General features: G+C 43.8%; 1 long non-coding RNA gene across 1 annotated transcript; it reads left to right on the top strand.

The window, feature by feature from the left end:
• Positions 1–30,178: 30,178 nt before the first annotated feature.
• Positions 30,179–53,716, top strand: LOC134732769 (uncharacterized). The gene is made up of 4 exons (XR_010116258.1): positions 30,179–30,265; positions 33,858–34,020; positions 34,144–34,259; positions 52,027–53,716. It is a non-coding gene; the product is annotated as an uncharacterized lncRNA (long non-coding RNA).
• The last annotated feature ends 18,373 nt before the right edge of the window (positions 53,717–72,089 follow it).

Genomic DNA, 72,089 nt, shown 5'->3' with positions numbered 1-72,089 from the left:
ATTCCTGGTGTTACTAACGTAAGCAAGAGAGCCAGAGTGACTGGGGTGTAGTGAACATGGGAGAGATGAGGTCACAGAGGTAGCAGACCTGGAGAGTGTGTGCATGTGTGTGTGAATATGTGCATGTATGTGCATGTATGAGAATGTGTGCATATGTGTGCATTTATGTAAATGCATGTGAATGTGTGTGCGTGCAGTTGTGCAGGTGTGTGAGTGGGGGCATGTGTATGCGTATGTGCACCTGTGTGAGTGTATGCATGTGTGTGCATATGTGAACATGGCTATGTGCACATGGATGTGAACACAAGCATTTATGCATTATAAATATAGTTTATAATGCATAGCTTATACTGCAACATGGAAAGCATAGTTGTATTACAAACAATGCAACTATGAGAACAAGTGCACGTGTGTGCAGAGTGTGCGCAGGGGCATATTTCTGCATGCATATGTATATGTTTGTGTTGTCGACAGAACTTAAGAATCCTTGTAGACCATTAGAGGAACACTAACTTTTACTGTGACGAAAACAGAAGCCACTGGAAGTTTTTCAGCAGAGGAGTGGCAGAATTATCTCCATATTTTAAAAGGATCTCTGCAGCTGCTGTGGTGAGAGACTTGGCTGTCATGGGTTAGGGCTGGGAGCAGGGGCTCCTGGAAGGAGGTGGGGGACAATAGTGGGTTGGCCCATGGTAGAAGCAGTGGAGATGCTGAGAAGCAGGCAGGCTCTGGATGTATTTTAAAGATAACAACTGGATTTGCTAAGGATATGAATGGAGATAGTGATTGGTCTGAAAGTTTCTAACTGAGGGATTGTTTGAGCTGGTTATTTTTTAAAGGGGCAGGGAAGTGGATCTTCCAGCAACTGCAGGATAAGATAAGAAAGAGGTAGTGAAATCACTTTTAGGAATCGCTCAGCTCATCTGGTATCTTCTGGAAGAGGGCAAGGCACCACCAGGGCCACTAACTGGTGAGGGAGGGCTCCTGCGGGCGATTTTGCTCATCCTGGCTGCTCCCTCTTGAACTTGGCCATGTGACCTAAGGATTCCAGATGAACATTGACATTTGATTTCGTGTGCACCATCTTAAAGTAGAATTTCTTACCGGCAGGCTAAACTGATCCCTGCACAGGAGAGATTATGTGTCTCCCTATCAACTTGAAAAATAAACTCAGGAAATTTAAGAACTCTGAATTGTCAGAAAATAGCTCTGCCCTTCCACCAGACCCACTAGGAATGTGCTGAAGACCACAGGAGTGATGTCGACAGAAGCATTTGTCCTTTTCCTGACTCTTTCAAATCATTTGGTGAGAGGTGTTTCGTTTCTGCTCAGATGCAAGCTTCTTCCCGGAATGGAGGCTTAGAGGCAGGCTCTGTGGCACGCACTCCCCAGCTCTACATGGTGCATTTTGACTGAAGTGAATACCCTGAGAAGGTTTTGCAGAAAAATCAAGGAAATAAATGAAAGGTTTCCCTCAGTGGTGGATGTGCAGAGGCACCCTAAAATGCATGTATGTGAGCCATATACCTCTTTGCCCTATGTAAATACCCAGCCATCTTCTTTCCTGTTCTGTTGTGAGCCCTCTGAATCAATACGTGAGCATTCAGAACTATGAAGTCACTTGAAGGCCAGAGTTTCAGAAGTTGTCCAGCATAGGAGGAAATGCAATTCACCTTCAGGATGCTGTGTGAGGGCAGGAAGGATCCTCAAGCCCTTCACCCTTTGGTCAGGGCTGTTAAACACTCTCAGAATTAGGACTTGCTCTTAACCAAATGTAAATGTAAATTACTTTCCAGACCAAATACAAACCACCCTTTATCATCTTCAGTTGTCAATTCTTTGTGCCTCTCTACACAAGCATTAGCAGAGATAATTGAAAATTTGCAGCATTTAAATCTATGTTTTAAAAAATGATTCAGGAAGCTTGTCAACATCTTTAGACTATTACAGTGTCATTTATTCCTGCCAAGAGGTCTACCAAGCAGTTTTGACCCAAATGTTATATCTCTAAGTATCTGCTTCCTCTGGCCTCCCAGTAGACACAAGTGACTTCACTCTTGTCGCAGATGTGTCTGGCAGTGGCTTGGGTCCCTTCGATGATAATAAGAAGCGTCCCTTGTGTGAGGGCCCCTGAGACTTTTCTGGAGAAGCAGCAGCATTAGCTCAGCCCCACAAATTATGGCTGTCACCAGTGGCTGTGCCCAGAGGATGAAATACATTCATGCAATGGAGGAGCCCCTCCTGAATGTGCTGAATCTCTCTGCCTTTAGCACAGTTCACCTTGAGAGAGAGTCAGGCTGGCTTTGGGAATGGATTTAGAGAGGAGTACTTTGACTCTCCTGCCTAATGAAGATTTGCTATGTGTTAAGACTCTAAATCGTTGAAGCCAAGAACTACTAATAATCAGAGCTGATAAAAGCATTAAGGAAACCTTCAATCCTCTGGTCCTGGGAGCTGGAGGTTTGTGCAGCCTGTCATTCATGCACTGAAACGACTAGTCTTAATGGGGTTAGCATGTCTGAGATTGGTAATTATTACAGGCACTGCTTGCTGAGCCTCCATGAGCCATGCTTCAGCCCTGCAAGATCTCTTCTGGGGTGTTGTTTTATGACTTTCCCTGGCTGCTTTTGGCTGGCTGAAAATGAACACAGACACTGCTGCAAAATTGCTCTTCAGGAAGACTTTTCTGAAAATTTGCCCCCAAGTGTTTATTTCTTTTAGGCATAAGGAATCAGAATTAGTGGTAAATATCAGAATATAATTCTTAGATACTTTCACTGTTAAATCTATTCTTTATTTGTAGATTTTTATTTTCCTCCCTTTTGAATAATTGCATTGATTATATTACTCCATAGTATCACCTTTGAAAAATATTTTTCATTATCAAAAATTTGTCTGACCTGGATTGTGAAGTCATTTTTTTTCATAAAGAAGGTTTGATGAACATGTTCATTAATCTACACTATGTTTATTGGGCAAATTTATAGTTAAACCTGTATCTTCAACCCTCAAATAATGTCTTAGTCCTTTTGTGTTGCAATAAAGTGATACATGAGGCTGGGATATATATATATATATATATATATATATATATATATATATATATATATATGGAGATATATATGGATATATATATGGAGATAGATATATATGGATATATATATGGAGATATATATAGAGATATATATGGAGATATATATATATATATGGTTTATTTGGCTCATGATTCTGCTGACTGGAAAACTGAGTCTCTGGTGAGGCCTTAGGCTGCTACCATTCATGGTTAAAGGCAAAGGGGAGATGGCGTGTACAGAGATCATATGGCAAGAATGGGAGCAAGAAGGAGAGAGTGGAGGTGCCAGGCTCTTTTTAACAACCACTCTTTTGGGAACTAATAGAGCAAGAAGGAGAGAGTGGAGGTGCCAGGCTCTTTTTAACAACCACTCTTTTGGGAACTAATAGAGCAAGAAGTCACTCATTACTGCGAGAACAGCACCAACACATTCAGGAGGAATCTGCCCCCTGACCCAGATACCTCTCATTAGGCTCTGCCTCCAACACAGGGAATCAAATTTCAACATGAGGGTTAGAGGGGGCAACATTCAAACCACAGCTACTAAGCACTTGTTTGGCCTGCATTTGGTGTGTATTCTTAAATACAGGAAAAATGAAAGGACTGGTCACTGGCAGAGGAATTCAGAACATGTTAATGTCTACAGGACTTGGGCAAAGGCAGTGAGTAGAAGTGGCAATACACTTTAATAAATGTGCCTTCGAGAACCGCTTGAACCCAGGAGGAGATCGCGCCACTGCACTCCAGCCTGGGCAACAGAGTGAGACTCCATCTCAAAAAAATAAAAAAATAGTGCCTGGAAGGATGTTCTTCATTAACATTGGCTGTGACTTTAGCATGGGGATCACTGACATGGTGACATTTTTGTAAAGTTCCAAGGATGCCACCTTCAAGCATGATTGGACTAAGATTATGAGACCCCCCTGAATGGGGTCTCTGACCTCCACCCCTTTCCATTATTCTAGCATCTCACAACCGAGGGCTTCAGTCAGAGAAACTCTTCCCCACTCTCTTTCCATGTTATTTACAGGCTTGTTCACCAAGACTGCCCTATAAATATTGGTCCTGCTGGTCATTGGTGTTTTTACATGGCAATTCAAGTGTTATAATTCTAATGGAATTATTGTAAATGATGGTTCTTATGTTTTATTTAGGCACTTCACCAAATGACCTCAGCAGAGTGGGAAAGTCTCACGTAGGTGACTTGCTGTGCCCAGTAGCCTGCGTGTCTCTCCACAGATACTGACTTCCCTGTAACTTTACTATTTTGGGGTTACTTATGTTTAACAACCAAAACATCCTGTCAAGTTTTAGTAAATCGGGTGAGATATCTAAATTATGTTAATAATTTTTAACACTTTTCATTTTGAAACAGTTTGTCTTAAAAGAAGTTGCAAAAATGGTACAGAAAGTTCCTACATGTCATTTCCCCATCTTTTCCCTATAATCTTCCCTAGTACACTGTCAAAACCAGGCCGTTGATATTGGCACAACCCTATTAGCTCAACTGAAGACCTAAATCAGATTTCACCAAAAGTCTCTATTTTTAAATGGTATTATTGGCTGAGTTTGTCTCTTACTTGCAGCCTAAAGCATTCATAACTGAAATATCATGCAACTGTAAGTATATAAGCACACAGACACATCATTGTTGATTTTCTGATTGGATTTTCAGTAGACAGACACTTGAGAATGTTAACTTTAAAAGTATTTAATAGACATTTCTGTCCTACCACTAGAGCTCACAAATGGACTTGTTTTGAGAAAGTATATGTTATTATCACAGAACAGGATGATTTCTTTCAGAAATCTCTCCCATGGGTTAGGGGTTCAACCTCACTCCCATCTTCTTTTTTCAATGTAAGTGATTGTCTCTGAATAATCGTGTTTGAGTTTCTGTCCTAGGCAAGCCTGAGGTTCGCTAGATTCTGCATCCCTTCAGGGTATGAATCTTGCTAAATTCATCTTTCTATTCTCTGTATGTAGTAGGGTCTGTTATACTCTAGGTGCTCAATAAGCTCAATAAATGTGTGTTAAGTGAGCAAGTGAAAAAATGACCAGATACAGATAGAATGTGCCATGTTGTTCAGCCTGTGATGTGTATAGATGGGTGGGTAAAAAAATGGGAATTTTGTTGATGCCACTCTACTAAAACTCACTTTTAGATTTCAGAATGTCTGCTCTGGTAATGCATTCACTATTTTAGTGAATACAGCTGCACTGGGACAGAGTTGGCCAATAGTACCTCTGGCTGGTGTTGGACATGGGCCATCTATTCAGTTGTCCCTGGGGTGATTCTTAGAGGCAATGGGGGAGGTTTCTCACCTTGACCCGTTTCTTCCACCTAACTGTGCCTCAAGACACACCAGAGAGGGTCATGCCATAAGTCGGACACCTATGAGAGGATGAGACACCTATGGGAGTATGAGAGACGTATAAGAGTGTGTTTCCAGACTGACTCACTTTTAGGTCCTTTCAAGCAGCAGCAGCAGGAGACTGAAAGCTGCTCTTCTCAAGACCTGGCCTTCACATGTACCTTGTGGGGATGTGGCGGTCTCTGTGTACAGGAAGGTCTAGAGCTATTGTGAACCTGGACCGGGCTAGCAGGGCTAGCTGTGGGCAGCTCAAGGGCTGCAAGGGGGCTTGAGAACAGTCGGTGCGGAGAGAGGACGGAGGGGATGATGGTCTGTCTGGCCAGGCTGGCTGGAATGGCACTGAGCAACTTGCTCCATATGTTGGTCCTTTCCTTGCAGCATTCCACTTTTGGCATCAAGCACTGTACCAGTTAGGGATTAGCTTCAGCTGCTAAAAACAGCAAACTCAAAATGACAGTGCTTGAACAACATTTCTATTTCATGTGTAAGTCCTGGCCAGCTCTGGCTCTTTATCACAGCAGGGATCTTGTCGAGCTGCCAAGCATGGCCCTCATCTTCCCAGCCCTGGTGTACCCTCGGCCATCCTGTCCATGCTCCTAGCGGACGGATAGAGCAAGAGGTTGAGGAAGGCACAAATGTGCATGCCAACTTTCCTACAGAATGTCCTGAGAAGCTGTCTCTGCACACTTCTCTGACATCCCATGGACTGGAACTTAGTCACATAGAGCACACCTATCTACAAGGGGAGCTGGAAAATGCAGTTTCTATTCTGGAGAATAGAAACTTCTATCAAAATGCCCAGTTCCATTCTGATAGGAAAAAGAAGGAAACAGATATTAAGGAGATATTCGTAGTCTCTGCCTAAAGGTTAACCCTGAAGTATCATTTACATACCTGAGAGCACATTGTCCAAAATTGTCAGTCATCGTTATCTAAATTCAGTGGCAAGAACTGTCCATGGTCCAAGATTTTGTCCTTCTTGTAAGCTAAAATGTTAGCTTGTCACAGTTTCATGGATGCTAGTGGAAGACATGAAACTCCTGGGTCAGAAGGAAAGGACAGTTCATTGCTCATGGTAATGGCAATGGTCAGAGTATCAGCATCTGATTCCCACATGATGATGCTAAGGAGGGCACAGTGACACTTTCACACGCAGCAGGTTTTGTTACAGGAGACCAACCCTGAACACAGGGAAGCCAAATCTTCTAACAATGCCTGTCTTTGCTGAGGAGGGAGATCTGACCTCAGTTCTCCAAGGCTGATCCACTGTCCTTTTTTTTTTTTTTTTTTTTTTGAGACGGAGTCTTGCTCTGTCGCCCAGGCTGGAGTGCAGTGGCGCAACCTCAGCTCACTGCAAGCTCCGCCTCCCGGGTTCATGCCATTCTCCTGCCTCAGCCTCTCCGAGTAGCTGGGACTACAGGCGCCCGCCACCACGCCCGGCTAATTTTTTTGCATTTTTAGTAGAGACGGGGTTTCACCATGGTCTCGATCTCCTGACCTCGTGATCCGCCCACCTCGGCCTCCCAAAGTGCTGGGATTACAAGCATGAGCCACCGCACCCGGCCGATCCACTGTCCTTGACAAAGACCCAGAGGAATGGCAGACACTGCCTTGCGGACACACAGAGGCCCATGGAGAGCTGTTCCACATTCTGTAATTACATTCCTCCAATCACATTGTTCCTTAGTGTCTGTTTTCATTATAGATCTGTCAGATCACATATCATGTGATATCCAGGTAGCTAAAATATTGTAAGTGAGGGACTTAGCAAGGGAGTCAGGCTGAAAAAGATTTTCCTTTCCCCCTAGTCTCTTAATTCCTTTTGGTTCTTGCTTTTTTCCCCTCTTGTTACAAGGCAGATGCTGAATGGCCAGGACTCAAACTTCTTCCTCATAGGAGAGAGGCCTCAGTCAGCTGAAAGGAGGAAGCCAGACTCTTATCTGATGCTGTAAAATACATGCTTCTGGTGCTCTTTGGACAACTGTGGGTTTGCCTTTGGGAAACAACAGTTTTTATTATTTGCAACTCTGTCAATGTCAGCTATTTATATTTTATTAAACTCATTGAAAAATTCATATGTCAGATCATTCGGTTAAAACATTTAAAGCCCTGTTATCTCATCATATTGGGGTTTGGCACCAATTATCTTACAGGAAATTTGGTTTCCCATCCGTCCTTCTCCCACTTCAGGGTCCACCTGCTAGTGGCCTGGGTGTCTCCAGAGGCAGATCCTCCCAGCATCCACGTTTCCTCTTCTGGACCACTGGGGACAAAGGCTGGAGAGCTCACCAATAGCACTACCATGACCTCCTGGCATAAGGAGACAGATGACTGCAGCTTATGCCTTCAACACTGGCTCTCTCTGAGTACGTTTTACAGTTGCTGGTGGGGGCCACACTGGGAAAAAATTTCCCTTTGCATTTTCCTTCCATTCACAAAGAGTCAGCCCCCAGCATCAAGACGGAGCAGTTGTCCAAAATTAGATGCTACTGCTCTCATTTGTTGGTTAAAAATAGCTGTTCTGCACCCTTTATGCCATCACCAGGGGCTGTTTTCAGCCAATGTTTATGACAGAGAAAGACATTTGCTAATTCGCTGCTTATTCAAGGAGAATAGAACTTATTTGTTGTTCCCCTGCAAATAGACAACTGGGGATGTTAGGAGCAATTTACTTGCATTTTCTTAGGATTTGCAGGGTGGTTTTGTGATAGGAAAATGGCTAGTGAGGAGAGAGGAAAGAAGGGCACACACCGAACCTAATTTTTTAAAAGAAGCAATGAAACTGGGCCCAGCCAGCGAGGCAGCATAGGGTGCTGGACAAATCTGATAAAAGGGGAATCACCAAACTTGCCATTTCAATGGAGTGAAGCCCAAAGGAGCCGGACCACCTCGAAGGTTTGCAGTCCCCCCTCCCCTCCACCCCCGAGGCCTTGGGTTCGTCCAGAGCGTCTGGAAGGTTTGCAGTCCCCCTCCCCCCCACCACCACCGAGGCCTTGGGTTCGTCTGTCCGGAGTGCCTCGAAGGTTTGCAGTCCCCCCTCCCCCCACACCTCCCCCTGCTCCGCTCCCCGCAGGCCTTGGGTTAGTCAGGAGCGCCTCGAAGGTTTGCAGTCCCCCCTCCCCGCCAACCCCAGTCCCGAGGCCTTGGGTTTGTCCAGAGCTTCTAGAAGGTTTGCAGTCCCCCCTCCCCACCAGCCCCGAGGCCTTGGGTTTGTCCAGAGCTTCTAGAAGGTTTGCAGTCCCCCCTCCCCACCAGCCCCGAGGCCTTGGGTTCGTCTGGAGCTTCTAGAAGGTTTGCAGTTCCCTCTCCCCTCCACCCCCGAGGCCTTGGGTTTCCTTTTTTTTTTTTTTTTGAGACAGAGTCTCGCTCTGTCGCCCAGGCTGGAGTGCAGTGGCGCAACCTCGGCTCACTGCAAACTCCGCCTCCCGGGTTCACGCCATTCTCCTGCCTCAGCCTCTCGAGTAGCTGGGACTACAGGCGCCCGCCACCACGCCCGGCTAATTTTTTGTATTTTTAGTAGAGACGGGGTTTCACCGTGGTCTCGATCTCCTGACCTCGTGATCCGCCCGTCTCGGCCTCCCAAAGTGCTGGGATTACAAGAGTGAGCCACCGCGCCCGGCCCGAGCGTGCCCAGGGCTTCTGATGCCAGAGCCCAGGAGGGAGCTTTTGCCTTTTGGATTCAGGGCTTCCCTGTACTCTCACAGAGTCAGAATGGCCGTGTGTTTATATGTGAAGCCCTGGGGCCCCCTGGCCCCTTCCTGGGCGTCCTCCACCTTTTCTCTTCTCACACTTTGCTGTCCCGAGTCCTGCAATCCATAGTGAAGAGGCCAGAGGTCCGGATGGGGAAGTGCCAGGGGCAGCGTGGCAGCTTCATCACAGAGGTGAGATCTTTTTATCTCTGGTAATAGTGGCATGAAACTATTTTAGGGGCAGCGCCAGTCTCCGTGATTTTAAAGTTCAATATTCCGGGAACAGAGTCTGAAGACATTTATCTCCAAGGCAGCGTTAACACTGAACTTTAAAAGGCCAAGCATGGAGGAAAGCCTTTTTAACACATGGCTTTTGTATCTCAGGGTGGGCCGGGAAGGCAGCCAGCCAGAGACCAAGATTGCACCTGTCCCAAGACTGGGTATAAAAACAGAACGGTGGACACAACTCCAAGAGAAGGTTTTGGCCAAATGTCTTGAATCATAGAAGATTTGACTAAACCTCCTCCACAGTTTCTATTCAGTGGATGGTTTTGCTGAACTGAGCTTAGAATTGGATATTGAAGAGCTAAAGCGTTTTGATTTTTAAAATTTTTTATAATTTCAACTTTTAGATTCAGGGGATACATGTGCAGGTTTGTTACGTGGGTGTATTGCGTGATGCTGAGGTTTGGCATATGAAGGATCCTGTCATCCAGGTACTGAGTATAACTACCCGAGATTTAGTTTTCCAACCCTTGCTCCTTCCAATAGTCCACCGTGTCTACTGTCCCCCTCTTTATGTCCATGTGTACTCAATGTTTAGCTCCCACTTGTAAGTGAGGGCATGTGGTATGTGATTTTCTATTTCTATGTTAATTCACTTAGGATAATGGCCTCCAGCTGTATCCATGTTGCTGCAGAGGACATGATTTCATTCCTTTTTATGGCTGTGTATAATGCCATGCTGCGTATGTACCACATCTTCTTTATCCAGTCCATTGCTGATGGGCACCTGGGTTGATTCCATGTCTTTGCTATCGTGAATAGTGCTGCGATGAACACGGAAGTGCATGTGTCTTTTTGGAAGAACGATTTATTTTCTTTCTGTATATACCCAGCAGTGGGATTGCTGGGTCGAATGATAGTTCTGTTCTTAGCTCTTTGAGAAATCTCCACACTGCTTTCCACAATGGTTGAACTAATTTACACTCCCACCAACAGAGTGTAAGCGTTTCCTTTCTCCGCAGCCTTGCCAGCATCTGTTGTTTTTTGACTTCTTAATGATAGCCATGCTGACAGGTGAGAGATGGTATCTCATTGTGGTTTTGATTTGCATTTCTCTGATGATTTGTGAGGTTGAGCTTTTTCTCACATTTGTTGGCTGTTTGTAGGTCTTCTTTTGAGAAGTGCTTGTTCGTGTCTAAAGTGTGTTTCAAAGTACAATGAGACATAGACCCAGTAATGCAGACATGAACATATTTGTCCTGCTTGAGAATGTGTCTCAGGACATGGGGATCTTCTCTTTGAGGAGCTGTTCTGCCGATTCTGGGCCCCTTCATACTGGCTGGAAGGGAAGGAAGGGCCCCGTGCCCACTGATGAACTGCACTTCTGTCTTCTTCTCTTGCCAAGACTTGCTCAGCAAAAACGTGCAGTGGGGGAAGAGCAGGAGTCTAGGTGTGCAGGCACAGCCAAGGGTCTCCTGGATCAAGGGCGGGCTGGGTTCCTGCAGTGTGACCTGTGCCGTCACTTAGGGCTCCTGTTCAGCGGGCCCAAGCCACATTTAGTCTCTGCTAACTTGAAATTCTTCATAATTTTTGAATAAGAGGCTCCACGTTTTCATTTTGCGTGGAGACCCGAAAGTTATGTGGCTGGTCCTGGCTACAAGAATAATGAAGAGAAAAGCCAAGGGGTGAGGGAATAAGGGGCAAATAGGAGTGGAGTTGAAAAAACAGAATGTTTAAGACAGAAGATCGTATATTTTAGGGTACTTTGCAGACAGAAAGAGAGAGGAGAGTGAGAGACAAGTGATGATGGTTCTTCAATATAAAGAAAAAATAAAAGACTAATTATGTCATGTGGCCTCCAAGATACTTGGAGTAAAAGATGGGTTAGTTCCAGGTAAATCTTAGCTCCAGGTGCTGCATGGACAGCTTCAGTGTTTGCATTGTCTGGAGTTAAAACAAACATGAGTTTGCCTGCATGGTCATCACCATTTTCGGCAAAAGTCAGTTAGGAAATGATTTTCTTCAAACCATATTGGCATTTTTTTTTTTTCAGAAAGATTTGATTCCTAAATGACAGGGTGACTAAAGATCAAATCATTTTTCCATCACGTTTAATGCAGGAGCTTTCCATTTTTTAGGCCCCCCTGCAAAAGAGTTTCAGTTGCATTTCCCTTTGTTCTCCAAAGGCAGTTTTACAGTTCTCTGATTTACGCTAAGGTCAAGAGAGGGTTTGCAAGCTGGAGCAGAATATAAATTACAGAACCTCCTGACAAAATGGTGGGTCAGAAAAGTAACGTGGAATACATTAGTGAAGGGTAGATTAACACGCCTTTAAGTGCTAATTTATTTCTCAAATGTGCAGCTTGAAGTCTTTCTTATCACTAGGCTCAAGGCTGAGTCTCTTCCATATTGATCAGGAGCCTCTGCAGCAGGCACATGCAGGACACTGTGCTGTGCATGGTGAGAAGTGTGACTCACTGCTGGTGAGAATTATTCAGTAGACAAAATGAACTGGGAGGAAGTGAGTGATCTTTACCTCTTAGGCGAAAGGATGCAATTATCAAGGAAACCGATGCACAGAGCACAAAGCACCAAGCATGTATTTGGCTCTCCTCGGTGTGTTTCGTGGTGCATGGTGAGGGGTGCACAGATCTCCAGGGTTTGCAGTCCTGCTGGGAGAGGAGAGTCACAGACATAAGTCATTCAGTGGCAACCCATGGCTGATGGCTTGCAGGAGGAAGCCAAGCCACTGCTTGAGGGAGAAAGGCATTGTGTGTGAGATTCTTCTAGAAGGTGGGTCTTCAGTAGACCTTGAGGGAAGAGGCTCATGGGGGTGTTTGGCAAGGATGGGGGAGGCCTGTGGGGGAGGGGCGCCTAGAGCAAAGGACAGATGATGGTGTGAGTCACTCTGGGGAGTGGCGTAAGTAAGGCAACTAACCCCGAGAACTGTGTTTCCTATGAAGGCAGTGGGCACGGGGGTGGAAGTCAGAGTGGGGACAGACTGTGGGTGGGGTCAGTGTCTCCCTCTTTCTACACTGCTCAAAGTGATCCCCCACTGGGAGGGGGGTTGCGGTGCTGAATCCCCACAGCCATTGCTGACCAGCCATTGCTGACCATGATCTCAGGAACAAAGAAGCAATGTGCATCACCCTTAGCAGCCCTCATCTGAGCTTCCTGGGTCCAAGGCATGAAGCCCAGGATTAGATATGGAGAGAGGACTAAAACTCCACTGAACTCATGAAACTGGTGATCTGGTTAGAAAGAGAATCACATGCAGAGTGTTAAGGCTAAATATCAAAAAACTGCAGAGGAAGGAGGCATCACTGTGACCTGGAGTTAAGTCAGAACAGACGTGGTGGAAGGGTCAAGGTCCAGAGGAGTCTCAAGCAGGCACACGCCTCGGCTCCTTCATTCATTTACTCAGCAAAGAATGCGGCCACCATGGACCCTGCTTGGTGCTGAGTGGACAGCAATGATGGACAAAGATATGGAGCCAAGACAGACCACAAATATATAAAAAACAAATCATTAAAATAATTTCAGATGCCAATAAAGAAAATAGACCAGCACGGCAGGATAAGAAGGATGAGGTGTGGGGAGGAGAGTCTGATTGGATCATCCTGGGAGGTATCTCTGAGCAGCAGCGTTTTCAAGGATACTTGGATGATGGAGACGGGGTCAGGGTAGGAAGAGAATTCTCCCAGGGGAGAAGGATGTGTGTGGACAGAAACACACATGGCATGCGTAGGAGGTGAGGAGGTTTGCTGAACTCCCAGCACTGTTCTAAAAGTTTCACCTGCATCAATTCATAATCACCCTAAGAGAGAGCAGGGATGTGTTTCAGATTAGGAATGCGAGGCCTGGAGAGACTTCACCGCTGCTCCAAGGTCACAGTTGGAAGGGAACGGGGCTGGACATGGAGCAGCAGTCCCTCTGACTCCAGGGTTGACTTGCTATGTGTTTTCTCAACATAATCCTCCAAACAACCTCATTGATCAGCCAAGTGGGGCTGGGGAAGTGGAGCTCTGTGCCCAAGCTGGGCCCCAAGTGCCAACAGCAAATAGAAGAGCTGAGAAAAGAAGCAACATGTCAGCTGTATTTCTGCGGTAAGCCATTCAGCTGTGGGGCTTTGCGGAGCAGCCTCCTGCACTCATACTGGACGAGGAAGACCAGGAAAGATGATGCACCCTAGGCTGGAAAATGCCAAGCCCCTTAGGGAATAACACAGCAAACACTCTTAGTGTATTTTTTCTCAGTGGTTTAATGGAAATACCAGTTTTAGGAAACTAATGAATAAAGAAGATCTGAATTTCACTTGTAATGAAAATGCAAGGCAAGATTATCTTTTAATGAGAATCTCACTTACTTGGGATTTCCCACTGAAGAGCACCAAGACAGGATATTTCTAATTTTTTTAATTATGCAAACTTTAGAAATTAAAATCCAGAAGCCATGAAACAGATCTCTGGATATTTGTTAAAACATTTTTGAGCTTTGTTTGAAGTAGTCCATGAGACCCATGAGATCCATATTCTTAATTCTGGTTCAATGTCATATGTCCATTTTGGGTCTGTACATAATTGATTCTCCAGGCTGTGCATATCTTTGTACCATTCTTGATGCTACAGACTTCAGGGAGCACTGCAAAGTTTCAGTGCGAGTTCTCACATGCAGAGGCTTCCTTTCTGCTCTCTATGTTCTTTCCTCTTGCCTCTAGTAAAGACAAGGTTAGAAGAAGGGTAGAGGTCTCTTTAGAAACTTGGCTGCTGTCTGTGGCCTGGGGCCTCAGCAGGAAAAGCAGAGAAATCAGGAATGGACTGTCTATTCTACTTTAAGTGACGTCTACAGTGCATTTAGAGTTTTAGGAGCATAATTTCTTATTCTTGCATGCTCCTTCTTAGTAGCTGGGGCCTATTTTAAAGTCAAGAGAATGAGGAACACAGAGGGCTCCTCCTCATTTGTCGTCATCTGAATTCACACACTGAGAATATACAGAGGGGCAGTGAAGTGTTTCTTCTGTTGTTGGTTTGCCTTAAACTAAGAGATAGCCCCAAATGAGCAGGCCATACCTTCTGCAGAGCTGTGGAAGGCCTCGTGTCCATCCCTCCATGCCCAAGTGTTCTCATCCTGGGTTGTTACTTCTTTTTCTGTGTAGAAGTAAAATATAGATTTGCACAAGGTGTATGTTTGAGGGGCACAGAGGTGGAAGTGGATTCAGAGTCAGGCCCAGGTGAGTGTGGGTGGAAGTCCTGGGGGCTTTGCTTCTTTGCCGAGGTTGCTCCTCTGCAGTCAATTCTCATTGACCCACTCATTAATTCAGCAGATCATTAGTCCAAAGCCAGTGCCATCCAATCATAGCCAGCTCCCCAGGTGAGCTAAGTTTTTCTGCTCGCCAAAGCTTGAGAATGGCTGGCTGCTGTTTGTCTCAATCTTAAAATGGCGTCTGCTGGCCACTTTGAGCTGGTTGTGGACACAGGTGTGCAGAAGGTTCGGGATGCTACTGCCACCTGCTCTCCAGCCCTCTTTTAGTGCGAAGTGGGAATGCTAAACCCGTGTTTCCCTAAATCCCTTGCATTTAGGGTCTGGATATAACTTAGGTTTCGCCCTGTGAATCCTTGAGCTTAGACTCAGTCCCAGTGGGGAGGGGTGGGCGTGCTCTCCGTTTTTTCATTGCAGAGGTGGTGTGGAGCTGGCAGCTGCCGTGGAAGCTTCTGGAGTCAGTGGGTGGCTGCTGCACCCTGTAGCTCCCTCACCATTGCAAGATGGAGCTCTCTTGGTGACCTGGTTTACCTATGGCTTTGAGTGTTTTTCTTGTGTGTTCATCCTGGAATTTGTTTCTTTACTGAAATGGTTTGGCTGTGTCCCCACCTAAATCTCATCTTGAATTCTCATGTGTTGTGGGAGGGACCCAGTAGGAGGTAACTGGATCATGCGGGCAGGTCTTTCTCATGCTGTTCTTGTGCTAGTGAATAAGTCTCACAAGATCTGATGGTTTTATTTTATTTTATTTTATTTTTATTTTTGAGGTGGAGTCTCACTCTGTCGCCCAGGCTGGAGTGCAGTGGTGCGGTCTCATCTCACTGCAACCTCCACGTCCTGGGTTCAAGTGATTCTCCTGCCTCAGCTTCCCGAGTACTTGGACTATAGGTGTGCACCACCACGCCCAGCTAATTTTTGTATTTTTAGTAGAGATGGGGTTTCACCATATTGGCCAGGATGGTCTTCACCTCTTGACTTCATGATTCTCCCTCCTCCAAGACTCCCAAAGTGCTGGGATTATAGGAGTGAGCCACCGTGCCTAGCTGATCTGATGGTTTTATAAGGGAGAGTTTCCCTGCACAGTTCTTTTTGCCTGCTGCCATCCATGTAAGATGTGACTTGCTTCTTCTTGCCTTCTGCCATGATTGTGAGGCCTCCCCAGCCACATGGAACTGTAAGTCCATTAAACCTGTTTCTTTTGTAAATTGCCTGGTCTTGGGTATGTCTTTCTCAGCAGCATGAAAACAGACTAACACATTTACCCTTCCCAAGTGATTCTGTGAACACTGGATAATTTATAAAAATTCCCTTTTGTTTAACAAGGCTATAGTGGGTTGAATGCTACTTTCCCTCCTCAACCCCCACCAAAAAAAGATGTGTTCATGTAGAGCCTGTGAATCTGACTTTATTTAGAAAAGGAGTCTTTGAAGATGTAATTAAGAACCTAGAGAAGAGGGGATCAGCCTGGATTATCCGGGTGGGCCCTAAATTTAGTGACAATGTCCTTATAAGAAGAGGAGAAGGCTGGGTGCAGTGGCTCACGCTTGTAATCCCAGCAGTTTGGGAGGCCAAGGTGGGTGGATCATGAGGTCAGGAGATGGAGACCATCCTGGCCAACATGGTGAAACCCCGTCTCTACTAAAAATACAAAAATTAACCTGGCATGGTGGTGGGCGCCTGTAATCCCAGCTGTTTGGGAGGCTGAGGCAGGAGAATTGCTTGAACCCAGGGGGTGGAGGTTGCAGTGAGCCGAGAGGGTGCCACTGCACTCCAGCCTGGTGACAGAGTGAGACTCCATCTCAAAAAAAAAAAAAAAAAGAAGACCACGTGAATGAAGGCAGAGATTAGAGTGATGTGGCCACAAGCCAAGGAGCTTGTGAAGGTCAGGAGCCACTAGAAGCTGGGAGAGCCAGGAAGGATCCTCCCCCAGAGCCTTTGGAGGGAATGTGGCCCTGTGAACACCTTGCCTTTGGACTTCTGGGCTGTAGAGCTGTGAGATAACAGTTTCTGTTGTTTTAGACACACAGTGCGTGGTTATTTGTAGAGAAGCCTCAGGAAGCAAACACACCTAGCTAGAGAGGATTCTGTTCTCTGCAATGGAGACTTGACTTACTGAAGTTTTCTCTCACAGTTGCAACTAGCACAAGGCTGGAGCATTCATAAACTCAACTGAAGGCCTGGAGAGGACATAAAACTATAACACTGAAACCTTAGCTCTGGCTTCTCAATATCACTGGCCCTGGGAGCCATTGGCCAAACCCATCGCAGGGTCATCACCAATGATCCATCTCTTCATCTGCTTCCACCATCGGCTATTGCAGAAACCAACTGACTTCAGATGGAAGTGCCTGGAGACAGCACCCTTCCTCTTACAGACAGCATGCTTTCTTCCTCTGCCAGCCAAAGGCAGCAGACAGAACTCAAATATTTAACATCAAACAATGTCCGTAGAAATGTCCTAGTCCATTTTTATATAGGGTGACTTATTGACTATGCCTCTTCCTTCCAGCACAAGCTCTGGAATTGGCCACTACAATGTTATTCCATTCCGGTTGCTATAACAGAATTCCATAGACTGGGTGGCTTAAAGAACAAACATTTATTTCCCACAATTTTGAAGGCTAGGAACACCAAAATCAAGGCCTGGGAGATACAATGTTTAATGGAGGCCCAATTCCTTGTTTGCACGTGAGCATTTCATTGTGTCTTCACATGGCAGCGAGCAGAGAGGGAGAAAGCAAGCTCTCTCATGTCTTTTTGTAAGGGCACTAATCCCATTCATGAGGGCTCCAACACTCATGACCTAATCACCTGCCAAATGCTCCACCTCCTACCATCCCCTTGGGGACTGGGCTTCAACACATACATTTTTTTGGTGGAGAGTGAGTGGGACACAAACATTTAGCTCATAGCAATGACTTAAGCAAAAAGGCCCACTGGGGTTTTCCTGGACTAAGAAATAAACAACCACCTCCCCCACCCCCACCCTACACCCAAACAAAGAGCTCAGTATTTCCTCCCAAGATAAATACTGTTGCTTCCCTAAAAGGATAGGCAGTTAAAAAGAATGTTTTCCACACTCCAAGTGCATCATTGCTGCTTGGGTTCTTCAAGGTTGCAGGAAGATAAGACCCCGCTGGGTGCCGTGTCTCACTCCTGTAATCCAAGCACTTTGGGAGGCTGACGTGGGTGGATCACCTGAGGTCAGGAGTTTGAAACCAGCCTGACTAACATGTTGAAACCCCGTCTCTACTAAAAGTACAAAAAAAAAAAAATTAGCCGGGCAGGTGGTGGCAGGTGCCTGTAACCCCAGCCACTTGGGAGACTGGGGCAGGAGAATTGCTTGAACCCAGGAGGCGGAGGTTGCAGTGAGCCATGGCCTGGGTGACAACAGTGAGACTCTGTCTCAAAAAAAAAAAAAAGATAAGACCCCAATGATGTTTCTTCTCCTTCTATTCCCCGATGCAGTCTCTAGCCCACACCCTGGTTTGAGCTCTCAGCAGATCCTCCCAGACTCTCTGCTTCCATTTCTTTGTCCATGTTCTTCAAGTCTTTTGTCTGAAGTCCCCTTGTGCAGCAAGAGAATAAATGGTCCTAATATTGCTAATCGTTGAACAAAGAAATTTCCAGAAAGATCCTCATAGGATGCATTGCTCAGACCTGTGGGAGTATAGGCCATCAAGTCCTTAGTCTTTTCTCAACTATTCATCCTTCACAGCAGATGTGTGGTCTTACGTGGTTCCTCTCTTTTTTGAGCCGAGTATATGCATAGCCCAAACAGGCTACATCAGCTTAAATGCACTGGAGGAAGTTCCAGCTCTTCCCACTGGTATGATCTGTTTTATCAGTTTGTCAGTATGCCAGCTGGTGGAATTGCTGCTGATGACAGCATAAAACATCTCGAGGCAGATACCAACTGTTGGCAGGACAGCAGCAATGGCCGAGAGGACACCAGGCTCCTGCTGGGCTCCAGCACTCTGTCTTGCTTGACTTACATTTTGTTTGCATTAGTAACTGATATAAACCCCAGCTGACCAAGGCTCAAAGGGCTTCAGGGGATGTAGTTGTGTATGGAGACAGAATTGCTTAGCAGAAGTGAGCGGATCACTTTATTGGCAGTGGGAACCCAAGAAAGCAATGGGAATTCCAATTGGTATTTCAGGCATGGAGATGCTGGGGGCTGAGTGGAGGAATGATTAATGAAGGCGGGGGGGGCGGGTGTCCTTGCTTTCTTTAGACTTAATCCTTCTGCTGTGGTCAAGCCCATTCTGGTCACCAAAATAAGATTCTCAAATAAAAAAATAATTAAAAGATACATGGAAATTCTGGGAATGGCAGAATTTAAGTTCTCGTGGTGAGCTATGGCTGTGAGACCAAACGAACTGCATCTGCATGTAGCGATAATGTGGCATGAGAGGGAGGAAGGATCCCAATGCCTGCAGGTGTCAGGATGTGGATGTGCACAGCCCATCCTCAGAGCCTACCTAGATGGAGCCTCCTATCCTAATAGTATCAGTGCAGCAGATGTTTATTGTAAGAGCTAAACTACGTACTAAACATTCTGAGCATTTTATGTTTTAACCCACTTGGTGCGCGGTCATTATGAGCGGTATCTACATTTAGCACTGCATTTTATAGATTCCACACCTGAGACGTGGAGAGGTTGCTTACTTGTCTGTTGGGGCAGGGCAAGGAACAGAGCTGACATTCAATCAGTCGGTCTGACCGCAGAGTCCATGTCTCAACTGTGAAGATCATGGCTCAGAATTGCTGTGGACAGTTCCAAGCTGTGTTGGGGACATTTGTTCAAGTTCAGCCTGAAGCGTGGTTCAGAAGCTGAACTCACCTGTCATGCTTCCAAACCCACTGCTTGTTTAATTGATCTTAAAGTTTTCAAGGTCTGAGACAAAACAAATTCTCTGGTCCCTGGTTAATGGCCAGAGGAGAGAAACGTGATCAGAATGCTTTTGTCTCAGGTGGAAATGGGGGCCCACCATGAGGCATGCACTTCTTTCTCCCATGGAAAGCTAAGATGATACAAATGTTGCATCAGCAAAAAGTTCAACAAAGAGACAGCATAGCAGGATGGGGCGATGGGCTTTGCAGCCAGAATGGGACCACACGGGCTGGCTCTTACGATGGTCGTTAAACAAGTTGATATTTGTAACACCCATGAGAGACAGGTCCATAGTGCTATAGTAAATCATGATATACATGACAATGGTTACACAGTCCTATTAGTGGACTTGAGATTGAGTTCTGACTTTCCTCTCCAATGATAAAATTTGTTTTTGTTAGAAATTTATCAGTCAAACAATATTAACCGTCAAGTTACTCATAGAGCCAGGAAGATTTAAAAATGCACAGATGAGCGAGACCTGCCAGAATCACATTGCATTTTGGATCTGGGACTACTTAGCCATCTTCTCAAGTTCCCCTGGCCTCCCAGTGTCCCGGGTCCTGGTCGTTGCTCATGGAACAGCCTGATCTTGGCCACCACGACAGCTGCCACTGCTCTTCTGTAGGCTCTGCCCCTTCCTCAGCCTCTGCCAGGGTGGGCGTGTGCATCACCTTCCTGTCTGGGGCAGTGCTGGCTCCACCTGCCCCTTCCTGACCCTGAGGAAGTCCTGGACACAGGACCTGATACTTGCAGCAGCTGCCAGGAGGGGAACGGTAGTACAGCTTAGCATGTGGAAGCTATGGTCCATGGGACACACTCTACCAGCGTGAGACAGGAGATGGGGAGTGCACACCACAGTTCCCCACTCCTCCTGGCTCCTGGGGACTGTCCCCAGGCACCAGCTCTGTCCCTCTGTGTGGCAAAGTGCAGTGAGATCCAATGCCCTGTTCTCTGTGAAACAGCGGCAGCACAGCCCTGCACCGTCTTGGACTGGCTTTCCCTCTCTCCCGGCCTCTCCTCCCTTCTCCTTCTTCTCTCCACCCTGGAATTGCAGCTCCTCAGATCCAGTAGCCCTTTAGTTTGGCCTCAGGTTCTGTTTTCTGGGAAACCTGGCCTGAGACCTGTCTTGAACTGCAATATTCTTTCCTTTTTTGATGGATGCGTTCGATGCATCCAAACCCTTCAGTCCCCTGTGGACAGGTCCTCCCTCTTCCTTCATTGTCCAGCCTGGTCCAGACGGTCAGCCTTATTTTTAGGGGCTCCAGTATCCATGCCTGCTGCCACTGCCTGACTCAAGTTTCCTCCCATCTGTCATAGGCGTCTGCCCAGACCTCCTGCCTTTACCAGCTTACTCATTGTTGTAATGTCTTCCCACCAGCCTGATGCAGTTTTCATCCCCTTACAGTTCCTTAATCCAAGACTTGCAGAATGAGCTCAGTGAATGTCATTGAGATCTGGCATGACCTGGCCTTGACCTGTCTCTTCCCAGTTGTCGCCCATTTGCTTCTACACATTGCAGTCATTTGTTCAACATTTCCTGAGCATCTTCTAAGTGCAGGTCCTGTGGGAGACACACAATATCAAGGTCAGCATAAAAGGCAGTCTCACAGTTTCCTGTGCTGCCATAACTAATCAGCATGATCTTGGTGGCTTAAAACAATAGAAACTTGTTCTTTCACAGCTCTGGAGTCTAGAAGTTGGTTCCTTTCAGAAGTTCTGAGTGAGAATCTGTCCCAGGCCCCTCTCTTAACTCCTGGTGGCTGCCGGCTGTCCTCCACAGTCCCTGGTTTTTGGCTGTGTCCCTCCAATTTCTGCCTCTGTGTTCATGTGGGCTTTCCCCTGTGTCTCTGTGTTGAATCTCCTCTTCTTCTTCTTATAAGAACACAGGTCATTTAGGGTGAACCCTAAATCCAGGATGATCTCATCCCAGTATCCTTAATTTAATTACATCTGCAAAGACCCTATATCTAAATAAGGTCATATGGATAGATATGGGGTTTAGGACTTGGAACTATCTTTTTTGCGGGTGCCATTCAACTCGTTACAGGCAGAAGGTGATTTTTCATTCTCATGCAACTTCCTGGGGTTGGCATTAGGAGCATTAGAGGTTAGCTGTGCTGCCTTCATTCATCCTGCACGCTCCTCCCTCCCAGAAGAGTATTCCCTTCTCCATATCCTCCTCCTTCCAGGCATAAGTTAAAGGCTGAGTTTCCACGGAGGCTGACCGGGCGGCCTCCTTCCAAGCTGCTTCTACCCCTCACCTTGTGCACCCTGAGTGTGCGCTGGAGTCGTCTGTCTAGGGTTTCCCTCCCTTTCTGGGTTGTGACCTGCTGGAGGACCAGGGATGTCTGTGGTACAGAGTCGTTTGGGTGATGTTTACTCTGAAGGAAACAGAGACTCCTTCCCGAAAGATGACTCTTTTTGGAGTTCTTTCATTACGGATTTTTTTTTTTTTAGCCTAATAACATAGTTTAGACATTGGTTGAAAACAGTTGCATGAATGACACTTATTACATGTCTTAACCCTTGAAGATTTCTGTGAAAGATAAAGACGTAATAGTCATTGTTACTAAGTAATGTATCATGCTTCCTTTTTAGAGTTAATATCTTTGCTCTTAAATACTGTTTACTCAATTTTGTAGACCAAAAAGCCTTGAATGTAATGCATTTTAAATGTTTCTTTATTTTATTTAGCTGAACAATGTTGATGAAGAAAGCCCCCAAAGGGAATATAAATGAAAGTAAATTGTGGTTCATGCTTCTCACTGCCCCATTTCTATTTATTTAAAGTAACCGTCAGCAGGGGAAATGACCCACAAGTTACCATGCTGTGAAAACATAAGAAGCAGATTACCCCATTTTTTATATTGAAAGCAGTCTTGTGAGCTACAACTATTGCTACAACTTTTACTAAAGCACTTATTGCTTATTTCATGGATTGCTAACTCCTTGGCATTGGTTGGGATGGCTGTGAGGATTTATGAATAAGTCTTCATGGGTCTCTCTCTGGAGAAAAAACCAAATGTCTCTCTGCCTCAGTTGAACACAGGACGTTGGGCACTGTGCTCAGTCTGTCACCTAGGCAGGCAGAAGGGAAGCATGGACCTGCGACCACTCTTTCTAGAAGAAATTAGAGGAAATATATCTGGCATATTATCTTTTCTTAAATGGATATTTTCCTTCAGTGGTAACTAAATGCACATAATACAACATTCTAAAAATATAAATTGGTCAATATAGTGAAAAATGTCTTCTTCCCTTCCTGTCTGCCAGCTGCTGAGTTCATATCCCCAGAGGCAATCTGTTACTGGCTTATGTGTGTTACATCCTTCTGGAGACACTCCACCTCTTATAGCTAAATTGGTGACACAGCATACACACTGTTCTGAACCTTGCTTCCTTCCCTGACAATATGTTCTGGAGCTTATTCTATATAAGTTCTATTTCAGTATAGAACCACAACATTCTCTTTTACAGTGGCATACGTTTCTTACCAGTGATATTCTGACATTTATTTAACAATTATATTACTGAAGATCATTTGATATTTGAATCTTTTGCTCATACAAACAAGTGCTGCCCTGAATATTCTTATAGATATACTGCTGTACATATGTATGAGTATGTCTGTAGGATATGTTCTTAGAAACTGATTTGCTAGGTCAATGTTTATGTGCACTTAAAATTTTGAATTCCACTGTCCAATCATTCTTTGAATAATTTTCCCCAGTTAATATTCTCACCAGAAAAATATGTCAATGCCTGTCTCCCCACATGCTCACCAGCACAATGCATTACCCACACATGCAAGTTTTGTGATCTGATAGGTAAAAAATTTTATGTCACTGGAGTTTTAATTTGCTGCTCTCTTATGTGTGCAGTTTCTTCATTCATTCGTGTATTCGTTCTGCTGTTATTAGTTGAGCACTGATTGTGCTCTGGGCTCTGTTCCAGGTGCTAGTGATGCAATCCTGAACAGAGCAAACCCCAAATCTCCTATTCTCATCCAGCTTACGTTTTAGTCAGAGGAGATAGGGAAAGGAAAAACAAATAGGCGAAATACACAGCCTATACGATGGTTTATTTTTCTCCTAATAAAAATAAACCAGGGAAGGGGGTTAAAGAGTGCAGGTGGAGAGTTGTATTTTCCATGGGGGAGAAAGAGGCCTCCTGGAGCAGTTGATGTTTGCACAGAGTGAAGAAGACCAGGGTGAAGAAGAGACCACAAAGGAATCTAGGGAGGAGATCCAGGAAGACAGGGCAGCAAGTGCACAGGCAGTGAAGAGTCATATTCTAAGGACTTGCTCAACATTCGTGCTGCTCATCAATAGTGCATAACAAACAACCTGAAACTGAGAGGTTAAGCAGCAATTATTTTCATATGCTTGTGGATTCTGTGGGCCAGGAATTTGGACAGGCCTTAGTGGGGATGCTCTTCTAGCATCTTGATGTTTGGGGCCTCAGCTGAGAAGACTTGAATCTTGGAATCTGGGAATCTGGGTGACTTGAGGGCAGGCACTAGAATCATCCAGAGACTTTGTTGATCACATGCTGGCACCTGGTCTGAGATGACTCAAAGGCTGGGCTCAGCTGGGATGGTTAAGCAGGGCACCTACCTGTGGTCTCTTCATGACACTGGATCACTCCCTGCAGGCTGGCTAGCTTCTGACAAAGAAAACTCTGATGGAAAATGTTCCTAGATTGACACAGGAACATGCCCAGGGATGTGGCATAGACTCTACCTCTTTTATCAGGGTAATGACAAGGTCATATTATTAGGAGATGTATTAGGGTTTACCTGAAAAACGGAACCAATAGGGTATGTATGTGTGTGTGTGTATACACACACACACACACACGCACACATAAAACTGTTAAACTTATATATATATGTATATATGAGATAGGAATTTATTTATTTATTTTAAAATTGACCAACATGATTGTGGGGGCTGGCAAGTTCAAAACCTGCAAGGCAGGCTGGAGCCCCAGGGAAGAGTTGATGCTGCAATTCCAGTCTGAAGCAGTCTGGAGGCAGAATTCCTTCTCCATTAGGTGACCTCAGTCTTTGCTCTTAAGGCTTTTAACTGATGGAATGAGGCTGCCTCACATTATGGAAAGCAATCTGCTAATCCAAAGTTTGTTGATTTCAATGTTCATGTCTAAAAAATACTTTCATGGCAACATTTATACTGGCACTTGACCAAATATTTGGGTGCTGTGGCCTAACCAAGTGAATACTTAAAACGAACCATCACAGGGCAATATTGTTGCTGTCATCTTTAGGAAATGTCATCCTCCACATTATGCTTGAAGGAGAACAAGGGGACTGGGAATGTTGGAGTAGGGGAGTGAGGAGGAGCAGGAGGAGGTCAGAGAGGCCACAGGGCGCTGATGTGTTGGGGCCTTTATGCCACTGGGCTCTGGCTTTGACTCTGCAAAAGGAAACCAATGTAAGGATACATTCTTAGAAGGGTCACTCAGGGTGCCCTGTAAAGGACCGTAGAAGGGAACAGCATGGAAGCAGGGAGCTCAGTTAGGAATTGCAGTAATCCAAACAAGAGGTTGATATGGTCCTTTTAGAAGATGAAGCTGAGAAGGTCTTGGACATGTTAGGGAGGAGAGAGAAAGGGAAGAGTCCAGAATGATTCCATGTTTTGAGTGAGAAATGGAAAGATGGATTCGAGAATAGTTTTATATGTTTCATTTGTATTTCTTGTTCCGTAAACTCTCTTATATCTGTTGCTCATTTTTTTCTATTGCATTTTTGACCTTTTCCTTAAAGATTTATTAGAGCTCATTATGTGTTGAGAAGATAAGCTCTTGTGAAATAAATTGCAAAGATTTTTTTTCTAGCTTTCTACTTGTTCTATAATTTGGATTTTTATCACTTAGAATTTATATTTTTGCTTCCTGCAGTCTAATTTGTTTGTCTATTATATCTCCTGGGATCAAGCTTTCTTATTTTTGATGGGAATGAACAAAGTGTGAGGCCAACTTCTTTGCATAAGAATATTTTCTTCTTCCGGTAGGCTTGGAAAATATTTGTGTAAGCCAGGATTTAGGAGTGATAAAGGTTTGCAATTAACACATTTATAAACACAGTTTAAACTGCTATCTTCACTGTTTGTTCTCCCAAAGCCCCATTTACAGGACAGTTCTATCTTAAAGGACCTTAATTGAATTTTGATTCTCTACTCTCCTCTTTACTACCACTTCTGATAGTGATTTTGGCAGAGAAATGAAGTAGGCAAAAGAGAGGTTGAATAACAGAGAAGATAATCTAGAAATGCTTAAATTATTGAATAATTGAGTTGAAACAGTTTTTCTCTCTTCATATTATGAATGTTAGTGCTCTAACCTTTCACTTGCACAATAATTTGGTTGAACTTAGTCAATTATACTTAACATAAACCTCCCAATAATAAGTATTTATGAAATCAGCTTTATAAAACAAACACATTATTCTTGGTAGTATATGCTTTCCAGGAACCTGTCTTGCACAAAATCCTTTACCTTCACAGAACCAAATATTATTTACATATTGATTGTCTCTTTGTGTTTGAATATAATAAAAACAGATCTCTACTTTATCAGTTTGATAAGAAGCTCAACTTTTTATTCTCAATATGTTAAGTTTGGAATTCTCATTAACAGCGTTTAAGGCACATGATCACAAATCTTGGAAATTGGGTAATGCTTCTTGCGTCTCATGAAGAGTGTTCTAATGAGATAATCCAGCTTGGGTTTTGATGAATAACAGATACGGCACGTATGCGTATCATATTCTTTGTACTTGTAGTTCTTAACGCTAGACTCACACTCTATCTTGGTCATACCCCAGGGTAAGTGGACCTTTCCTATTTTTTCCACTTTAGGGCCAGCAGTACAGCAGCTCAGAATCCGTTCCTATTCCCTTCTAGACTGAACTCCTCCCACAGGATTCCCGACTTCTTTCTTTTTGAAATGGGCCGTTGTTCATTCATTTAATAAGGGTGTATTAACCAATTACTGGTACTCAGTTAGTACCATGAGTCATACAAGTAAACGTAAAATATGAATTTCTCTCTTTTTGAGGAGATTTGAGGCCATTCAAACAACACCACTATCAACAATGCATGACCAATGGCAACTTCTCTTTTGCAGAAGAGTGTATAGAAGAGAGAGATGAATATGGCTTGGAATCTGGGAAAACTTTGGAGGAAAATGGAACTTAGTTGTGGCCTTGCAACTTGTGTAAGACCTGGAAGAAGCAGGGAGTTTGGGGAAGGACCATGTTAAGGCAGATGATCTTCAGTTCACTATTCTAGAACTTTATGGCGCTACCACACTTTGACTACTGTCTGTGGATTTTGCTAAATTTGTAATTATGCATGGGTATGAAAGCAACATACAAAGAACACTGAATCCAGAAGACAGATTGTTGACGTCTACTGTTCAGCAACTTAGGTTTTTGGAAACAGAAACTGTGTCCTTTTCCGTAAAGAATGGAATGTGTTGAGGGAAGCTTCTGTAAACCCAATCCCTCCTTCCCTCCTCAATCCACCCCATTTATGGTATTGTCTTAGAAGCACTGGGGGGCCTCGTCTTCTTACCTGCAGTTAATGGGTGTGTTTGTGGCATGTAGGTGTCAGCAGATGCAGATGAAGGGTGCTGGTGTAAGAGAATCACATCCTGGCTGGGTCAAGCCGGCCCAGGTCCCAGTGCATAGAAATAAAGACCCAGTCCCATCACTGAGCAAGGCATTAGCCCCTAAATTTTGACTGACTTAGCTCCAAGACCAGACTTTCAGGAAGGAAACTTCAAAGTCCCTTGAACTCTTTTATCTGAGAGCATAGTTCTCCTGAGTTGGCTGCCTTCCTCATTTTCTGGGTAACACCCTGACCCCCTAAACTATAAATTCATAGTTGTGCCAAGAATAAGGCATCTGTATCTCCCCAAGTCACACCACCCCAAATGCTTCTCCAAATAGGATGAAGGGCTAAAGAAGAGAAGAAACAGATGTTTACACTTCTTTACTCCATGCCTGTTGCAGATTGAGTTGTGTTCCCCAAAAGTATATGTTAAAGTCCTAACCCTCAGAACTTGTGAGCGTGGCCTGTTTGGAAATTGGGTCTTTGCAGATGTAACCAAGTTAAGGTGAGGCCATACTACATAGGAGTGAGCCCTAATGCGATGACTGGTGTCTTATAAAAAGAGGGAAATTTGGACACAGAGAGACAGGGGAGAAGGCTGTGTGAATATGCAGGTAGATCCTGGAGTGATGCAGCCACAAGCCCTGGAACACTGGGGATTGCCAGCTATGCCAGGACCAAGGAAGAGGTGAGGAAGGACCTTCCTAGGCCTTTAAGAGGGAGCACTGCCCTGCTGACACTGCCATTTTGGACTTCTGGCCTCCAGATTGCAGGAGAATGAATTTCTATTTTTAAAAGCACCTAGATTGTTGAACTCTGAGTTTGTTATGGCAGTCCTGAGCAACGAAGACTGGGTGTGAGGGTTAAGTTCAGGTGTGAGTTTGACTGGGTTAAAGGATACCCAGATAGCGGGTAGGCTGTTATTCCTGGGTGTGTCTGTGGGGTGCTTCTGGAAGAGACTGGCATTTGAATCAGTGGACTGACGAAGGAAGATCTGCCCTCACCCTGTGTGGGTGGGCACCATCCAACCGGCTGAGGGCCTGGATAGACCAGGAGTGGGTAGCCATAGAGGAAAACTGCCCGGCATATGCTTTGTTTTTTACTATTTGGATTGGTGCAGGGAACTGGAGAGCAAGCAGCAATGGGGAAGAAACCCATTTCTGAAGCCCTTTTCCCCTGAGAGCAGGCAATTAACAGGCAGCTTCGATGTGAGGAGCACTGCAGAAGCACAGCTCGGGTGTCAGGATGGCATGAGAGACACCATCCGTGTCTCGAATGTGACACGTCCCAGAGGAGGGAACAGCGAGCCTGGGCTGCAGGCTGCACTGGCAGGAGTCCTGCAATGGAAGAAAGCATGCACTGGATACTGTGTGATAAGAGAGTGTTCATTATTTATTGCTGTATCACCAACTACTGCAAAATAAGGCCACAAATATTTCTTATCTCAGTTTCTATGGGTCAGGAACCCAGGGGTTACTCTTGATTGTAGAACACAATTTAGCTAAGCAGTTTAGCCCAGGGTCTCCCACAGGCTCCAAGCAAGGTGTCAGCGGGGGTTGCTGGCATCTCAAGGCCCCCCAGGGGATGACTCTTCTAAGCTCATTGGTGTGGTGGTTGGCAAGATTTATTTCCTTGTGGGTGTTAGTCAGAGGCCATCCTCAGGTTCTTGCCACCTGGGCCTCTTTGAAGAGCAGCTTACCATGTGGCAGCAGGATTCATGGAAGTGAGCTGCAGGATTCATGGAAGCGAGCTGCAGGAAGGGTCAGAGCGAGCTGCAGGATTCATGGAAGCGAGCTGCAGGATTCATGGAAGTGAGCTGCAGGATTCATGGAAGCGAGCTGCAGGAAGGGTCAGAGCGAGCTGAGCCTGGGAGGGGCGTCTCACTATGACTGCCTATTCTGTATTTCAAAGGCAAGTCTCTAGGTCCGGCCTTGAGACCCTCACGGGGAGGGGCTTACACCAGGGCATGAATACAGGAGCAGGGCTCATCAAGGCCTTCTCAGAAGCCACCAGCCCCCAGGGGTGATCCAGGCACAGGCCTGAAGAGAAAACATGGGACATTCATGGAATCGTAGCCAGGAGTGCAGGGGAGAGGCAGGGTCCTGCAGAGAAGGGAGCTGGGGACCCCGGGCAGTGAGCCAGGCGGAATCACCAGGAAGGACTGGGATGGAAGCTCACTTTGGGTTCGCTTTTGTCTAGAACCACAAAGACACCAGCAGGCCTTCCCTCCCGCTTCTCCTGATGGCCTGGCACTTAGGAAGGACTGAAGTGTGTGTGTCTGTGTGCATGTGCGTAAGAATGTAAACACATGTCTATATGGGTACCTGTGTGAGTAGTATGTGAATTTGTGTAAGCATGTATGTGGGCATGTGTATGAGTGTGAGTGTACATGCATGCATAAGTGTCTATGTGTGTGAGTGTGTGCATGTGTGAGTGATGGGTATGCGTGCATGTGTGTGCACATGTATGAATGTGTGTGTGTGCACATGTATGAATGTGTGTGTGTGGCTGCTCTCTGGCTCTGCTTGGATTGAAAAGTGCTGATAAGTTCATCATCCTTTCAATGCTCAAGTAGCTTAAACAGAATCTAGCACAAAGGGCTGCGTTTTTTTTTTAAAGCTTTATTTTGTTGTACAGAAAAATTGGAAACCAAATTGTGGATGCACTGCAGGCAGCAGTGCTGTTGGGAGAACATCTTGGCTCCAGAAGGCTGCATGCTGGAAACATACCTCTCTACACCCATGCTTGATCTCTGCTGCTGCCTGGGCCAGCAGCTAATCCCGCCTGGCCAGCAGCCGCCCCTTCTGCCCAGCCCCTCTGACCTTGGCTGGACAGCTGAGGTGGCCACCTGGGGGCCTGCTCCACTTTGAGGCTCTGCTCTTTGTCTGGCAGCGAGGCTGGCACAGCGTTTTCGCATGAGCTGAGCTGAGCTGACCCAGTTCTGCTGATGGATCACCAGCCAATGCTGGGCTGTTTATTTCCCCTCCTGCATCAACCAGGCAGCCCGCTGTCCTCTTATTTTTGTCTGGCAATGCAAGAGAGGCTGCCATGGGTGTGCTAAGTTTCTGATTTCTGTGATCATAGCAAGATTGTCCTAAATTAGACACAAGGTATGTGTGCCCACACACTTTGTTGCTATTGTTGCTGTATTTATGTTTTAGATTAGGAGCCTGCCGGTTGCCTGCTCATAGCCTGTGGGTGCAGGGGTCAGATGGCTGCCTTTGTTTCCACAGGGTTATTCCCATCAAGCCCCGATCCTGGTTGTGGTGCCACGACCTTGCAGGCATTGATGGGGGTGCTGTGCCCTGGGGCTGGGTGAAGAGGACCCCTGAGACTGACCCAGCACTGAGCCTCTTGTGTTTCAGTGGGGGCTGCCAGGAGAGCTGGCCCAGGGTCCAGAGGGGCTCCTGGTACTCTCAGGACCCTCAGCCAGGGGATGGGGATCCCTGGCTTTGCAGAGGTCACCCATGTGACAGACTTTCTCATTTTCCAGGGCTGGGAGAAACCTTTGGCCTATCAGTTTATATTGCATCTTATTTATAGCACGTTTTGAAATTTTTTTTTTGATTCACAGTTTTAAGGAAAAAACCAAAGGAAGTTAGAGGGCTCCATTGTGCCTTAAGTATTTTGGACATTTGTGGTCTACAATAGACTCAAGTGGGGAAGTTTTGCTTTTCCCACCACGACCATTAACTTCATACCTAATGTAGAGTGTTTGCTGTATTTTACCTTAAATTATGCCGCAGAATATCATTTTTTAAAGAGCTAAACAGTATGTGTACCTCAACTGGAATAATCAACAGGATTGTATAGGACAGTCTGGATCGAGGCTTTAAATGCCTGATTTGGGGAAACAGACCAGCTCTCCTTGTCGTATCACTTCTGTGGTGAGAGCTGCCTGAAGTGGCAGGAGCTGTGATTCCTGGGCCTCTATTTAAAGCTCATGAGATGGCTCTTGTGCTTCCAGTGCCCCTTTGGTGGGCCCCCAATGTACTAACAGACCTACCTGGGCGGGGTCTTTGATGGAGACATGGCCCCAGAAGAGGTGGTAAGCCCTGACTGCAGGAGGCAGGCACGGCACCTGTGACGAGAGAGACTGGGCTTCCTGTGCGGAAACCGCTGTCTACAAAGAACTGCATGCACAAAAGTCAGAGCAGACACGTGCAGGAGTCACATTGTTCAGAGATAACTGGAGCACGTGGCAGTCTCTCACTGTGTTCTAAGGTAGTTTCTTATGCTAAAAAATGTGGAGTCTTTATGGGGTCCTAGCTTTTCTTCCCCCACACCTAGGTTGCCATGAACATATTCTCTTTGCAGAATCCCCTGGAATTGTCTTTATGCAAAAGGAATTATCCTTCCCTCCCTCCCCCTCTCCCTCTTTCTTTCTTCCTCCCTGTTAAAATCATGGCACTCCTCTTGTAGGAAATCTTACTCCTTTCTAAACTGCACCTTAATTAATCTAAACTCTTCAGCCACACTCTTTAAGGCTGTTCATTAATCACACACTACTTACATAGTTTAAGGGTTTTGCTGACTCATCCCCTGCCATGGGCTCTCTGCCCCACCCCGGAGCTTCTTAGAACAAATGGGACAAACCCACTGTTTCTTAGAGAACTCACAGTCTCTACTGACCTGGGCACTGTTTTACTTCCCTTGACTCTAGCTAAGTGGCTCAAATAGAAGAAAATAACTTAACATGGAAGATCGGACTCTGGTGCTCATGAAGGGCTGAACTGCCCATTGTCAAGAAGAGATTCGTCCTTGAGCCTTCAACTCAGTGTGGGCGGCCGCCAGGTCCAGGCTCAGCATCACAGGGAGGGCACAGTGCGGTGATGCCCTCATCACAGTGGGGGTGTCCTGGGGATACTTTGTCCCCCAGGCTGCCGGCCTTCATCACTGGACTGCTGCTAGGTGACCAGGGCGGACAAATGGGTTAAACCTTCTGTTGATATGGAAGAAACTAAAGCTTCTGAGAGACAGAAATTACAATGGTATATAAGGCAGAAATGAAATTTACTTTTAAAATATACAAATTGCACAAAAGTTTCAAAACAAGGAGGAAAAATGTTTACAAAGACCCTACTGAGCTTTTGTTTGTTCTTTTCTCAGTGAGTGTGTGAATATGTGTGACTTTACATGTGTGTGAACGTATGTGTGAGTGTATGAGTGCATGTGAGTGTATGAAAGTGTATGTGTGTGCATGTGTGTACATGTTTATTCATGTGTAACTGTGTGAGTGCATGTGAGTGTATGAAAGTGTATGTGTGTGCATGTGTGTACATGTTTATTCATGTGTAACTGTGTGAGTGCATGTGAGTGTGTGAAAGTGTATGTGTGTGCATGTGTGTACATGTTTATTCATGTGTAACTGTGTGAGTGCATGTGAGTGTATGAAAGTGTATGTGTGTGCATGTGTGTACATGTTTATTCATGTGTAACTGTGTGAGTGCATGTGAGTATGTGAGAGCATGGGTGTGAGAATGTGCATGTGTGTACATGTTTATTATGTGATTGCGTGGATGAGTGTATGAAAGTGTATGTGTGTGCATGTGTGTGCATGTTTATTCATGTGTAACTGTGTGAGTGCATGTGAGTATGTGAGAGCATGGGTGTGAGAGTGTGCATGTGTGTACATGTTTATTATGTGATTGTGTGGATGAGTGTATGAAAGTGTATGTGTGTGCATGCATGAGTGTGTGTACATGTTTATTCATGTGTGACTGAGTGGAAAAGCATACGTGTGAGACAGCATGGGTGTGAGAGTGTGTGCACGTGTGTGTACATGCTTATTAGTGTGTGACTGTGAGTATGAGTACATGTTTATTCATATGTGACTGTGAGTAGAAAAGCATATGTGTGAGACAGCATGGGTGTGAGAGTGTGTGCACGTGTGTACATGCTTATTAGTGTGTGACTGTGAGTGTGAGTACATGAGAGCGTGTGTGAATGTATGGGTGTGTGTGCATGTGTGAGTATCCAAGTGTGGGTAGCTGTGTATATGAGAGAGGTGTGAGTGTGAGTGTGTATTCGTGTGTGTGCATATGTGTTTGAGTGTGTATGAGTATGTGAATGTGGCTAAGTGTGTGTGAGTTGTGTGAGGGTGCAAGAGAGTGTGTGTGCATGTGTGTTTATGTGTAACTATGTGCGTGTGAGTCCATGTAATAGTGCGTGTGTGTGCGGGTGTGTATGAGTATGAAAGTGTGTATTAGTGCACAAATCCAGGAACGTTAAATTTGAGTTTTATGTTTTATATCGGTGGTCCCGTCCCTAACCCTTTTGGTACCAGGGACTGGTTTTGTGGAAGACGATTTTTCCATAGACCCAGTGGGCTGGGGGATGGTTTTGGGATGATTCAAGCGTATTACATTTATTATGGACTTTATTGATTACATTGTAATATATAATGAAATAATTATACCACTCACCATCATGAAGAATCAGTGGGAGCCTTGAACTTGTTTTCCTGCAAGTAGATGGTCCCATCTGGGGGTGATGGAGACAGTGACCCTGAAGTGTGTTGCTTTATGTCCACTCTACTCTAATCTTATTTTGGTTGCTGTCACTACAGACAACCCTGCTTCACAGAGATAGGACCTTGGAAATGGAAGCAGGCTTTTCAGTGCTTTTGTGGCAATCTCAGGATATTCTTTAACAATCCAGAATGTATGGAGATTTGAAGTTGTCTCAAACATACTTCTAAAGCCACCATCATTTGCAATCTCAAGCAAAATGATGGTGATCCTCTTCTAACGCGGACAAAGTCAGTTCACTTGGCTGATGCATAAACGCGTCGCAGATCCATTCTTCTCAGTTTGGGGGTATTTTGTGATCGGGAAGTAACGCTCAAGCTCTACTGAAAGCTGAGGTAGGTGATCTCATGCACCAGCTGGGGGAAAGAAGGCCCTGACTCTGTCTCTTTCACAATCTCTGCTAATGTTTGAAACATGTCAGGAATCCCAGTGTTCACTTGTCACCCCTATAATTCCAGTTTGGCTTTGAATGCAGCTGCTTAATCTACTGACTATCTGCTGACTTGAACACAGTTGCCGTTCTCCCCTGAAGTGACAGATTAAGTTTGTAGAGCAGTTTGAATATGTCACACAAGTAAGCAACGTTTGCAGCCCGTGCTGTGTCACTGAAATGTGCTGCCAGTGGTGACTGCTGTTTTAAAAGAAATCTCTGGAAGGGCTCTCATAACTCCAAAACTCTGGCCAGTCATATCCCTTTAGAAAGCCACCTCACTTCTGTGTATCAGAGAAGCCATCTCACCCTATCACATGCGTGTCACTCTAAGCACACGTGTATCACAGAAGACGTGTGTGCTCTGCATCCATCTCCTCACAGAGCTGCATGAACAGACATGAGTTAAGGGCATGTACTTTAATGCGGTTGATAACTTTAATCATCTGCTACAAAACTTTGCTAAATTCAGGTGACATTTTTTGACTACACAGCATTTCTCTATGGATGACACTGCAGAGACTCATATTCAGAAGTGACCTCTTTGACCCAAGTAGTGAAACCAGAAAGCCATTCAGTCATGGCAGCCAGTCTGTCTGTGCATACACTAACACAAAATGGCCAGTTCAGTTTTCCTGATATGTAATTGATTGAAGATTTGAGTTGTTCTGCAGCTGTGGTGTTTGGTGTTGACAACAAAAGTACACCTAACATATCTTCATGCACATCCTCCTGAAAATATATCTCACAAAAACAAGCATTGTTGCCTTGTTGTCAACATTGGTAGACTTGTTAACCTGAATTGTATACCAAAGTGACTCATTAATCTCCCTCAATATCCCTTGATATTTTATCAATTACTGTAGTTACGGTGCTAGCCGAAAGAGGAACATGTGCCACCTTTCAAACTGCAGCGTCTTCTAAAAGTTCATGACAAATGTCCTTAGCAGCAGGCAGGATGAACTCTTCACCAATAGTAAAGGGCTTCTTAGCTTTAGTAATGCAGTTAGCCACTAAGAATGATGCTCTCAGTGCAGACACATTTGATGAAGGGGTGGCCTTCACTAATTGCTTCTGTTCTTCATGTTCATGTTTTTTTCCTTTGAAAAACTGCAAAGGCGTGTCTTTTAATGCAGGGTGCTTGGTATCCATGTGGTGAAGAAGTTTTAAAGATTTCATGGCTTCATTGGAAAGTCACCACATAGTATACAGAGTGGGCTTGGAAAATGTGAATCACCTGTTGCAATGAACCTGTAATTTAAATAAGACTCTTGGTCTTTTCTTCTAAATGCAGCTTGCTTTATGTTATCAGTCTTAGGGTCTTCTGCTGTCTCATGATTGGGTCTTTCCCCCTTTTCAAATAAGCTTTCCAGTGACATTTGTTTTTTACTGATTTTGGCTAGCGTTAGCTTGTGGGCTTACCGAAACTGTTACTGAGACAATTGTACAGTGCAGGAAAGAGGCGTGGACAGAAGTGGTAAATAAAATAATGGTAGGCCATGCGTGGATTAAAATAAGTGTCAGATTCTGACTTAAAGCCTGCTATCAGATGCAGCTGTACAATTAAAGTACATCAACTCACTGGCCACCAGAAAGCCTTCCACCAGATGCAGCTTAATTGTCACTTGCCACTCTCTGATAGGGTTTTGATATGAGTCTGCAAGCAATTGATTTATTAGGGTCTCTGTGCAGTCAAACCTCTCGCTACTGTTAATCTGTATTTTCAGCCACTCCCCACACTAGCATTACCGCCTCAGCTCCACCTCAGAAGATCATCAGTCATAAGATTCTCATGAAGAGCATGCAACCTGGATCCCTTGCGTGACCAGTTCACAAGAGGGTTCACGCTTCTATGAGAATCTAATGCCACCACTGACCTGACAGGAGGCGGAGCTCAGGTGGTCGTGCAAGCGATGGGGATAGGCTGTAAATACAGGTGAAGCTTCGCTGGCTCACCCACCACTCGCCTCCTGCTGTGTGGCCAAGTTCCTAACGGGCTATGAATCAGTACCGGTCTGTGGCCTTGGGGTTGAGGACCCCTGTTTCATATAACATTATTCATTTATTTTAAGTTTTTAATGAGCTATAATTTTTACCATGTAAACAATGGAAACATGAAACACAAAGAGGTAATTTAGTAGTCTTCTGGATTCAAAATCCCAAGTGTTTACATTACTAGGCAACTGATTATATGTGTGCGTTTGTATTCGTATGCATGTCTATTCGTATCGTTTTCTGCTGCATTTTAGAACAGGGGTTGAAAGTTAGTGATTACAAGGATGACCCATAGACTTGACATCATGTTTGTAGTCTAGCTTTCTTTTTCTTTTTCATAGTGAGTATATCAATGGTTTAGTAACTATTTTTCAATTTTTTGAATCCGGAATTAAACAAGTACTACCTTCATTGAAGTACAATGCTTTTTATTACGTGTTAGGTACAGCGTTGGCTGGTAGTTTTCTCTCTTTTCTTTGCAAGTCAGATTTTAGAAAAATAAATTGATTTCTTAGAATCACTGGTTGTGGTGCATGCTAGTGGGGGGACCACTGCTAATGGAATATTGAGCACATTAGATAAAAGGTCGTGTCCTTTCAGGAACATGGACAGAGCTAGAGGCCATTATAGAGGCAAAGTAATGTGAGGATAAAACACCAAATGCCACATGTTCTCACTTGTAAGTGGGAGCTAAATGATGAGAACACATGGACACAAGAGAGGAACAACAGACGCTGGGGCCAACCAGAGAGTGGAGGGTGGGAGAAGGGAGAGAAGCAGAAAAACAATAACTATTGGGTACTAGGCTTAGTATCTGGGTGATGAAATAATCTGTACATTGAACCCATGTGACACAAGTTTACCTGTATAACAAACCTGCACGTGTACCCCGAACCTAAAATAAAAAATAAACAAACAAACAAACAACTAAAGCACGTGTGATCAGGTTTCAGGAAGCCCTGGATAATTTTAGAAAGTTCACAGCCAAATCCAACAAGCTCGTTGCTCACCACCTTTTTTTTTTTTAATTATACTTTAAGCTTTAGGGTACATGTGCACAACATGCAGGTTTGTTACATATGTATACATGTGCCATGTTGGTGTGTGGCACCCATTAACTCTTCATTTAACATTAGGTATATCTCCTAATGCTATCCCTCTCGCCTCCCCCTACCCCACAACAGGCCCCGGAGTGTGATGTTCCCCTTCCTGTGTCCATGTGTTCTCATTGTTCAATTCCCACCTATGAGTGAGAACATGCGGGCTCACCACCTTTTATAATATTTCTTCAATGTAGGACATTTGTAATTCCGTCTTGGTTTGGCTTCTTTCAGAAGGCTGGATCAGGGGAGCCTGGTCCTTTCTTTAACTTCTGCTATTATTTGAGTATTTCTTTTTTTTTTTTTTTTTTTTTTTTGAGACGGAGTCTCACTCTGTCGCCCAGGCTGGAGTGCACTGGCGCGATCTCGGCTCACTGCAAGCTCCGCCTCCCGGGTTCACGCCATTCTCCTGCCTCAGCCTCTCCGAGTAGCTGGGACTACAGGCGCCCGCCACCACGCCCGGCTAATTTTTTGTATTTTTAGTAGAGACGGGGTTTCACCGTGGTCTCGATCTCCTGACCTCGTGATCCGCCCGCCTCGGCCTCCCAAAGTGCTGGGATTACAAGCGTGAGCCACCGCGCCCAGCTTATTATTTGAGTATTTCTTTCTCTTTGGCCTTGACTATCTTTGACCCTTGGCCGTTATGATAGTGTCTAGTCTCACTCATTTCTTTTTTAGATAAGCATTTTGTATTTTTAGCTGATGTTGGAAAGGGACTTTTTTTCTAGTATATTTTGTAACAAGCTATTGGTAACACAAAGTTGTAGCATTTTATATTCATATTGAATTTGACGAACTTACTGTGCTTCTAGATTAGGTCCAATGGCTTTTAAAAATCAGTTCGTTTTTTCCCGCCTAGGAGTCCCCCTGTACTTCTAGGGGAAAAAAAGATACTTTCACCTATTTTCCAATGGGTTTTCCTCTTCTTTCTGATTTGTACCTTATCATATCTTATGTTTAACTTCCAGAAACATGGTAAACATTAGAGAACTTATCAGTCATAATGCTCCGATTCTTGATTTCAGTGGGAAGGTTGCTTGAGTTTTAGATAAGTTTTTTCTTACCGATTTAAGATAGCTGTCCTTTATCATTTGAGTATTTAAAAAATCTGTTTTGCTAAGAATTTTAATGTGTAATGGTTGTTGAATTATACCAAAGGCCTTTTAAGTGTCCATTAAAATATTTGTTTTCTGATTTGATCTTTTGAGGTGACAGGTTAATTTCGTAGTAATAGATATCTTAATATTAAATTGCATATTATATTTTGTTGAAATGTTCTTTAAATGCATTGATTCAATTTGTCGATAGTTTAGGATTTTTATATCTCTATTTACACGTATGCAACCTCTGTCAAATGACAGTATCAGATTGTGTTAGCTACTTAAAATGAATCAAAAAACTTTTTATATTCTCCTGTACATTCTATCAGTGTCATTAATGATCATTTCCTTGACTCTGTAAAAGAATTACCCAAAGACTTATAAACATATATGTGGCTTTAAAAAATATATAATTTATATGTTTATATACAATAGATATTTTACACATAAATGTTTTCTTTATATATTTATGACATATTTGAATACATATAAATATGCATTTATAATATATTTATATATTTATGATTTACATGAATATATTATAGTAATATATAAATATATACTTAACATATAAATGAATATAAATAATATATAAACATAAACATAAAAATATAAAATAGAATATCATATATAATATATAATAATGTGTAAATAATATATAATTATATATGATATATAAGTATAAAAAATAAATAATACATATTCTGGAGTAGTTCTAGATTCACAAATCGCAAAGATAACATAGAGTGTGTTTACATACCCACACCCATTTCCTCCTGTGAACATCTTACATTAGAATGGTACATTTGTTACCGCTAATAAACCAATGCTGGTACATTTCTATTAGCCAAACTCCATTGTTGATTCAGAGTTCCTCGTTATTTTCCTAACGTCGTTTTCTGTCCCAGGATCTGATCGGGAAGCTACATTGTATTTGGGCACTGGGTCTCCTTAGAGTCCTCTTGGCTGTGGCAGTTACTCAGATTTCCCTTGTTTTTGTGATATTGGCAGTTTTGAGGGACACTGGACAGGTGTTTCATTGAATGCCCCTCTACTGGGATTTGCCTGGAGTTTTTCTCATGCTTAGACTGGAGTCCTGTGTTTTGGGGAGGAGGACCACAGAGGTGAGGTGCAATTTTCATCGCATCATATCAAGGGCATGTGAGTACCAGCATCATGATTCATCGCTGCTGATGCTGGCCTCGTTCATCTGGCTGAGGTCGTGTTTGTCAGGTTTCTGCCGCACCTGCCCTTCCATTCTGTCCTCTTTACGAGGAAGTCGCTATGTGCAGCCCACGCTTAAGGCGTGGGGAGTTATGCTCCAACTCTTTGATGACAGAGTATCTGCATAATTTATTTGGAATTCTTCTGCGTGGGATGTTTGTCTCTTCTTCCCCATTTACTTATTCAGTTATTTATTTATTGCAGAATGTCTTCATGGATATCAATCTTATACTTTTGGTTATTATTCAAGACTAGTTTGTTTATTTTGTTGCTCGGTTTGTTCCAGTTCTAGCCACTGAGAGTGCCTTCGGTTGGCTCTTGTGTCCTTTTGACATTGTGAGATTAGCTGCTGCTGCTTTTTTTTTTTTTTTTTTCTTAGCATTTCCTTACTTTCTGGCATTATAAGATGCTCCAGGCTCCTCACAGAATTAGCCATTTCTCTAAGGAGCCCTGGTTTCTTTTATTGCAGAATGGTATTAGAAATTAAGATCTGGGCTGACTTCTGGGTACCTAGGAGTTAACCCTGCGCCACAAGGAGCAGCTAAAAGATAAAAATAAAAAAAAAATAGAAGAAATTAAGATCTGGGTGCTAGGTTTGTGGTCTTTTATGGAGGTAATTTTTTTTTTTTTTTTTTGAGACAGCGTCTCACTCTGTCACCCAGGCTGGAGTGCAGTGGTGCCATCTTGGCTCGCTGTAGCCTGTACCTCCCAGGTTCAAGCTATTCTCATGCCTCAGCCTCCAGAGTAGCTGGGACTACAGGTGTGTGCCACCTGGCCCAGTTAATTTTTGTATTTTTTGGTAGAGACGGGGTTCTCTATGCTGGCCAGGCTGGTCTTGAACTCCTGACCTCAAATGATCTGCCCGTCTCAGCCTCCCAAAGTTCTGGGATTACAGGTGTGAGCCACCGCACCCGGTCTATGGAGGTAATTTTTGATGACAAGTATTTTGAGTCTTTTCTCAAGTTTGACATTGAGATTTTTCTGGGAAATCAACTTTTCTGAGATTTTAAGTTTAATTGGCGTACACTTGTACAAAGTATGTTTTATTATTTAAAAAATGTTATTTCTATATGATTTCAAGCAATTTTTGGATTAGTTTAGCAATTCTATTTGATATCTTCTTTTAATTTATTAACTTTCATTTTGATCTTTACTCTTACTTTCCCGGGGACCACATTTTTTCCACTTTTTACGTACATAATTTTTTTTTTTTTTTTTTTTTTTAGCGTAGATGCTTAGTTTTTTATCCATGGTTTCTCTTTTAATAGTGAAATCCTTTAAAGAAATGAAATTTGCTTTTAAATAGAACTTTGGCCACATACCCTGGGATTTGACAGACTTCAGCCCTAACTAAAATGGCAGACTCTTTAGTTACTTGTGAGGATGTTTTAAAAGATCTGGACAGAAGTGTTTTCACTGAAGCTGTTACTAATGCCTATTTTTTTCTGCTACCTTATAATAAATAATATATTTATTACTTATAAATAAAGTCATTTTATAGCAATTCTGTATCTGTGGTGTCTGCAGGAGTAGAGTACATCCATAAATACATATTTATGTGCTTAACATTGTCCACAGCCTTGGTGTCAGTAATCTGTAATACTGAGTTCTAAGTCCTGCTCCATTTTCGTTTTTAATCAAATGTTCTTTTTCTTTCAATCTCCTTTTCTGTGCAGATTTTGAGGAGACACTATTTGACTCTTGAAAATTTCATGATTATTTTCCTTGTCTTATAAATTATCCCTTAACTTGATGTAAATGATCTTCATTGTCACATTTAATTCATTTTGTCTTGAATTCTACTTGGTCTGCTGTTAACAGTTCTCTGATTTCTTTTTTGTCATCTTCCTTCATCTTTTTTTTTTTTTTAACCTGTGTATGTTGTTATTTTAGTCTGTCTTCTGTAAGCAGCCCATTGATTGACATTGCTTGTCAGCCCAGTTTGAGTGTCTCTGTCCTTTCTGTTAGGTAGAGGTTTGCCTGATTAAATGTATTACTGCTGGGCTGGGCGCGGTGGCTCACGCCTGTAATCCCAGCACTTTGGGAGGCTGAGCGGGGGTGGATCACCTGAGGTCAGGAGTTCGAGACCAGCCTGGCCAACATAGTGAAACCCCGTCTCTAATAAAAATACAAAAAATTATCTGGGTGTGGTGGCAGGAGCCTGTAATCCCAGCTACTCGGGAGGCTGAAGCAGGAGAATCACTTGAACCCGGGAGGCGGAGGTTGCAGTGAGCCAAGATCTTGAGCCGTTGTACTCCAGCCTGAAGAACAAGAGTGAAACTCCGTTAAAAAAAAATACATATATATTTTGCTGCTGAGGACATGTTTAAACTGTCTTCAGATCTTCTTCCTCCTCCTCTTCCTCCCCCTCTTCCTTCTTCTTCTATAGGATGGTCCTCCCTCAAAGCAATATCATGGATAGTGGCCATATTTTCAGTTTGAGCTCTCCAAGGAGAAGCCAAAAAATCACGTTCCCAGCCACCCTCGGGCAGGGATGCAGGCACGGAGCCAGCTCTGCCCATCATATGCACCCATGCGCCTTGGATCCTGAAGAGCACAGGGTGAGTGCCTTGCGGGCAGAGGGGACCTTATGAAGTCCATTCTCTGGGGTGAGGAGCAGCAGTTCTCTTGTTCGGCAGCAGGGGTGATGGAGGGTCTGGGTCAGAGGTGCAGGTACCATCATCACGGGCCCCGTGTGTGATGGCACAGCACAGAGATCTTCATAGGGCACGACCCCTCGTGCAGACTGCAACATCCTTCCTGGCTGCCCAGCGCCCACACTGGACTCTTTTGCTGGATACCTGTTATCTTTAGCAATTCCTTCCAACTTAAACTGGTCACTGTGGGGTCTCTTCTTACCCCAGATGGCCAGCGTGGGGTGTCTTCTTAGGGCATGGGGTCTTTTCAACAAAACCCTGAATGATACCAGGAACAAGGAGCTAAGCTCTCAAAACCTGTAATGTCATAACATGTAGACTGTGCAGGGAAGGACAGGTCTCCCGTGCCAGGGATCTCACCAGATGCAACAGCACCAGCAGCACCAGGAACAATTGCGTGCATGCCACAGGGTGCCCTAGAGGTGGAGTCTAAGGGCCTTCCTTTCCTGAGTTTCCTGGGTTGTATCCTCGACTGCCTTTCTCAGTTTGTTCCCAGAGGCTGTCTACCAATCAGCCACCAGTCCCTGAACAACATTATACAAAAAGCCGTGCAGTGAACTGAATGTCCACATCCCATCAAATTCCTAAGTTGAAATCCTCACAAGCAAGGGTATTGGGCAGGAGGGTTTTTGAAAGGTGGTTAGGTCATGAGGGTAGCATCCTCATGAATGGAATTAGTGCCCTTATAGGAAGATACATGAGCGCTCTGGAACTCTCTCCACCCTGTGAAGATACAAGAAGTAGGTAGACTGCAACCTGAAGAGGGCCCTCCGCAGAACCCACTGTGATCTCAAGACTTCCAGCCTCCAGAACTGTGAACAATGAATTCCTGATGTTTTTTAAAACATTGAGACTATGGCCCTTTGTTATAACAGTCTGCAGTAAGACAGCTGGTGACACATTTACATCTCAAATTGAATATTCAAATTGGGTTATACTGCTCATTTAGGGTCTTCAGGCTTCAATGGGTTTATGATTTAGCCTGGTGAGCAAGGGGTCTCTCTACAAAGTGTCACAGCTGGCAGACTCCAGAGAGCATTTTCCTGGGACCATCACTGGGTGTGGTAGAGTAGGGGAGGCAGCTGTCTATTTCTGGTAGGTGCACATGCCCTCAGTTCCAGAACAAAATTCTTGGTCGTCTCTTTGGAACTGTCTATCTTGTTCTGGTACAGAGAGTGGAACACGTGGTGTGTTTTTTGAGAATATGATTTACAATCTGTTTCCATATTTGCTGTAGGTAGAGGGAATTTTTCCCAGATGGAAAAATGTGGTTTGTGATGCTTTTGCAGGTTTTGCTTTCTTTGTTTTTCTCATGCCCAGCCTCTCACAAAGTCCCAGGCACCACTGCGTGAAGTTCCTACGGTGGCCGCAACAAATGCCCCACACTTAGTGGTTTAAACCCACACAAATGTATTATCTTACAGTTTTGTAGGTCAGCTGTCTGATATGGATTTCACTGGACTAAAATCCAGGTGTTGTCAGGGTTGTGTTCTTTTCTGGAAAAACCATTTCCTTGCCTTTTCCATCCACAGTTTTCCACCCACATCGCTCCACCTTCAAGGCCAGTAATGTTGGACTGAGTCCTTTTGAGCCATCATCTTCTGGGTCTCTCTCCAATTTTCTCATCCACTTTGACCTTTGTGATTACACTGAGCCCTCCCAGATAATCCAGGATAATCTCCCCATCTCAAGGTCAACTGATTAGTAACCTTAATTTCATCTGCCTTTGCCAGGTAATCTGATGTGTTCACGAGTTCACATGTAGACATCTTTGAGGATCAGTATTCTACCCAGCACATACTTAGTGGTTTATGCAGTTGTGGAACATAGCAGCTGTGCTGAATTTGGGAGGAGGTGTGTCAGTCATGGCTAGTGTATTAGTTTGTTTTCATGCTGCTGATAAAGACGTATCCGAGATTGGGCAATTTACAAAAGAAAGAGGTTTAATGGACTTATAGTTCCACATGGCTGGCGGTGGGGGGGCTCATAATCATGGCAGAAGTCAAGGAGGAGCAAATCATGTCTTACATGGATGGCAGCAGGCAAAGAGAGAGAGCTTGTGCAGAGAAACTCATGATCACATGGTCCCACAATAGGCTGTCTGCAAGCTGAGGAGCAATGAGAGCCAGTCCAAGTCTCAAAACTGAAGAGCTTGGAGTCTGATGTTTGAGGGCAGGAAGCATCTAGCACAGGAGAAAAATGTAGGCTGGGAGGCTAGGCCCATCTCTCATTTTCATGTTTTTCTTCCCGCTTTATATTCACTGGAAGCTGATTAGATTGTGCCCACCAGGTTAAAGGTGGGTCTGCCTCTTTTGGAAGCACCCACACAGACACACCAGGATTAATACTTTATATCCCTCAATCCAATCGAGTTGACACTCAGTATTAACCATCACAGCTAGCGTGTCACCATACAAATGTAGAATTTCCTGATTCGACTTTCAAGTGGGACAAACAATTATTTGGTACTATGGAGTGCCAGTAACTGCAGTGCACTAAGCTGCTGCACAGAGGCTCCTAGCTATGGTGATTTTTGCTTGGGATTGGAATATGTGTAACAAGCTTCATCATGGACCTGAATGAGATGGTTTCAGTATGGAAAGGTTAGAGGCTCCTGCACTTCTCTAGGACATGTGGACTTCACAGCTATCTCTTAAAATTTTTAAAATAATTTTAAACTTACAGAAAAGTTGCAAGATAATACAGAGGGTTCTTTTCTACCCCTCACCTAACTTTCCCTCTTGCATAACCACAAACAAGTATCAAAACTAAGAAGTTAACATTGGTACATTACTGTTAGCTATGCTGCAGGCTCTAGTTGGAGACCATTGGTTTTCTACAAATGTCCTATCCTATTCCAGGATTGCATCTGGGATCTACTTGGTACGCGGCTGCAATGTCTCCTCTCTCAGTCTGTGATAGATCCTTAGGTTTTCTTGTTTTTTATGTTCTTGACACTTCTGAAGTGTACTAGTCAGGTATTTTGCAAAATGTCCTTCATTTTGGGGTCATCTGATATTTTCCTATGATTAGATTTAGGTTATGCATTTTGGGAAATAATACCACATCCAATTTGTAATCTGGATTTTGTGAATAGGTAGACATTTAGTTCACTTTTATCCTGACCTCCCACAGGTAACATACCCCCTTGTATTATCTCCCAGTCCTTTGCCCCTCTCAGGAACTAAGTGTTAGAAATCTTCCCAACTCTGATGACCCTTTCCTCCAGTGCATTTCATCAACACATACACATGGCTTGGCTGTCACTTGAAACTGCTTCATGTATAAGACCATAGTCTCTGGATCTACTTTTCTTCAATAAATCCTCTTACTCTTATACTTCTGTGCTTTCACTCACTCTAAACTTGATGCAGTTTCCTCATTCTGACCTCTAGTTTTACGCCTTTCCATTTTCTCCCTCCTGCATCCTTCCAAAGGTTGTTTTGAAGATGACATGAGATGATGAAGGGACAGCATGGCCTGGAGTCCAGGTGTGAGGCAGCACTGGGATATAAGCCTCTTTCTAGCTTTGCTCATTTCTTCTTCAGTCAGTCCCTTAGTCGTCTTTCATCCACGCTGTCATTGGCAAGGAATTGACCTTCTGTTGCCATTCTCGTTTTCCCTTGGTGAATTCAGTCATCCTTTTGCTCTCTGTTCATATTATGCAAATATAAAAATAAAAATAATCCTGATAATGTGTCCTGCTGAAAGAAGAAAAAAACTATCTGATCTCACTGGGATCCAATGCAGTATGACTCTATCCATTTTTAAACAAGTTCTAATTCTGAACACTTTCCCCTTGCTAAAGTCCCTAAACAGCTCTCTTTGCTACACATCCCACCAGAATGTCAAATAGCATCTGTCCAGCTTGCTTACAAAGTCCTCCTCTCCAGCTCCCAGTATACCAGGGTCTGTGCATAGTCTTCTTTCCTTTCTCCTCACTGTCTTAGAGGCAAGGTCTGTTCTTTTCTCTGAGGCTAACCCCTCTGCCACCTTTCTCTGGGCCTCCCTGTGGCAGCAATCAGTCTTTCTCTGTCCTTTGCAAGTCCTTTCTCTTAACAAAAAGATACTAGTATCTTCTTTATTACAAAGAAATTCTGTAGTCTGCTATACTTACCTCCCTTCTCACTCAAGTTTTCCAAAGGTTGAAATCATGCTCTGCCTCCAGGTCCTCATTTCTTATACTAAAATCTGGCTTTGTTTCCTCCACACTATTGGAATTCTTTAACTTAATTGAAACAATGAATCTAACTCTGCTTGGGCTGCCCGTGACATCTGCCATAACTAAGACATATCAAAGCCCACTTCTCCAGGCTTCCATGACAATCAGAGTAATGTCCCAACTCTCACTGTCATCCCTGCATCTCCTTTGGGAGTGCAGGTTGCATGGTGCATTCGTCTGTTCTCACACTGAATGAAATGCCTGAGAATGGGTAATATGTAAAGACAAGAGGTTTAATAGGCTAATGATTCTGCAGGCTGTACAGGAAGCATGATGCTGGCATCTGCTTGGCTTCTGGGGAGGCCTCAGGAAACTTAAAATTATGGTGGAAGACAAAATGGGAGCCAGCACGTCACATGGCTGGAGCAGGAGGAAGAGAGTGAAGGGGGAGGTGCCACATACTTTTAAACAACCAGATTTCATGAGAACTCACTCACTGTCATGAGAACAACACTAAATGGGATGGTGCTAAACCATTCATGAGAATCCTCCCCCATGATCCAATCACCTCCCACCAGCCCCACCTCCAACACTAAGGATTACAATTTGACGTGAGATTTGGGTGTGGACACAGATCTAAACCATATCATATGGCTACTACTTAATTGTTGTCTGTGCTTCTCCCTTCATCAACTCTCTCTTCTTTTTCCATCTCTCCCTGAGTCCTTTCATCACTTTTCATGGCTTTGACCATTGCTTCAATACAGAGGACTCAAACTCTGTGTTTCTAGTCCTGCCTTTAGTCCTGAGCTTCCCAACTCTCAGCCCCACACTCTTGTATCCCAGAAGCAGGATACAAGATACCTCATCTCCCAGTTCTCCTTACCGTTCTTACTTTCTGCTCTTCCTGCTGGAAGAAGCTGAGCATAGAACAGTGTTCCTGGTTTTATGAGATGTTCTTTCTGCCATCTGTCCAAAGTTCATCAATGGGAACTTTGAAGTTCTCTTCTTTTCCAGCATTTTTGCAGCACTGAGCTCTATGTTTCTCCTTTTGCAGCCTTTACTTCCTCACAGTTTGGTTTCCATTTGTCATACGGAAGCTCCTAGTTTTCATGCTTGGTTCCATCAATTCTCATAGCTGCATGTTATCCACGTTTCTTTGGTTGATGTCAATACTACCCAATTGCCAGTAGAGCTTCCCCAAATGTTAGCTTTAGTGCAGTCCTTGCTGCTCTGCTCCAAGCTAGATGAGCAGTCATTCAATTTGCATGGACCACAGGCATCTTGGGCTCATATGTCCAAGTGGAATTAATTTTGTTCCCTTCTGAAACTCTCTTTCTTCAGATTCCCTCTGGTAGTGAATGTAAAGAAGCCAGAAAATAGAAGTTATCCAAAGCCTTTTCCTCTCACTCATTCCCAGGGAAGTGCTGGAGGTTGCCTTCCCACTATCACTGTGTTTTTCTCTTCCTTGCCATCTATGGGGCTTTTGCCTTAGTTCAGGTTCTCATCTATTAGTCTCCTAACTGGTTTCCCTGCTTCAATTCTTTTTCACTTCTAGCTCAACCATTCCACAAAGGACAGAGAAGAAAATTCGAAATGTGAATCCAGTCTGGACCTTGCTCTGACTAAAATCTTTCAGTGGGGCTTTCCATCATCTTCAGAATGAAATATAAGTTTCTTAACTTGTGTGTATCAGTCAGCTCTTGCCACAATAATGCTGTGAAACAGAACATCCCCAAATGTAGTGGTTTACAATGACAACCCTTTGTTCTAATGCTCATGTGCCTGCAGGTTGACTGGTTCAGTTGTCCCAGTTGGGGCTTGCATGGGCCTCCCTGTTTCAAGTTACAGGGCAGCTGGGCTTGGCTCTGCACTGTGGGTGGGGTTCAGGCCTACTTACTACACATGGGTTGAAGGGGCAATTGTCACTTGGGGCATATCCTTCATGTGGAAGATAACTAGGGTAAAAGAGGGTGAGTGGAAGCAGATGCTTCTTGAGGCTATGGTCTGGAACTGACACCTACTCACTTGTAACCACCTTCCACTTGGTAAAGAAAGTCTACATTGTGAAGTCTGACATAAAGGGGGCAGGAGCATGTACTCTGGCCATGCTGAGAGACATGTAAAGACATAGGGAATGGGATAGGATGTAAAACTCAAGCACATAGAGTGCATGAAGGACTGCAAATGACAACTCCACTAGCACAGATGACATAGCATAAATCTCTGTGCGACCTCTATGCCCGTCCAGATCCATCTCTCTCTGTTCTCAAGTTTCTTTTTCCATGCTAGATCCTACTTCACCAAACTACTGTCTGCATCCTGGACACCTGTGCTCTTCTCTCTGCACTTTACACATATGCTTTCCTATGCCTAGAAAGACTTTCCCTCTACCCTGGACTTGGAAAGCTCTACTGGCTTCTCTAGATCCAGCACTGATGTCTCTGCTTCCAAGACATCCTCACTTTCCAGGGTGGATTAGGCTCATAACTCCTGTTCCCACTACACCACTCTCACCGCTCTCTGCTCCATTTTTTGAATAATTTATTTATTATTCCTATTCAGACTTTTCCAGAAGATTACAAGCTACTTGACTTCAGGGTCTTCATTGTTGCTTCTTGCGTAGAATCAAGTCAATTCTGTATGCTCAATAAATATTTGTTGAATAAATGAGTGGATGTGTGTATGGATGACTGTTTCTGAGCAGTCATTTCATTATCTAGTTCATGTACTAAAGTGTTTGAACATTACATAATTATGTTAAAAACGGATTTAAAAATTTCACACACACATTCAAAACCATTTAGAACGACAATTTTTCTCTGTCCAACTTTTGTGATCATCTTTGCTTCTTTTAATAGTTAAGCTAATTTAGACTTGAATATTGTTTTCCCACATATTTTGGATCAATTAGATTTCTTTTCTTTCGACAACATATATTTTTGGTGACAACTGCATAGCAGCATTTTTTGTTTTTATTTTGCCTCAGGCATAAAGCAACCATATTTCTCCTATAAAAGGTGAGCTCAAAATAGACCCTTTATTACCATCCCCAAATTAATTCAGATGCCACCCAACTTTTACTTATTGTACTTCAGAACCTGTGTATGGATTATTCTAATATTCTGAAAAATGAAGTGAATAAACTTTCTTAATATAAGCTCAGCTAGCAATAATTGAGTCACATAAAATGTGACCTATCAAACTCTGAAATTTGTTTATGTCCAAATGAAGGACTTTAGGAACATAAAATTCAAGTATAGACCAAATACTTGGACTTTGAATTTGTCCAGAAATCTGAGCAACACTAGAAATCTGTTAATTCATGTTAAACTAGAAACCGAAATTTTTATTTGTCAAATACAAAAGAACTATGTTATTACATTCTAGTTGTTGTTGTTTGGACTTAAATTTTATTTATTCAATACACATTTTTGTAGCATCAACTTCCTGTAAGGCACAAAGACCAAATCCTATGATATCCTTTCCTGAATCCTCTTACTAGGACCCTTGGTTTCCCGTACTGTGCATTCCCCCTCACTGCACTGAGTAATAAACAAAACTTGTTTAGCCACAGGTGTGTTCCTGGTGCCCCTTGGCTGGAGGATATTGACAGCACTTAACAGAAGATCACAAATAATAATTGACTTAAACCATAAGGTTTTACTGTCTCACTAAAATGTTGGGTGGTGGGCAGTCCAGACTGGTGTGACAGCACCTGGATGTCGTCAGAGACGAGTCTTCTGCTTGGCTGTTCTCAGCACGCGGCTTCCATCACCAAGTGCAACTTATGGTCCAAGAGGCTGCTAGAGCTCCGGCCATCACACCTGCATCTTATGCAGCAGAAATGGGAATATAGAGAAGGTGAAAAAAAGGATGTCCCTCCCACTTGTATCAAACCCTTTTAAGAAGACTTCCCAGAAATTTCTCACAAATTTCACTTACATTTTATTGACCACAACTTAGTCACATGGCCACACCTTGTCAGAGGAGAGATGGGAAATGCAATCTTTTGGCTGGGCACATTGCTGCCCCAAAGACAGTCAGGATTCTATTACCAAGAGACAAAGAGAAAAGTGAGAAGAGGTAGACAACATCATCTCTACTATAAAGTACTTCTGCTTCTTTACAGGTCAAATAAAAATCATCTTTGGTTAAAACTATACCTCGTCCCATGAATAGAATGTTCAAAGTTCCTAAAAGGTTCTGGGAGCTGCGTGGTTTGTGTCTGCCCTCTGCACCTCTGGCCTGGGGTCAAAGTACTCCTGTTAGGCTGGTCTTTCTTGCCTCAGGACTTGGATACTCTGTTACCTGTGATGGAGGAAATCCTGCTACATTTTTTCATCTCCATATATTCTATTCATCCTTCAGGGACCTGTCAAATCCTCTGGCTGTAAAATCCAACTGTTCATTAAGCAAATGAGCCTCTTTGGGGCTGGCACTGTTCTGGGCACTGGGGACAAAACATCCTTCTGACCATGGCACTTCTGGGAGGAAAGAGACATCCAATACATACATGAATACATTGTTCTGTAATGGGCCAAGTAGGATGAGTCCTGGAGGAAAAGTGAGGTTAGAGCTGCCAAGAATCTTTGGGATCTGAATGGAAAAAAATGTATTCAGGACCCCTGGTGAGAGCAGATGGGCCTTGTGATTGGGGTTGAATTACAATATAGTCAGATCCGAATTCCTCTGCAGTTCTGGACCCTACATCCACCTCTCTCCTATCCTTTCTTATTTTTCCTGAATAGGAAAAGGGGTTAGAAGGCAATGGGATGGAGGTGAAATTTTAGATGGAATGTCCATGGAAAGTCTACAGAGAAAGTAACATTTGAGTGGGAGTCTCAAGGCAGGGAGAGAATGAGCCTTGCAGGGGGCTGGAAGAGCATTTGGGTGAATAGCTGTGCAAAGGCCCTGAGGTGGGCACTTGATTGACTTATTCAGGAAACAGGAAGGAAGCCAGTGTGGCTGAAACAGAGAGTTTGAGAGGCAGGAGGTAGGAGATTAGTTCTGGGAGGTGATGGGGATCAAATCACACAGGGCCTTGGGGGCTGGTATGAGGCCTTCAAGTGAGATGTCCTTTGGGGAAGGTGTGTGTGACATTATCTGATCGTATCGTATCTTCTGTTTTGTCTTTCTGTTTAGCATAGTTCTTGCCAGATGGAAATATTTAATACAGTCTGAATGAAACTTTGAGATTGATTTGCATTTTCTCAATAAGTGATGAAGAGTTGATATGATTATTCTAGAATAGAATATTTAAACCTTTTTTAATTTAAATTTTTTATTTCAATAGCTTTAGGGATGCAAGTGGTCTTTGGCTTCATGGATGAACTGTAAAGCAGTGAAGTCTGGGAGTTTAATGCATATGTCACCCAAGTAGTGTACATTGTACCCAATAGGTAGTTTTTTATCCCCCACCCCCCCAACACCCTGAGTCTCCATTTTCTACTATACAACTCTGTACACCTTTGTGTACTCATAGCTTAGCTCCCTCTTATAAGTAAGAACATGCAGTATTTGGTTTTCCATTCTTGAATTGCTCCACTTAGAATACTGGCCTCTAGTTCCATTCAAGTTGCTGGAAAAGACATGATTTTGTTCTTTTTTATGGCTGAGTAGTAAGAGTAAGAATACTTTTTCAATAAGAAGATTTACTTTTTCATTACTCAGACTTTGATTGTTTGAGACTACCTTGGCCACCAGAGTGTGTTACCTGGAAGTTTGGTCCCAAACAAGAAGCCACAGGGAGAGACAGCGAGGCAACTCTATGCAAATGCAATGAACACTGAGACTGATATCACTGAGACTTTCAGAGGACAATGGACCCTATGGACCTCGCATCTTTCCTAGACTCTGTTCTTTGCTCTTGGGTCTTCTCTACTCAGACTACCTGCCCCCAAATGCTCCATCCTCACCAAAATATAAAGATTGAGAAGAAAGTGGGACAAAGGGTGTGGAATAAAAAATGTGAGATTGGCTATCACCCCAAGGTGATCAAATCCAATGTTGGCTTTGCTCCAGCGGATCTGAGACCAATTTCGTATCAGTCCCAGAGCACAGCGAGCCTGTTCAGGCTCTTGTAAGTGAGGACCTGCGGTTGAAGAGTAAATTTTTTGTGGCTTTAATCCTTCTGTTCTCTGGACTGGAGGGTCATGATGGTACAGTGGGAATACCTTGGTTCTGGCTGCCAGGCCGACCTGCACAAAGACAGCTGTCCCTGTGGGAGGGGCGCAGACACTGTGCAGTTTGCACACAAAAGCAGAACTAGGGTCTTTGGCAGCAGAAATGAGTCATACAGAGAGCCACTTAGAGGTTTCTCAATACAGTTCTTGGGCTTATTAAGGTTGAGTAATGGCAATTAGTGTGGAGGCAAATTAGAACAACAGTGACAGTGTTGATTATGAAGCAAATGAAAAAGCTCAAAAGGAAGGCATTTTCTTGGAGTGCCTCAAAGAATTCTGCCCTTTAATTATCTGCCCTCTTGGTGTTAGAGTGAGATTTCACTGGAAAACACTGGAGGGCCATTTGTGGTGACACAGAAGCCTCTGGTACAGACAGGAAGCAAATGAATGGTAGGGGATGTGATTTTGGATGGAAGGGCTGTCATGGGGATTCAGACTGGATTCTAGAGTCAGGTGCATTGTGGTCCTTGGCTGATGCAGGAGGTTTGGACTCAGATTTTTCTGAAGACAACATAAGCAGAGAAACAAGGTGTGAAGACAAGCTGGTTTGAGGATGTTGGCACCATGACAAAGTTATTTACTCTACCCCATCCCAGTGCCCAGATGAACAATATGAACATGATAGGGATGCAGTTCACATGCATTCCATTTTCGAGTTTGCTTTAAAATTTTATATCCATGTCATAACCTTCTGATTAGGATTTGAGAGAACTGATTGTCAAAGTGAACTATATTTTTAGGAAAGTGTTATTTTGTGTTATTCCGATGATGTAAAAGCCAAGATTGTTACACTGAAGGACTCTGTAACGTGAGAAGCATATCATATTCTAAATATCCCTAAGGTGTCTCTCTTGACCTCAGCACTAACAGCTGATAATGGCAGGGATTGCTGTTATTTCACATGTGACCCACCATGGTGAGGCATACTCACCCACCCAAGGCGAGGGGGAAGAGGGGAGGTCACTACATATTTCCGGCTGGCATAGTAATTTTAGTATTAAGAAGGTGAAAGATTCATATCTAATCAAATAACCCCAGATAAGTGTGTCCTGGGCTGTTGTCCCTGTGGCTTTAACAAGTCACTTGGTGATGCACAAACTGAATGCAGCTGAACTCTGCCCAGGGCTGTGATGACTGCTTTTCATAGCTTTGAATTCTATTAAAAACCAGAATGAAAATGCTTCTTATAAAATGCTTGTCTCTTAAAAACAAACAAGATGATATAATTTATCCAGAGTTGAGGAAATATATCCAGTTTAAATTTTATATACATTTAAAGGCAGCCTACATATAACATAGAAATGAGCTATCTATCTACCTATTTCTCTATCTATCGTCTATCATCATCATCATCATCACCTATTGTATTTGTTTTCTTTGCTCTGTAAGTTACCACACACTTAGTGGTTTAAATCATCACCTAATTATTCTCTCATAGTTCCCTAACTCAGAAGTCTGTGGAGGGCGCTCTGCTCAGTGTCTCACAAGGCTGAAATCAAGGAGTCAGCCCAATAAGGCTCTTCCCTGGAGGCTTGGAAGATGAATCCCTTTAAAGTTTCTTCAGGTGGTTAACCAAATCCAGTTTCTCACAATTTTAAGATTAAAGCACCTGTGTCCTTGTTGGATATTGGCCAGGGGTTGCTCTCAGCTGCTGGAGTTTCCCTCAGCTCCTGAAAGCCTCTATCTTATCCCTGAATATGGCCCTGTTCTAAAATACAGTGTATTAATAGAAAATTTGAGACTCAGTAAAGCCAACAGATTGGGAGATAATTGCCATTAGAAATACAGTTTGTTGGTCACAGTCCCCAGAGGAGCAGGTTACACCACATCACGGGTGGCCACCAGGTGGGTCAGGAGAGAGAGGGAGCAGGAGAAATGTGGGCAAGAGCCTTGACTGTGGTTTCCATCAGGAGGGAACAGGTGAGGCAGGGCAGCATGTTCCAGATTGGTGAGTTTGAATAATTTCAGCAGGCTCTAAAGCATAGAGGCTATCTCTAGTTGTGGGACCAGTGCAGTTTTCCCATAGAACTGAAGCTTTAGAAACTTACATTTGTTTTATCTGAGTTCCTTTCTCAGGAAACTAACAGGCCATCCAGATAGTACAATATCAGGAAACTGAAATTTCCCAGATCACTGTATCTGGACAATAAGATGCACTTGCTGCCTGCTAAAAAAACTCCTCTTTCTTATGCCTCCTTTATTCCCTGCTATGTAAACCCTTTACTTTAATCAGTTAGAGATTAATTTGAGATTGATCTTCTGTTTCTGGCTGACATCACCAGCATTAAAGTCTTTCTTTCTTGGCAACACTTGTTGTCTCAGTGATTGGCTTCCTGCATGGTGAGCAACTGGACCTAAGCTGAACCCCTAGTGTTTGGCAGCAGTTGTCTGATACCTGGCCTTGGGATGATTAGGGCAGGGATGCATAGTGGTCTTCTGTGGAAAAAGGGGGCGATTGAGGGTATGTGCTCTGGATTGGTTGATTTGCGTTTAAAAGGCATATTTCAGGTGAGCTGTTTGCTATGTTTAGAATTGGTTAACCCTGGGAAGGGCAGTCTCTCCAGAGTCAGCAAGGCCCCAGATATTAAAGCATTAGAATACAGAAAATAAAAGACATGATTAATACAGTCACCTCCATTTTCAAAGCTAGCAACCGTGCATGGAATTCTTCTCATGCCTTGATTCTCTCTGACTTCTCATTCTGCCCCCATCCAGAAAAAACTCTGTTGTTCAGGGCTCATGTGTTTAGACTAGACCCACCTGGATAACCTCCCTTCCAAGTAACTCAAAGTCAACCATTAAATAACCTTAATTATATCTGCAAATTTTCTTTTGCCATGTGCATGATGTACTCATGGGATGATATCCCATTGCATTCACAGTCCTGGAGATTAGCGTAGATTAAATTAAGGCATTGGCAGGCCATGTTGGGATTCCATATATATATATGGAAGATATGAAATAATTATATATATAGGAAAATATGGAAAAATTATTATATATATATTATATATAGTGTTTGATCATTGAAGAACATTTGAGGCTAGGCATGGCCCAGTGCTTTGGGATGCCAAGGTGGGCAGATAAGGTCACTTGAGGCCAGGAGTTGGAGACCAGCCTGGCCAACATGACAAAATCCCATTTCTACCAAAAATATAAAAATTGGCCAGCATGATGGCACACACCTGTAATGCCAGCTACTCAGGTGGCTGAGGTACAAGAATTGCTTGAACTGAGGAGGGGGATGGAGGTTACAGTGAGCTGAGATTGCACCACTGCACTCCAGCCTGGGTGACAGAGCAAGACCCTGCCCTGTCTCAAAAAAAAAAAAAAAAATTTGAAAAAGCACGAAAAACTACACAGACGAAAATAAAAGCCACTTATCATTTTGTCACTATTAATATGTTTCCTTTGAGTTTTTATCATCCATATTATTTTCACAGATAAAAATGTATTCACAGTTATGTGTCTTTTTGAATTTCAGAAATTTTCCATGTCCTTGTACATTCCTTATAATAATAATTGTCAGCATCTGTAAACATTTACAAATGAATAACTTAATATTGGGTATTTAAGTGATCTCAGAGCTTTGTTAATATTTATGATTATTCTGAAGGGAGGTTCCTAGAAATAGGAATACTAGCTAGGAAGCTGTAAACATTTATGTCTCTTGATTTATGCTCTCAAAACAGCAGAATCTGGTATCTTTCTCTTTGTCTTCTTGTTTACTTCCTGTCTCTTTCTCTTCTCTTTTTTTAGTATTTAAGTTTTCAAAAATAGAATATAAAAATAGAAAAGATATCCCAACTTCATCACTTTTTTTTCCTATGAGCAAAGAAAAACTCATTCTTCTTCATCTACTTCATCATCTACACAAAGCCACTTGAGTATGAAACCCATTCTACACCTGCTTGACTATTAATAAGCAACTGCCTTTTAGTATAGAATAATCAGAGATGGAACTCACTTAAATGATACGATTTCTGAAATCCCCACTAGTGGTCCAAGGAAAGTTTGAAGCTGCTTTTCTTTCTAACATGCTTTTCCCTGGTTCCCAGGATCCTGTGCCAACCTGGTACTTACAGGGAGGTTCCTCATGGAATCCCACAGGAGTCCAATCCTTGAGCACTTTCCTCGTTTTGGTTTCCATGAACCCCTACCTGTCCATGGTATATTCTGTCATCTGTCTGCTTGTAATTTTCCCAGGGGACCATTGGGTGAATTAAGTAGCTATTATCCAAATAGATTAGTGGGTTTGTTTTAAATAGGTTTATTGTTTTGTTTGTCACGTTCTACAGCATTGAATTGTAATGTGATCTTGTCCTACAGGCAGAGGCTTACCCAACATGAAAGGTTTTAATTTTTGCCATTTAAGCACTATTGTGGACTGGATTTCAGTAGATGGGCCCCTTAAATCAGAGGATGCTAATTAGTCCACAGACTCCTAGGGTTAGAGAAGGTGATAAAGGGGTCTCCTGAAAAATTTGATGGATATTTCCAGTGAGTAACAGCCAAGTATAAAGAGGTCCGCAGAGAACCTCTGCCTGGCCTGCATACTGGGAAGAGTGCGCACTGGGGTTGAGTCTCGGGAAATTCAGGCTGTTTGTCGGGCGGGGGAGGAGCCTGGCCTCTCCTGATCCTGGGTGATAACCTGGGATTCAGTCTGTGAGGCAGGAAGCCCACTGGCAGGACTCTTGCCTTGCTGAGAGTCCTTGTTTCCCCCTTTTTCCCTTTTCACCCAATAAACTCTGCCCTTCTTACCCTTCAAAGTGTCAAATCTTTCATGGTCGTGTGACGAGAACCCGGCTTTTAGTTGAACTAAGGAGAAAGTCCTAAAGCATTACCACTTCAATTATTAACTGTATCCATATGCCTGTTTCAGAAGCTTCCATGGTTCATTGCTGCTATGAGTCATCTCAACAAAAGGGAATGTCTGAATGGCAGACGTACTTGGTAAATTCAAGACACTGCCTTTTCTCCCTAGCAGGAAGTCAGCCTTGTTAATATTTAAGATTTATCAACAGTTCTCTTTAAAGTCCAAACCATTACTTATGCTAAAATTGATCATTGTGCTAACATAAAAGGATTAATCAGCTGCAAATTGAATTGATCTAGTGTGATTTTCTATAGCTTAGCCTGTTTCACATTGTTCACAGCCTAACATGGAAGCCGACTTTACCAAGGATCTTTGAGGTGGGTGCTGCACACTGGTTCAAGCACATGAGTATAGAAGGGCACCTCTCACTTACCCCTTGATGGATCTCAAAGTTTCAACTCAGTATTTGCTTCTCACCATACAAAATTTTTATACTACTCTAAATTATGCTACAGTAAATTATGTTAGTTTGAAGTCTTATGGGATACGAAATTAATACTTTGACAATAAGTGTTAGGTAGCTGGGGATGAAACTTGATTACTGCTAGCCTTTTTATTTTTATTTTTTGTAAAATGCGATTAGGCCTATAAGCAGGAAGGCTTGCTTCCATACCCCTAAATTCTACTTATCTGCTCACCTAGTCACTGAGTTAGTCCTCCCCTAGAAAAAAGCCCCTCACGGCATGATCGAGAACAGAGTAGCTTGCGTGTTCTGTGCAGGCAGGTAGAATGTGCGGGGGAGAAGAGGGGACTGCTCAGGCATGCCCAGTTTCTTCTCCCAAACCCACCAATGCGTGAAGCCATTTCAACTGCCCTGGCTGGGATGAATAAAGGATAGGACAAAGGGCTGGGAGTGACATTCCTATGTAGCTCCTTCTGTGTGCCACACAAAGGACAAAAATGATCTTTCTGACAGCCTTCAGGAGAGGATGAGTGAACCAGCCACTTATTGTGCATTTTCCAGAAGGCAGATTTGGAAGCTTTTGTTTATAAACACAGCTTTCACTAAATGCTTAGTCTAGTCTGTGGATTTCCTAAGATCTCTGCATTTTCTCTTTCTCTCTCTGTTTCTCCTTTAGGCCTCACGGATATATTTTGTTGTGTATGGGGTCCACCAACACACGGTAGAGTGTATGAGTCAGGCTTTTCTGTGATAATGCTGTGTATCAAACAAGCCCAAATACCAGTGGCTTACAAGAGCAGGTGATTTTTTCTAGCTCCACATTTTGCACCTTGTCAGGGCTTGGCTGCATCAGGCTCCAGACTCTGTTGGGTTAAGGTTTCCTCTGTGTTTTCCCATTGTGGGCCATGGGTACATGGGACCTTTCTCATGGCAGAAGACAGAATCACAAGAGCTGAGTAAAGTCATTAGGTGGCATCTGAAGCTTCTGCTTGCATCATGCCTGCTTATATTCAACCAGCCAGTGCAACACATGTGTTCAAGCCCAACATCATGGGGAGGGGAGGGTGATATTTGCTAAACAGCAATACAATCCACCAGACAAAAGATAAAGTGGGGCAGGCAAACGTGGGAGTGGCCAGGACAGCATGCAGTGACCCATTTCTTTGGTTTGGTATCTTCTTTCTTGCTCTGGAGTCAGATAGAACTGGGTTTGAATCCTGAGCACGGACCCATGAGTTGCACTAGGTGATTTGTGACTGAGAGAGGCAGGTTGAATAGCCAGATGAAGTCATGGGGCAAGAGAATTCCCCAGGAAGAGAATGGTAGAGACAAAGACAGCAGTGTATTTTGGATAGTGGTGGCTCAGCAGTTCAAGGAAGGAGCGATGTCTGAAGAAGTTGCCATGAAGGAGGGATGATGTATTTACATATTTAGGTAGATAAGAGAAAATAGAGCTTGTTTATTGGCTCATGTGAAAGATTCCAGAAGAGAAGAAGAGGCTGAAGCTCAGAAGAGAGAAAGACCACAGGCAGATCTGAGGTACCGGCAGAGATGCCATCACGAGCACAGATGGGCTTGTCTCCAAATCCCTTGGATGACCGGGCTGAAGATATTGGTTGGTGGGGAAACAAAAGAAATTGAATCACTTTTATGGATGAACAGGAAGGGAAATTATCCAAGCATGGTAGTAGTAGGGGCTGCATGTGTGTTCTGAAGAGAGGAAAAGACTGATGTGTCACAGCAGTCATGAAGAGAGAGCAGGTTAGGGGTAGAAGGAGGGTAGTGCCATTGAGATGAGAAAGCTGACTTTGCTGTGACCTCAGTTCCCATATATCTACATTTTCCCCATCAGCACTGAGCTTCTGTGGGCTAGAAGCTGGGGAAATGGGTAGAAGACCCAGCAGGTACCTGAGCAGAGGGCTCATGTGCTGGTTTAGACCAGTCCTGGCAATTAAGCTTCTGATCCCAGCGTGGGGATCAGAGCCCAGATGTGGTTCGTTCTAGTGTCCAGGAGGACAGCAGGAGATGCAGTGGAAAGGAAACTTTCAGAAGCAAACCCTGACTCTATTACCAACCCCCAGTGTGGAACAGCGCGGAAAACCATCTACAACCCACCACTCCCCAGCTTTTAGCTTCTCTTGACTCATTCTTCATCAGGATGGGCTATATAATTTTCAAGGCCTGGTGCAAAATTAAAAGACAGGGACCCTTGCTCACAAATGACAAATTTCAAGATGGTGACAGCAGAGCATTAAGCCAAGCATGGGGCCTTCTAAGTGCAGGGCGGCCCTGTGGGACTACAAGAGTCATATGCCAGGAAGCCAGTTCTTAGCCCTTGGCTCTCAGCCCACATGCCTTCTGTGCTTTTTCTCCCTTCTCCATTTTTGAATACGCCACCCCCTCTCTTCTCATTGTTCCTGCTCACCTTCTACTGTAGAATCAAAATCCATTTCTAAGTCAGCTCTTCATGCTTCCCCAGGACTCTTTCAATGTCCATCAGCGGACTTTTCTTTCCGTGCTTAGCATATATTCTACATAAGGTTGTTGGGTGAATGAGTGAAAAAATAAATAAATGGTGAACTTTGACGAGTCATGTCCAATGGAATAAACCAGAAGGAACTCTGTCCCCAGTACCCCTGTGTGGGAATGAGAGTCTCCAGGTTCCTCTCACACTGAAGAAAGTGTTATAAGAGTTCCGATGTGCTGCAGTCACTTAATTCATGAACTTGTTAAGGCTCTGCCCCATAACAAAAGAGATGGGAAAATGCATGGTGTGAAAATTATGATTTACTCCTAAACGTTAAAAATGTTCATGACTTAATATTTGCTTTAAAATTGGTTTTTTGCTTTTTTCCCCAAAACTATTTGAGGCTGTTGATAAGAAACATGAGCTGAGTTATTCGTATGGACACAAAACCTCAATATTATTAACAGGCAGGGGAAGGCAAGGGCATGGCACACAGGTACAGGGTAATATAGTTCTTACATTTGAACATTGGACTTGACAAAGAACTTCTTTTTTTTTTTTTTGAGGTGGAGTCTCGCTCTGTCACCCAGGCTGGAGTGCAGTGGCGCGATCTTGGCTCACTGCAAGCTCCGCCTCCCGGGTTCACGCCATTCTCCTGCCTCAGCCTCTCCGAGTAGCTGGGACTACAGGCGCCCGCCACCACGTCCGGCTAATTTTTTGTATTTTTAGTAGAGACAGGGTTTCACTGTGGTCTCGATCTCCTGACCTCGTGATCCACCCGCCTTGGCCTCCCAAAGTGCTGGGATTACAAGCGTGAGCCACCGCGCCCGGCAGAACTTCTTTTTTTTGAGATAGGGTCTTGTTCTGTTGCCCAGGCTGGAGTGCAGTGGCGCCATCTGCCTCCTGGGTTCAAGAGATTCTCCTGCCTCTGCCACCCGAGTAGCTGGGATTACAGGCATGTACCACCACGCCTGGTGAATTTTTGTGTTTATAGTAGAGATGGGGTTTTACCATGTTGCCCAAGCTGGTCTTGAACTCCTGAGCTCATGTGATCCACTCGCTTTGGCCTCTCAAAGTGCTGAGATTACAGGCTTAAGCTACTGTGCCTGGCCAAATTTGGTGCAGAACTTCTTGATGCTAAAGCAGAGACAGGGGAGACACTGTTCTATAGGATTCTGATGGTCAGATCATGTTCTGAGTGGTGCAGAAGGCTGCACTGTAGATGTGTCGTGGATGGACTCGGCATCCCAACCTGTCTAGACAAGCCGCATCTCTCCACAAGGATCCTGGGGTCCCCAGCACAGGGGCTGACAAAGGGATCATTTTCCACCTGATGCTTCAGCCCCAGCTACTAACTGGAATTCCTGAGAACAAGTCTGTCAAGGTAGGGGCTTCCTCCACTGAGGCCAGGTGGGTGCCACAGTCCAGGACCACCCAAAGAGCCCAGGGCCAAGTAAGGAGCCCAGGACCACCCAGGCCACGTTCACCAGGCACCCTGAACCCCAGGCTCCTGGCTTCCACTTGGAAAGACAGAGCCAGCCTTGGGGAGTTAGAGCAGGAGGGATTTGCCCTGGGCCTTGAGTAGAGCAGGTCTGCGTCACCCTAGGGGGTTTTTCCCAGCTGGTTCTCTGGAAGCTCACCCAAGCAAATCTTCTCTCACTCATTCCCGGGAAGCCCATGTAGAAAGAGAAGGAGCGGGGCTCGGCACAGGGAGGCAGTGTTTAGTTTTACTTAAAAGCTGAGAGTATATTACCAACCTGTGGTCTAGTGAGGGCTTATGTTTGGGGAGATGAGCTCATGTTATCAGGAGTGCTGCTTCCTGACCTCCTAGCTCAGTGGGAAAACAGCTTAGAAAATCTTGTGGGATCAGTGAGGAGTATGTCCTGGTGCATCCCTCTGTCTTTCTCACATTGGCTGTTGACAGTCACAATGGGCCTTTGACAGGAGCTGGGCAGTAGCTAATTAGGAGCTCAGAGGGGAGATGTTCTGTGTTGTGAATTAAAGGGTAACCTAGGGCTGGAATTTTAGAAGTGTCGGTAATGGTGTTTTCATTGTTATATAAATTAAACAGGCACACTCCCACCCTCCCAACAGAGGATCAGCCCACCTGACACACTTGACAGAGGGGAGGAAGTTGGGGAGAAAGGAGGTTCATAGGGTTGTGCATAGGCAAAAGGCAAAAGTGGCATTTCTGTGTGAGACACCCAGAAAAGGTAAAAATATTTTAATGTTATACATTCCAAGGACAATTAAGTGATTTTCCTTCAAATACAGAGAATGATCTAAAACAAAGCTAAGCAAAATTGTACATAATTTGGAAGAGACACAAGCTTAATAATCCAATCTTTATGACTAAGGCAAAATAGAATAAACAATGAAAAATATCTCAGCAGGAACTTTTGAAATAGCAAGTATATGGAAACTTTCTTTGATCATGATGAAACACAACTGAAACTAAATATAAATTATATTTGTATGTAATATATACATTATATTTTGTTATGGTTTGGCTGTGTCCGCACTCAAAACTCATCTCAAATTGTAATCCCCATAACCCCCACCTGTTGAGCCGAGGGAGGGACCTGGTGGGAGGTGACTGGATCATGGGGGTGGTTTCCTCATGCTGTTCTTATAATAGTGAGTGAGTTCTCTCAAGCTCTGATGATTTTATAAATGTTTGACAGTTTCTCCTTCACATGCTCTCTCTCTCACCTGCCACCATGTAAAACGTGCCTGCTTCCCCTTATGATTGTTAAGTGTCCTGAGGCCTCCCAAGGACATTCTTCACAGAACTAGAAAAAACTATCTTAAAATTCATATGGACAAAAATGAGCCTGAATAGCTAAGGCAATCCTAGGCAAAAAAACCAAGGCTGGAGGCATCATGCTACCTGACTTCAAACTATACTACAGGGCTACAGTAACTGAAACAGCATGGTACTGGTACAAAAACAGACATATCAACTAATAGAACAGAATAGAGAGCCCAGAAAGAAGACTGCATGCCTATGACCATCTGATCTTTGACAATGCTGACAAAAACAAACAATGGGGAAAGTACTCCCTATTTGATAAATGATGCTGGGATAACCATATGCAGAAGATTGAAAGCAGACTCCTTCTTTACATCATATACACAGATCAACTGAAGATGGATTAAAGACTTAAATGTAAAATCTGAAACTATAAAAACCCTGAAGACAACCTAGGCAATACCATTCAGGACATAGTCATGGGCAAAGCTTTCATAAGGAAGACTCTAAAAGCTATCACGACAAAAGCAAAAATTGACAAGTGGGATCTAATTATACTAAACAGCTTCTGCACAGTAAAATAAACTACCAACAGAGTAAACAGATAACCTACAGAATAGGAGAAAATATTAATATTTGCAAACTGTGCATCTGGCAAAGGTCTAATATCCAGCATCTATAAGGAACTTAGACACATTTACAAGAAAAAATGAAACAACTCCATTAAAAAGTGGGCAAAGGATATGAACAAACACTTTTCAAAAGACATATATGTGGCCAACAAGCATGAGAAAAAGCTCAATATTACTGATCATTAGAGAAATGCAAATCAAAACCACAATGAGATGCCATCTTACACCAGCCAGAAAGGGTATTACTAAAAAGTCAAAAAATAACAGATGTTGGTGAGGTTGCAGAGAAAAGGGAATACTTATACACTGTTGATGGGAGTGTAAATTAGTTCAACCATTGTGGAACGCAGTGTGGCGATTCTTCAAAGAGCTAAAAACAGAACTACCATTCGACCCAGCAATTCCATTACTGGATATATACTCCCCAAAATGTAAATCATTCTACCATAAAGACACATGGATGCGTATGTTCATCGCAGCACTATTCACAATAGCAAAGACATGGAATCAACCTGAATGCCCATTAATGGTAGATCGGATAAAGAAAATGTTGTACATATACACCAGGGAATACTATGCAGCCATAAAAAAGAACAAGCTCATGTCCTTTGCAGGAACATGGAGCTGGAGGCCACCATCTTTAGCAAACTAACACAGGAACAGACAACCAAATACTGAATGTTCTCACTTATAAGTGGGAGCTAAATGATAAGAACTTATAAACACAAGGCTGGTGTGGTGGCTCTCTTCTATAATTCCAGAACTTTGGAAGGCTGAGCTGGGGGATCACTTGGGGCTAGGAGTTTGAGGCCAGCCTGGCCAACATGGTGAAATCCCCATCTTTACTAAAAATACAAAAATTGGCCAGGCATGGTGGCACATACCTGTGATACCAGCTACTCATGAGGCTGAGGCATGAGAATCACTTGAACCCTGGAGGCAGAGGTTTCAGTGAACCGAGATAGTGCCATTGCACTCCAGCGTGGGTGAGGGGGTGAGGCTTTATCTAAAAAAAACAATTATGAACACAAAGAAGGAAACAACAGACACTGGGGTCTACTGGAGGGTGGAGGGTAGAAGGAGGAAGAGGATCAGAAAAAATAACTATTGAGTACTAGGCTTAGTACCCAGGTAATGAAACAATATGTACAACAAACCTCTGTGACATGAGTTTATCTATATAACAAACCTGCACATGGACTGCTGAGCCTAAAATAAAAGAAAGATACAAAAATACATATTAATGTAGTATATTATATGTGTAATATATTACATATTTTATTATAATATTAGATATTATAATGTATTATGATGTATAATACAATAAAAATAAATACCTTTAGGAAGTAAACACCCCTGTAGATCTGAAGGACCCTTAGAAAGTCATAGGAGGTTCTAGACCTGCACGTGATCAGAGCATGCCAAGATAAACATCCTCACAAAGCTTTTCTTTCCCTAAGACAAGCAGCACAGAGAACACTGAGGTCCACATTGCTGGCTTCCTGTTCGGCCTCCTACACTTACTGGCCTGATGACCTTCTGGCTCGTTTTGTTGTGGGTGAAGTGGAGATTATAATGTCGCCAACCTAACAGGACTGGTATGAGGATCCAGTGAGTTAACACACACACGAGGCCTGCAGAGCCGTGCCTGGCATTTGGTCAGCTCTCGTGACTGTCAGCCTCGAGGCTACATAAACCAGTTCTGCTGATACTGGCCACATGCTTAGAGACGAGGCTGTCCAAAGAAGCCACTTATTGAAATCCACATCCAGTTTATAACCTTCTGGCTGGAAATACATGATTGCACTTGGATTTTGTGATGTAACTTGAAATAAGCATTGACTGACTTCTTATAACTGACCTGGATATGTTGTTGGCTAACATATTGTGGAGAACTATTGTATGTGCATTAGGAAGAAAAGCACTAGTCCATTTCAGTGGAATCAGGTTAAAAATAAGTTAGGAAATAAAATATAGAGTATTGACCTGATTGCTTTCGGAATGTGAGTACTCAAGGCAGCAAGCACTAGTTGCAATCAAGCCCAATTACAGGCTGTTTCTTTCCGATGCAGAGGCTTATGTCACTATTTTGAGGTTAGAGAATAAAATATCGATTGAACTGGAAATAGAATTCAAAGCAATTTAATAAGCTCAAATCCTGCTGCTGTTTTCTTCATTTTATTTAAAAAATACTATATGCAGCTGGCCTTATAGCCGTCTGTTTGGGGCAGTTTGTCTGTGGAACAGCTAATTAAGGGGAAGAAGATTTGTCATCTTAAAGAACGCTGACAACTCTAACGACTCTCAGGGGAACAAAATCTTGTTAGAAAACTCTCTTTTGTTTTCATTGCTGCTTGTTTGGTGTGTCTTTTTGATGGGCAAGGAGGATATTTGGCTATTCTCAGAAAGGGTGCATGCCTTCCTCAGAAGGGGGCAACTCATTTCTAAGAATTTTAATATTTCAATTTTTATTTTTCTTGCTCAGTACGCCATTCTATCTCTGTGGTCTAATAAAAATGCTTTTAATCGTGGTCGCAAATATACATTTATGTATATATGTAACATAAAATTTGCCATGGTAACCATTTTTGGGTGTAGAATTCAGTGGCATTAATTGCATTCATCATGTTCTACAACCATCACCATGATCTATTTGCAAAACTTTTTAATCACTCCAACCGTGGTTTAGTTTTGTATTAGGAAGACTTGAGCATGGTTTTGTGTATCAGGGACTCCCCTTGGTGTTTCCAGTGGAGGTGACCCCCGAGGAGAAGAAGCTGCCCTTGTCCCTGCGATGGCTGCAGTGCTGGAGTGCGGAGGGCCATTGCTGCTGGGCAGATGTCCTTGGATTTTAGCTCCATTGGTCAGGGGGTTTGGAATGAGCATGGGATAAGTAGTCATTTTTCTGCAATGTAAGGCCCTCATGGAACAGTGCCTTCCCTTTGTTAATTTTTCAAAGAATCAAATCAACTTTGTAACCATCGATAACCTTTTCTCCATCACATGGCCCCTCCCTCCTCCCAACAATCAAACACAGAAAACAAAGCATGGCTCCCGCTTGTTGGTTTTGGCAGCCGGAGCGAGGGAGCTGAGTTACGAAGCCCCCTCCCTGTTTTATCGCTTACAGCTTCTACAGTCCTTTTAAGAGATCACATGGGAAACTCCGGCTTTTGAATCTCGTGTGTTCACAGTGGGTGACAAAGGGGAGGCTGAAAGAACAGACCTTGCTCTTTAAGGCCGATTATTTGCTTTTCATCCAAACGTGGTTAAATTATAACCTGGCCCATTCTTCATGGAGCTCTATGAACTTTCTAACAGAAATTATAGGAGACCATCTGTTTTTTATTTCATCAGTAAACAAACCTATTAAAAGTGCACTTCTCCCTCACAAGCCTGCAGAATTTGAAATGAACACTGAATAATTTAATGATTTAAAAATAATTTAACCTATTTGGTCCATTTGAATTTATTTAAAAACAAAAACAAGGCTTTAGTGACATTGGACAGAAATGATATTCAATTTTGATAAGCTCACTGGGTGCTAATAAGAATTGAGTTATCATGTCTTCCTAGAAATCTTTTCTTCCTAGAATCAGCTGACCATTTAGAAATTTATAGTATTAATATTTATTTATATTATTGATATAATATACTAATTATAATATATCAATTATAATAGTATAGGTAATATACTTAAGTAATAGTATACTTAATAGAGTAATATACTTAAGTTTAATATATACTTAAGTAATAGTATACTTAATATTATAGGTAATATATATTATAATTGATATATTAATATAATGCCATATATTAAGTATTAATTTATAAATATTAATATTTATTTAGTGCTATTTGCTTAACTCAATCTTGGAAATTTTATTAAAATAGATTATGTAAAAAAAAAACAAAACAAAAACCTAAGAAAGATGTTCTTCTCCTCTCAAGGAGCTTATGTTTTAGGCTGTACCCATCAATATGGGCAATATTTGCAACGTCACACCAGGAAGAAACTGGTTGAACATGTACATGAGGCTACGGAAGGCCATATTCATAAGCTCTTATTGCTGTGGCACTCAATTTGAATAATGTGAAATGTCATGTGAACTTCAGAATTATAAGCTATATACAGAGAAGAGATAGATATGAAATTTCTGAGTTGTTTTGGCTTTTGTTGTTATTTTTGTGCCTTCCTCTACCACTTGGAAAGGCTGAAAAGGGGCAGGGGTGTACAAAAGCTTACTCTAGGCTCAGGGATGTAGAGAAGGTTTTGACAACATAGCAAGAAAAGAAGAGCAAAGACGGCATGGTACATGGGACTGGGTTGGCCTGGATGGGAAAGGAGAAGAGTGGAGCCACAGGTGGACACAGATTGTCACCTGGGCTGGTCCCCAGGGTGTGTCAGCCCCGTGGTCCCCAGGTGTCTCCACACCACCCTGTGAACAATGGCCACCTGGCTGGGCCCTTCTTGTGGCCGATCCTTCATCCTGACCTGTCTTGCCCATCACCTGGCTTAGGTGATGAAGAGATGGGAAGGGCTCAGGTGAGCATAGGCCTCAGGCCCCAGGAGAGCAGAGACACCACAACTAGAAGCAGAAATTCTTCAGAGAATAAAATTCTAGGAATTTAAAAAAATCAACGAGATTTTTATCATAGAAAAAACCAATTTTGGGTTTTCCTTAGCTCCCAGCTTAGTATTATTTTTATCACTACAAATGTTAGTCAGAATAGAAATAATGCTGAGTGGTGAGCTAAAGGATACGCCCATGATCGCCATCATAACATCAGCACTCAAGGCCCTGCAGGTGGTCATTGGCTGTGCAGGCCAATCTGCAGACTTGGTCAAATGCAGTGTTATGGATGAAACGCAGCAACTGCTCCATCTGCTAACACAGCCAGCTGGCTGGCCCTGAGCACTTCTCCCTGCCTGTCTGTCATAGGCAGCGACAGGGATGTTGCCAAGCTCATTGTCTAGGGTTTTTTATACCTTGGAGGAGCAGAGCTGGTGCCCCAGTGCATCCTGGTCCCCATGTCAGGGAGCGTGGTGGGATAAGCTGGTTCACACTGTCACTCAGCACACATCAATGGTGCAAAGTCACATACATACACACACACACACACACACACACACACACACGGAGGCCTTGGATGGAGGCCTTTCTAGTTCCACTAGAAGCAGGAGAGAATGTCAGCATGGGGTGCTGGAAAGTCTATTTGCATGGACCTCATTGGGCCTTTGGGGGAGCACACTGAAAGCCACATTGGAGATGAGGGTGACTTCCCAGGCTGAAATCCCAATCACAAAGACAGATAATGGTTGTTCTTTGACCTCCAGGTGTGTCAGGGGTCAGTTGGGAAACCAGAGAGTTTGCAAGCATTATGGGAATAAATGTTGGGGGCGGTAAGGAAGGGAAGATCTGGAAAGGGGCAGTCAAGGGTCTGCATTGAGGAAAACCACTGCAGCCTGCAGCCCTTGAACTAGAGTCTAAGCTTGTGGGAAAGTCCAAATCCATTTCTGGGGTGTGAGGAGAGAGGCCATGGAGACACAAGGACATCTCCAGCCACCCTGCAGGCTGGATCTCAGTGCCTAGTGGGGGCTTGGGCCATTGTAGGCCAGTGGTGATCAGGAGGACAAGCTGGCTGTGGAGCAGATGGCAACAGGGACCACTGGGATGGACGCATACCTCTGAGTTATCTGTCACCCTTCCCTTGTCCTCACCATCCAGAGGGATGGCCACTGCCTCACCTGGGCCTTTTGGCTGTCACGTGAGTGCCTCTCATTAGCAAGCTTGAACCTGGAGCCATGCAGGGAAGGGGATTCAGGGAAACGCAGTCACCTCCTTAGATGGGGACAAAGGGGCTGAGGACAGCAGACAAGGAAGCACACAGGCACGATCAGGGGCCTGGAGCACTGCTTCAGGTGGTCAAGTATACGAAGCACTCCTTACACATGTGGAATATTCTTTCAGAACTGGGTTTGTATTTGAAAGAAGAGAGAGGTAGAGCGAGTCGTGACAGTGGGGTGGTGGAGAGACCAGTGGGCCTGAAGTCGCACTGTTTTGTGGCCTAACAAAGTCCAAGAGGGTCCTTTCCTGCTCCAGTGTAGCCTCTGTGGCCAAAGATTGATCAGGTCTACCTTGGAAAGTAAAGAAGAGACCCAGCTTCTATCTGTGACACTTGGAGGTAATGTCACTGGGAAGAGCCATCTCTGAAGCCAAGAGAGGCCTGGCCATAGCATCAGGAGCCAGTATGGGGCAGTCAGCTGGGGACACGGGGTCTGGATGGAGTGCCATGGCTTGGGGCCTTTTGAAGGCAAGACTGGAAGCTGGAGGTACAAGAGAACTGAACTTGGGCAGTGTTGGGCAGGATGAGAACAGCTACCAACCAGACATGAGATCACCCGGGCTTCCTAGAGCACAGGAGAGACTGGGAACTGGGGCTCCAACAGTTAACCTAGGGGGCAGCGGTTTTGTGATTGGCCCCATTGTGCACTGATCACATCCCAGCTGGCATGGCCTGAGCGCCTCTGTCTTGTACGAAAGGGCAGTGCACGGCTGGGGGTCCTCTAGGTCTCATCATGGTTTGTGGTATTGTGGGTCTTTAAAATATGAGATCATGTAGAGATATACACTTAATGCTTCAAAGCACTAAAGTAAGAAACACTCAGTGTCTTTACTGATACCATTAGCATTGTCAGATTCCTTATGTATGGCACGTATTGTACTTGAGATGGAATTTTTTAGCCAGGTAGTCATACACAGCATGTTTTTTTGATTTTTTTTTTTTTTTTTTTTTTTTGAGATGAAGTCTTGCTCTGTCACCCAAGCTGGAGTATAGCGATGTGATCTCGGCTCACTGCAAACTCCACCTCCCAGGCTCAAGCAATTCTCCTGCCTCAGCCTCCCAAGTAAATGGGATTACAGGCACGCACCATCACGCTCAGCTCATTTTTGTATTTTATTTAATAGAGATGGGGTTTCACCATGTTGCAGGCTGGTCTTGAACTCCTGACTTCAAGTGATCTACCCACCTCGGCCTCCCAAAGTGCCGGGATTACAGGCATGAGCCGCTGCACCCAGCCAGCATCTTTGTTAACAAAGACTCTCAGAATTAGCAAGACAGCCTCTTTCAGTTGCTACAGAAGACCACAATATTTGACTATAGAAGTCAAGTTGAAGTGAGCTGGTTTGATGACGTGGAACATTTGAGCTTGCTTTTGCCTCTGGTGTGTGTGTGTGGGTTAAGGAGGGAATAGTTCTGGGGAGTAAGAATGTTTTAGAGGAGTTAATAATTAACAAGGCTATTCTCACAAACCTGAACACTTAATATTTTTGGGTAGAGCTACTAAGCCGAGGCCTGTCCAAAGTCTTTAAGAAAGAACACGGGGTAAAAATTAACAGGCAAGAATAGTTTCCTTTCTCCTAAAGGCTTATCAATTGCCAAAGAAAATATTTCAACGAAAAGACATTTCATAAATATAAAGCTAAAATTTCATAACTGAGAGTGATGATGTAATTGGTTTTGTTTCTCCAAACAGACACTTTAATTCAATGGGAATTTAGTAGTTTGGGGATTTAAAAACCATGAGATGGTTTCCAAACCCAATAGATTTATCTACCCTAATCCTCCCATTCTCCACCTCTCTCCGGTGGAATGTGGTCAAGATGGGCATCACAGGCTTGTGGGAACTGGGTCACCAGAGAGCCCTGAGGGATATATTTTTACCAGACGCTAAGCTGTGTTGGCTTGACTTCGATTTAATTTCTTTGCCTAAGCCTTGCCTTCTGGCCAGGCGGGTGTCTCAGTGGTACATCCTGGAAACTTGGTGGGTGGCGTGGCAACACTCTCAGCAGCCCACTGAGGGTGCAGGGGATGGTTTTGTCCCATCAGCACTACACGGTGGCCCGTCACTGACTCTCAAGCAGGACACGTGTCCAGGTCCACAGAACTCGTCAGCAACATTAATTATTTTCTGGAATGAGCCAAGAAACAAGTCCTAACTGTGATGCCCTTTTTTTTTTTTGGTCCGGACTGGATTTTGCACAGCATTTACCCTTGATCTCTGGGGAGGACAACCTTCTTCTCATAATACGCAAGAGACACAACCCAGCAATCACAGCCAAGGAAACTGGTTTCTTTAATGTCTCAAGGCAGCTAGGCAGGAGGGGCTCTTGGAGGCGGAATCGCAGCATCATGTCGTAAGAATTCCATCAAGCCCTGCCCCGGAGGGTGCTTCCTGTTGCGGCGTTTCATAATAATCTGAAATCTAAATGGGAAGTACAGCAACAGTAGTGACAGGGAGGAGAGAATCCCGTCGTTAAAGGGAATTCCAAGCTTGCTGTCTGAGGCCGCAGAGCACTCCATCTTCTTGCCTCTTGCCCTCTCGGTGACAGGCAGACCTCATGTGGGGATCGAGCAGTC

This window comes from Symphalangus syndactylus, chromosome 16, assembly GCF_028878055.3.
Source record: "Symphalangus syndactylus isolate Jambi chromosome 16, NHGRI_mSymSyn1-v2.1_pri, whole genome shotgun sequence".
Classification (NCBI taxonomy): Eukaryota; Metazoa; Chordata; class Mammalia; order Primates; family Hylobatidae; genus Symphalangus; species Symphalangus syndactylus.
Note: the sequence above shows the minus strand (reverse complement) of the source record. Positions and strands in the feature narration are given on the sequence as shown.